Source organism: Sus scrofa, chromosome 15 (assembly GCF_000003025.6).
Source record: "Sus scrofa isolate TJ Tabasco breed Duroc chromosome 15, Sscrofa11.1, whole genome shotgun sequence".
In the NCBI taxonomy this organism is placed as follows: Eukaryota; Metazoa; Chordata; class Mammalia; order Artiodactyla; family Suidae; genus Sus; species Sus scrofa.
In genome coordinates this window covers 5,038,476-5,110,564 of record NC_010457.5, presented here as the reverse complement: position 1 = coordinate 5,110,564, position 72,089 = coordinate 5,038,476, and the positions used below count along the sequence as shown (strand labels likewise).

Genomic DNA, 72,089 nt, shown 5'->3' with positions numbered 1-72,089 from the left:
TATAGCTAGAATTTTCTAACACATATATTTATTGAATACACATGGTATATATTCATTGTATTAAGTATGTTACTAAGTCGGGGGTGAGAGGAAATGAGGAGAGTTTACAGGTAGATGTATTTGGCAAAAGCAATGAATCATGGCAAAATAACTGCCATAGAAAGGTGTTAATCAAATGTGCTATGAAAGGCCAAAGAGGAGGGAGATGACCTCTGACCAGAAATTTATCAGAGAGTATATAGCAGTTATTAATTGATACGATTTTTCAATAAGAGAAAAAAAATAGGCCTAAATATGTAAGATGCAAACAAAGTTAGATGTATCCCTAAACAGTCATTTCCAGTGACCCCATCAACATTCCCTAGGCCATTCCTACCACTATGGGATTAGTGTTTTTCGAAGACAAGATTTGGGATCAGAGGATTTGAGTTCAAGTCCTTAGGCTAGTACAATGCCATTAATAATAAAAACAAATTTTCATAGGTGTGATATATTTCTATGAAAAGAGTTTTGGGAGTTCCCGTCATGGCGCAGTGGTTAACGAATCCGACTAGGAACCATGAGGTTGCAGGTTCTGTCCCTGGCCTTGCTCAGTGGGTCAAGGATCTGGCGTTGCTGTGAGTGTGGTGTAAGTTGTAGACGCGGCTTGGATCCCACAATGCTGTGGCTCCGGCGTAGGCCGGCAGCTGCAGCTCTGATTCGACCCCTAGCCTGGGAACCTCCATATGCCGTGGGAGCAGCCCTAGTAAAGGAAAAAAAAAAAAAAAAAAAAAAGAGTTTTGCAAGCTGCAAAGCTCTATGCAAAAGTCTTTAGGAGTGGCAGTACACTTGTTTGGACTGTCCATTTTTGACATGCATTTTCATGACCATTAATCTTGGCCATGCAATTAGAAAGAAGCTCAGTAAGCTCAGTTGTCTCTCACCTGAAGAACTCAAGCAATGAGGATCAAACTAGACTGAAAAGACTGTGTCTTATCCTCTGGTTGTGTCTCTTAGCTGTTGACTTTGTGCAATTCATACCAAAGAGGCACCATAAAAGAGTAAATAAAGAAAACCACCCACCCTCAGTTCAAATTTCTAGGTCTTTAGCTTCTGGCAGCTGCCCTAACTTATCCTTTGATCCTCCGAAGTCTTCCTGAACTTTCAACCTTCACAGAATTCATGGATTGGATTTACTGCTTGCCTCAATAGCCACAGCTACCATTTTCTTTACAGAGCTTCCTAAATCTCCAGATCCAGTCTAACTTGCTCAGCTTCTGCCAGTTTCCTTCCACTGCTTTGATTTTTAGATTTCACTTCTGGCAACTCTGCTTCAATGATAGCTTCCTTTATTTCCCATCTTCAAAATGGCAGTTTACTATCATTCTCTTGAAAAAGACTGAATCTCTGTTGCACAGGCCCTGGGTTAAATTACATATGGAAATAAGTCACACACACCACACACACACATACACACAATTTTTACAAGAAGAATTATGAAAGCACACTTTCCAAATCTATTATCAATATACAATTTAAATTAAAAGGAATAAATTCAGCCAGTTCACAAATGTTAGGTCACTTAAGTGCAGTGAATATTAAATTATCAAAATGACAACTGCTGGTTTGGCAATGCCAAATTAACAGGAAGTTCAATGCAAGGCTTCAGAAGCAAGAGCTGTTTGGTGGTTTGGAAGGAAATCAATTAAAAACTGAAAGGAATGGTTTGGAATTAGAGAAACTGGCTGATACCAAAAAAACAAATAGGAAGTAGGATCAAAATGATTATAAAAGGAGATGACTTTTTGGTGTGGCTCATCTGCAACTAATAAGCTGTGTAAACTCATCTGTCATGTCTTCACTGGATCAATTCAACAACAGGCCTCCTTGCCTATGATCTTGACCCTTCTCAACCCTGGAGCCAAAGACATCTTTCTAAATGCAAATCTGATCATGCTATCTCCTGGCTCAAAGCCCTTTATGGTATTTTATCATTCTCAAGACTGAAGCCAACCCCACAAAACTCTTCATGACATGGTACCTTCCTCTCTCTTATACCTCATCTCTACATCTCCAATCCTCTCTTAGACTCTGTCGTCTAACATATGTTTGTTACACTAAATAATTTGTAGTAAAAATGGTCTAGATACAAGTCCTGGTTTTCCCACATACTTAACTTTAAGGAAGTTACCTAAACCACGCTAAGATGCACTTGTTTACCTTTCAAAATAAGTCAAATGTGATGACAGTATCTGCCACAGATGTTTTGAAGGCAGAATTAAATATAAGATGATAAAAGTTCCTGTCATAGCACAGCAGAAACTAATCTGACTAGGAACCATGAGGTTGCGGGTTGGATCCCTGGCCTCGCTCAGTGAGTTAAGGATCTGGCATTGCCATGAGCTGTGGTGTAGGTTGCAGATGCGGCTTGGATCCTGTATTGCTGTGGCTGTGGTTTAGGTCAGCAGCTGTAGCTCCGATTAGACCCCTAGCCTGGGAACCTCCATATGCCACGGATGTGGCCCTAAAAAGCAAATTAAAAAAAAATAAAGTAAGATAACATAAAATGTAGTTGAATAATTTTCTTTTCTACTTCCTCATTGTCCATACATTCCATAAATATATCTAATGTTAATTTCACCACTACTATTCCACTTTAAGTGCGGCCCTAAAAAGCAAATATATATATATTAATAAAGGGTCTAATACCCAGTATTTAATAGACACCAGTTATTATTATGCCTTTTAGCCAACAGTCCTGCAAGATATGTAATCGCTGAGCCATCCACATACTAACACCACATACATATCTAAATATATATCTAAGCACTTACCTGTTATCTGACTAATATATTCTGACACTTAGCCTAGGATTCAGCTCCTTGAGGAAGCCTTTTTAAAAGCTCTTAAGGGAAAGAAGGGGTCCACTTTTGCTCCCACAAATGTGATCGGTAGAGAGTATTCAAAATTTGATCTCTGTGGAGAACAATTAAAAACTGATTTGCATGTATGCCCCTTCCTGGAGTTTGGAGCTCCTTAGGTGAGCACCTTGTCCTTCCTCCACATAGCCTCAGTGCCTACTGACTGCTGAGTTCTTGGTAAAAGCAAGAGGTTAAAAAATCGATGACTATGTGGTCAGGGAACAGATGCCAACAGTGATTTAACCTTAACATAGAGAGCAGAAATAGGTATGAATCCAAGTGTCTTCCTCCTCACCCTCTCAGACTTTACTAGTATTTGAACGAAGAATTTCCAAAGGTATCCTTTTTTCACAGTTTAGAAGGTAAATTGTGCACATAGTCCATATATGCTAGCAGAAGTCATGTCTACTCAAGTTTATCTGGTCCAGATAGAGAAATTACAGGTAGACTTCGCAGAAGGTTCTTAATGAGTCTAAGGGAGAAAAGCAAAGTAGAGATAATCGCCCGGGTCCACCTCTTATAAGCCAGGGATAATGAACATGACAGAGAAAATGTCTATTTCATACTATTTTTTCCTTTTTTTATTAGCAAATTAAAATGCGATTTAGTAGCTGCAACAATGATTTAATTGTACGGCATTCACCTTTACAGGCTTAGAGTCAAAACCTTTTGACACCAATATTCAAATTTATGGAAATTTAAGTCCCTTAGCACTTCTTTGATTTGCTCCAAGCACCAGCTCCAATTGCAATTCTGGTGATATCTCTGAGGAGAACATAATCTCCTTAGAAGAAGGACTAAGGGTTAAATCAGGAGGACTGGGAAGGCTTGCAAAATACACATTGACAAGCATTTCCATGTATTTCCTTATTATTTCTTAGAGTAGGAAAAAAAAATAAAAGACGAGGGAAGAAGGGAATATAGAGAGATATGTTATATCTGTGTGGTGAGATTAGGGGATCCTGACGCAAAAAAGAGGCCAGTAGCAGCATTACCACCATTGGCTCAGGAAACAACATGATGAGAACAGATAGAAATCAGCAGCTGGTGAACAGAATGTGTCTGTACATGGCATGGGACAGGAGATGTCTGACGGACGGCATAAAAACAGCATCTGAAACTCATCTCTCCATCTTTTCCATGCCAACAAATGAACTAGATCAATAATACCAGGATGAACAGGCCTACCACTGCATTAACAGTTGGGAGAATAAAATCAACTTAGGTTAAATGATTAGACTGTAACAGTTTTCTCCTTTCACTACCCAAAGGCCAATAATATTTAAGATGAGAGACTGAGAGACTAATACATCCATCTATCCTACAAATACTTATTGAACACCTATTACTTGCCAGACACTATACTGGCAGTGGAGACATAAAGATGAATAAGATACCATCCCTGTCTTCTAGTAAATTAGTCTTGGAGAAGATACTAAGACAAAAACACATTAATGGAATATAGGCTCACAGAAATGATATTATACAAAGGCAAGGGAGTGTGGAGCAAAAAGAAAATGATTATTAATAACTGATAGTGATAATATTTACATAGATTTAGGAGGCAAGTCTGTGAATCTTGACAGGTGAGGATACCAGCCTTTAGATAACACAGAATAAACCATGAAAGCAAAAATAGGGAGATATAAAAGAGAATGAGAAACTTTGTTCAAAAAATTATACCACATCTAACTTTTTGTGATTTCTGTTTGCATTATCAAGCTTTTTCTAAATAACTGTCTCTTTTCTACCTTAAATTCTGAGGCTCCAAATTACAATCCTTACAAGAAATACATAAAAGTAGGCTTTAGACACCTGAAAAGAATCTGATAGCTTTTTGAATTAACAGATGTAATATTTCACATAAGTTAGATCCCAGTCTATCCTAGATACTTTATGCTTATCTATGATGCTGGAATATTATATTTTAGGTATTCATGTGATATTATTTTGGCCCTTCAAATACAACAATAACCCTTGAATACGAAAGCCATAGTCTCCGTCACTTTCCAGCTTGACCAAATCTGGTTCAGTTCTATGTTCACTGTAGGGAACTAGTCAACGAATTAATGAATTTTAAATGAATGAATGAACTATGCATAAGGTTAATTAGTAACAAAGAATTGTATGTATGGGGAGAAAATCAAGTCCAAATCAAGGAAAAGAGACCCAGGACAGCTCCTTTCTGAACAGTTGTCAGAGTGATGAATCAAAATACTGTAAATACCTTCACTTTGTCCCCATGACCACTGGTCTTAAAACACTGTCTTCTGACATACCACGAATTCTGTCTTAAAGACAGAATAGGCAGAGGAATCAAAGTCTTCCCCACATGCACTCAAGACTATCCTTGCCTTAACCAAGCTTTCTCTATGATCACTACAATGAAAACTCTGCTTTATACATATCCAAATTATATTATATATATAAACAAAAGTACCCTCAAGAGAGATAGAAAAGCAAAACAGTCCAATTACAATAGTATACTATTTACAAGTGATATTCTAGGAAAAATATTCATAACTCGCATCACAAAGGGCTAGTTTCCTAATTACATAAAAATATCCCTAAACTCAATACAAAATAAGACTAACATTCTAATAGAAAAATAGACAAAGAAGCCTTTCTCTTCCTCCCCGTTTGCTCTATGTTCTAGCTTTGTCTATTGAGGGGGCCTAGAAGCAGGGATCCCAAGCAACAAAGAGGACAAGCACCTTGAAGATCTTGGTTTCTAATCGCCACTCTACACTAAAAGAACCAAAACTCTTTGGAGAAAGGACTGATCCTGGAATTATGACAGAGAAAATATAAGATGATCCTGGAACATTTTTTGCATCTGAAAGTAAATAAATACCCAAAGAATTGTGGTAAAATGTCAAAAGAATATAAGAGTTAACACCAAAGACTTCCACTGGCCAAGGATGAAAACAAATAATAATTGTAATAAAAAGAAATCCTTCGAGTAAAATAAGAATTCAGGAATTAAAACTGTTATAAACACTATGGTGAATTTGTATTATATCAGCAATTATATCTGTGATTACATGTCCCAGAATTCCCTTTACTCAGAATTGTCTGATTTGGCAAGACACAGAAGTGATATTTTACACAGGATTTGCAAGGCAGAATTGAATGAGCATCGGTATTCCTTTTCGATCAGAAGGTCAGTTGAAGGAACAAGATGCTGTTGCCACCCACTCACATTGTACTTTTCTTATCAGCCAGGAACAACCACTAGATCTTTGGCCTCAGCCCCACTGAGGGCTGGGCCAGATGCATGTTTTGCTCTACAATGAAGGACACGGGCTTCTCCTGCACAACACTCCATAATCTAAGTTGGAGACTTGGAGGTGATGAGAGAGGAAAGTGGACTGCATTCTATCTTCACTAACTCCAGTTCAGAGTTGCTTCCCTTACTTCATGTCCACTGGCCCTCCCATGACTGCTTGTCCAGTGAGATTCCAAGTGCAGCTCTGGACACAGAAACAAAAGGCTCATAAAATTGTGTGATCCGCTCTCATTCCTGCATCAGGTGATACCCTAATAAATTCTTTGTTCTTCTCTGCTCAAATCCTGATTGATACAAACATATGAATGTGAATGAATGGATGAATGAGAAAAAGCTTTGTGACTGTGAAAGTGTCAAAGTATCTCTCCACAAGATACTTATGTTTATTAATGATCATAATTATTAAATAGCCGTATAGTGAAGAAGCCTAGCATAAAATATGTTAATCGAGAAATGAAATTTAACATCACTAGTAATGAAACAAACTGGCATTGCATACCTCCTAATATGATATTGTAGATTAAATTAGTAACACTTTGAGGTAATTCTGATGAAAATGAGAAAATATCAGACAAATCAAAAATAAGGGACATTTTACCAGTAACTGGTCTGTAACTTTCAAAAAGTCAGGTCAGGAAAGACAGGGAAACTGAGGAACAATCCACTTGAGGGGACTAAAGAGACATGACAATCAAATACAATGCTTGACACCTTGGGGACAACAGGGGAAATTTGAACAGAGCGGGATATTAAATGGTTATAATAAAATCACATTAATTTCCTGATTTTGTATTGTGACTTTGTAGGGGAATGCTTTTATTTTCAGAAAATAAACACTTGAAGGATATCACGTTCGTATCTCATTCTCAGATAGTTCACATAGTGATATATATGTGTATACTTACACATGTATTAGATTTATCCATTGATAATATTTATATAAACATGGAGAGAGAGGGAGGAAGAAAGAGAATGAAAAAGCAACTATGCTAAAATATTAATAATTTGAAAACATGGATGACAGATAAATAGGAACTCTATTTTTCATACTGTTTTTGCAATTTTTCTATAAATTTGAAGTCATTTCAAAACAAAAAGTAAAAAATCTATATGTGATAGGGAAGGTTAGGAATAGATACAGAAAAAAGAAATAAAGTTATCTCATTTCAAAATACAGCCTCACTCATATTAAGAAAAATGTGGGAGTTCGCACTGTGGCTCAGTGGAAAACAACCTGACTGGTATCCATGAGAATCTGGGCTCCATCCCTGGCCTCTCTCAGTGGATTAAGGGTTTGGCGTGTGAGCTGTGGTATACGTTGGAGACACAGCTCGGATCTGGTGTTGCTGTGGCTATGGTGTAGGATAGCCACTGTAGCTCTGATTCGACCCCTATGCTAGGAACTTCCATTTTTTGTGGTTATGACCCTAAAAAGAAAACAAAAATGAAAAAAGAAAAATGCAGTATCTTACCTCTCAGGTACATAGGGGTAAAAAAAATACTGTTGATCAGGATGTTGCTGAAGATATGGGAGGGAAGAATGAGCTGATATATTATGTGTATGCTTCTGACCCATTGCTCTAGTCTATACCCCATAGCTATCTTGTGTGAACAGCATCCGGGGTCTCTTTTGCCCTATGGCCATCTGTCAAGTTTGGGCAATGGGTAACCATAGCAAGACATCAGAGGTAGGGATGAGAATGTGTCTGAGTATTTATCCTGCAGGCTTCCTGTCTGAGGGTTTGCTTCTGGCTGCCTGCTTCATCTAAATATCATAGACATTTAAGAAGGTCACTTTCACACATCCTCCTTCCTCTCTCTCTTAGGTACCAGTAGGTGCTGTCTACCCTTGCCCTTTCAGGTGTCATAGTAGTAACCCCACCCTCTTACCAGCTGTGGAATATTACAGCATGCCTTGGGAGTTCTCTAGATGCTGCTCATATTTTGTAAACAATTCACTTATTAAATACTCTTCAAATACTCAATTGATCCATCTATTTCCAGCTAGGCTCCTAAGTATACACTGACATCCTCAAGAATTCCAGTTGTAGTAAGACAGTACAACTTCATTTGAGGGAAACTAACATAAAATATCAGAAACTCTCTAAATATCCATCAATAGGAGACACTCCTAAAGTGGAATACTGTGTAGCCACTAAAAGAATGAGACAACTCTTTATATATGACACAGAATGATCTTTGACTTACAACACAAAATAAAGAAAAGCATAGAAAAGCATGTTCATATGCTTACATTTGAGTAAAATACATGTGAGCGTGTGTGTGTGTGTATCTATAAATACAACAGACACGATCACCATATTCACATACACTTATATGTACTATACATGCACACATTATCACAAAAAAAAACCATGATAAAGTGATGATTAACAGTAGTTATATAAGTAGGAAAAAACTCAATGGCTGGGAGTGGCATAGGAAGAGCCACTGGTGAAGAACAACTAAGCTTTATTTTGGAAGCTTTGAATTTTGTACTATGTACAAGTGTTATCTATTAACAGAATAACTAAAATTGAATTTTGTCTGCAGAGCATCTATGTGGATTTCTCTTAATGTACATAGGGAAAGGTGAAGCCACTGAGCAACTTTTTAATTCATTTGGTTTTAATAAGAGAAATGCTGAGGCCTCAAAAGTAACAAACCTGTAGATAAGGGATTGAGGCTGACTAGTTGTGATGGGACTGGGACTGAGGGGATGAATCAGTCACGGGGCTGACCCCTCTGAGTGCAGCTTGGTGGTGCAGTGCCCATTTTCTAACCTGTGCATTGGACAGTTTCAAGTACAGCTCGGCTCAGTGTATCACTGATTCTATGTGGGAGTCACAGGTGAGATAGAAAAGGAGGAACAAAAATCTAACATATAGAAAAGTGAACTAGAAGATATTTAAATCTAACAGATGGTGGTCATAACACAGTCCAGGAAAAATCATCCCCTCAAGACAAGATGCCAACTGAGAGCAGGCATGTTTGGGTTGAGGAAGTAGAACAGGTATGAATGTGGAAGAATAAATAATGAAAAGAGGGTTACTTTTCCCATAGGAGGAGGTCGGCATGAGGAAGGCAGTGTGGCAGAGTCCCAGAGTTGAGCAGAGTGACATTCAGGCAGGGCATAATCCTAGTAAGGAACTCCAGCATGGGGCTTGAAGAGGGCAATCAGTGCCTTGCAGGTACCTAGGTCCAACAAGGCACGCCCTCTAATGGCAGTGAGACCACACTACAGGCCCCCTGCTGTCTTCTGTTTCAGAGAGGAGTGTTGTGCAATAAACAGGACAAACAAGAAAAGCTGCAGTGGGCCTGGGTCCAGAGGTGGACTGTATCCATAATTCCAGAAAAGGGACTGTAGACAAAAATCCATGAAAGGTGCCTGCAGATGAGAACAGATAGGATGTGCGCTGACCTCGCAGTATGGGCAGGATTCAGATAAGGGAAGACAAGCAGGACATTTTCTATGCCCAGCAAGAAGTATGGTTATCACTGATAACTTCCCTGAAAATGTTCATTGTATACAGTAAAGAGCTTATATTCTTATTTTTTGAAATTTCTTCTTTCATTCCCTGAATTCCTTTTATACACTTTTGTTTTTTTATCTCTTGTATATAATCAAGGACCTAATTGGTCAGAAAAGTTAAAAACTTTATTATTATTCTGGCATCTGGAAACAAAGTAGTTGTTACAGTTATGATAAAAACTAAGCATAGTTATGGAAGGATATGCAACAAATAGGTGCTCTATATAAAGAATTTTTTTTTCAAACTGAGTTCATTTTGTAAACAATTCTAAAGTTCATTTAAGATTGCTTTTTTGTCACTTTTTCTAAGTTTTGAGAGGATAAACATAAGTATACATGAGAAATACAAAATTTCAAGTCACTAACGTTTCATGCGCAACTAAGAAATTACATGATTTTTCCAATAAAAGGAAAAATGTACAAATTAAATTAAAATTACAACTTAAATGCTCTAAAAGATAAGTTCCATCTGTAAAGACACAGAGACAGCCAAACCCACATGACTACGGTGGCCTGCCGATGTCCTTACCACACGCTTGCTCCAGTCTCACAGTTTACAAAAATATGAATCAAATTCAATATTTGGATTGAACACTTTAAATAAAGATAGGAATCTTTTTATCCATACCCCTGACCTTTTTTTTCCTTACAAATAAAGTCCATTTCCTGATTCCCAAACAGTCTCTTTGTTGAAAACATTTCTATGATTACCTGGGATTCTGGGACCTATGGACAGAGTAAAAACAAAAGTGAGGTCTCAGAGGAACAGTACTCAAAACAGAGTGCTAAAAATAACCTTGGTGTCTCATCTTAGCCTTTTCCCTTTCCCTTAGAGCTATATCCAGAAAACCTGCTGCCTAAAAGGATATAACAGTTCAAAACCTACTGATGCTTCAGCAAAAACTGCATTTTGATCTGTGAGTGCCACTTAAAAAAAAAAAAATTTATAGGCTTATTTTCCTCATGACAGTTTCATTGCATTTGTTGGGTTGTAAACCATGTAAAGCTCAGCAATAAAATGACTGCAATCTGTACAAGTAATAGCAAGCATGTCTCATAAACAAGATAAGTTGTGCCTTGCCAATATTGCTACACTTCATAAATATGAACTCAAGTCTGTTTTGTGTTTTCTAGATCAGTAGCATAGTTTTATTTTAATTAAACACAACATATAAAATATTCATTTATGAAACAAACATCATTGTTTTTAAAAGATTGTATTAAATTAAATTATACTGTTCTTGCCATAAAGCCATGCACAAAAGAACCATTCTGAATTTTAAGTGGATTGATACAGTTCAAGTGTCCATCAATAAAAACTATATTAGGAACACAGTAATGCTACCATGAATAAATGAGCTATTTTTATTTCCTGATAATGTAAGTGCTTATATGAACTCATTCCAATTTCTAAACACTAGGCATTTCAGCTATGGTGGTAATTAAGAAACTATAATATCTACAGAGGAAAGGTGGATGCTGCCAGAGCCATTTCATGCAGCAGATTTTAGTGTTTCACTTTATCAGTGACATAATTTGGTGTCACATTTTATTAGGTCAGATCCTGATAACTTTGATAAACCAAATGAAGAGTTTTTGAAGGCAATTCGTATATAAAACCTTGCTGTGTAAAGGAAAGAGCACAAAACTAAAAAATGAATAGAACTGAGTTTTGTTCTTAGCTCTGATTCTAAATAGCTATGAATCAGTTGCCTCTTTGAAAACAACGGTAACCAAGTACACCAAATTTCTAACTTGTAGATTTTTACATTCTTTCCCAGAGGTGGAGACAAATTTTGTGGGGTCTGAGTTATATAAACTGAAAGGGCTTTTAGGAAAAAGAGTAAAAGCACAAATACAAAAATATGTATGAAAGTGAATATTTACTTTGAATAAAAAATTACAGTAAATAAGAAATCACAGCAAAGATCTTTTTGAGATCTCTCCAGGTAAAATACCAGAAGTGCTTATGTAAGTATGCTTCTTATCCCCAGCCCCACCAACTTTTTACAAATTCCTCCACTCCAAAGGACAAGGCAAGTGGGTGCCCTGAACCTTCAGCTTTGATAACCTATGAGTAAACCATCCACTGCTCCCAAATGATCAGAAATCCTCATTGTGAATTATGAGTTGGTCAGGCAGAATTTACCCAAATTCTACATGTGGGTTGTCCTTTCTGCTCCACAAAGTTTAATCTAACCCAGTATTGTTTATCATTTCTCCTTTTCAAAATCCATAGTACTTACAATAATCACCACTCAACATATCCTTTACAAGCATGTCTTAGAATTTCCACTATTCAATTGTTAAAACATTGTCTTCCCAAGTGAGAAGAAATTAAAGGCATGAATTTTCTTGAGCCCCGCTATAAGAAGGGTGGTTTTTATAACCAAGTAGGTTGTCTTAAAAACTATTTGATGAATTTCTCAACTGAAAGAAAATCTGTTATGTATTATGGTACAGAATATTTTTAACTTAAATCTCATCTTCTGAACTCATACCTTACAGATATATTTCAACTTCTCATTTATATAAAAACTAAAATTGCAAAATGTTGCCCTGGATTCAAGTCATAGAAGATTGAACTTTTGGAAAAGAAATAATAATGTTTTGCCTTATAGTGCTATAATGGACTGAGGTGCTTTTATGTGCTAAAGAAATATTTCTTTTAGAGTAGACCACTTTGAGAATAGCGGTTTCAAACCTCTAGTCTCAGCTCTATTATAAATCTCATTTATGCATAAAACAATTAACTCACATTTCATGTAAAAATGTGAAAATTTGCTGAATCTTAAGAGTTCACCTTGACTTAACATAGTTTTACAGGAAATTGGCAAGACCCAATGGAAAAAAAAAAAAGAAAAGAGAAAGAGAAGATCAGGCTTTCCCTTAAAACTATCACAAATTTAACCTCTTTTCTATAAAGATCATTTTTCTATACTAAAAAGAGTATTATCAGTGTGTTTGAAGAAAACTATGTGCTCGTTTATTCAGTAATTTGATAGTTTTGTGGGTTAGGCAATTTTGTTTTTTAAATTACAAATAAGTGCAACTTCTACCTTTAAAGGATTCATAAGTGATCTTAAGCTCAAGTGCCAACATATAGTTCCCCCTTGCTTTGGTTGACAAAGGAGGCCCTCAGGGCGTAAACTGAAACCTGGTGTTAAAATAATTATATACCTAAATATTTCTGGATATGACACAAGTAGAAAATTGTGCATGTAAAAAAGCAAAAAAAAAAAAAAAAAAAAAAAAGAGAGAGGGGAAAGGGGTTGTGATAAAATGATGGAAAATCTGTCACATGACAGAAAGTTAACTCCGATTAAGGAAATGTAGATCAGTCAGAAGTTCTTGGTGACAAGGACATTTCAAAAGGTCTTTAAAGTCACAGTTGTTTTGAATTTGAAATTGTTTGCTTCACAGTGGCTATGATGTTATTTCCTCTACCCCTACTATGCTTGTCCTTCATTAAACTACTCCCCAAACCTTCAGTAAAATCTATGCATGTACTTATAAATGTTCTTTGAGGAAAATAAGGAAAAGGCTCAACATTTCACATTTTATTTGCATGAAGAAAAGAGCAGCTACTGGAAGCGAGAAGCAACTAAGAATAAATATTTAATAGAAAGAGAATGGAAAAAGGTTTGATTGGGAAAACATACACAACTTAGAGTTTAGAAATCTTGAGGACATTATATCTAAATCTCAAAGTAAGTTTGGCAAGCTGTGTTCTTCAAAGATGATTGTACCCATATATCCCATCTCACAGGTTCACTCTTCTTACCAAGTGACATGACATTCCTCCATTGAGAGGCACAGGTCTTTGTTTCCTCTCTTTGAATACGGACCAAACTTAATCAGCAATTTCTAAAAAGTAGAATATAGCAGAAGTAACACAACATGACTCCTAAGGCTAAGTCATAAAAGGCAATTCAATTTCTGCCTGGCTTCCTTTATTTCAACATACCTGTCATTAATTCTACTGCAACGGTTAGTGGAATCCCAGGCTGCATGGAGAGGTAAGAGAGGTTCCAAACATCAGTTCCATCTTAGGACTCAACTGACAGCCGAGGTCAACCACCAGCTGTGTGTATGAGCCAGTCTTCAGGTTATGACTTAACTGACAGCCAAGATCAATTACCAGCTGTGTGTATGAGCAAATCTTCAGCCTTAGAGTCCAAATGAGACTGTGACATGGCAGAACAAAGAAAAGGGCTTTCCATTGTGCCCTGTCCCTATTCCTGACCAACAGAATCAATAGGCATTTTAACGGTGGGTATACACCATTAAATTTTGAAGTAATGTTTTACAGAGCCATAGTACTTCCCTTTGGGTACAATTACATTTAATTCTTTATGGTCAGTTAGCCTACTGGCTCCTCTTCTTCATCTCCAAAGACACCATAAATGGAGTTGAATGGAATTGCAAATTGGTGTAATGGTAGACATTAAGAGTTAACACTGCATCTTGAGATGTAACATATTAATAATGTTAACAGAATGATAGCTAGAGGCACAAGTAGTGCAGGGTAGGTGGATAAGTTGGAAGGAATTTACAATTATATCTCTTCATTCAATTAACAAGCATTCAACTAAGAGAAACAATAAATAGATTTTGTTGTCTTTCCTCTATGAGGAATAGTTTTCTAAGTAAAATAATGAGAAGAATCCAAAGGACCATATCAATTAATTTTGTTAACTTAATCATATTAAAGCCTTTAGTGATGATATGTTTCTATGTATGTATGTATGTGTATACATATGTATCTATTAAGAAAGAGAAAGAAAGGAGAAAAACTAATAATAACCTAATGCAATTGTAAAATATATAGGATAAAAGGCTGGGAACATATTTATTAAAAATATGAGAGTTCCCGTCGTGGCGCAGTGGTTAACGAATCCGACTAGGAACCATGAGGTTGCGAGGGTTCGATCCCTGCCCTTGCTCAGTGGGTCAAGGTTCCGGCGTTGCCGTGAGCTGTGGTGTAGGTCGCAGACGCGGCTCAGATCCTGCGTTGCTGTGGCTCTGGCATAGGCTGGCAGCTACAGCTCCAATTAGACCCCTAGCCTGGAAACCTCCATATGCCACGGGAGCAGCCCAAGAAATGGCAAAAAGACAAAAAAAAAAAATATGAAAAGGTTAATAACCTTACTATATGAGGGACAGTGTAGACATTTTCACAGAATAATTAAAAATACTAGATAAAAATAGCTAAAGGACGTGAACCTATAATTTATTCTGAATAGGAAGAACACACATGTACACACACATACAAGTTGCCCTCACTAATAAAAAAAAAGTCAAATCAAAATAATGAGGGGAGAAAAAGTAATATAATGATGGGACAGCTCTCTTTTATAATAATGGCAGGAGCAAAATAGGCTCAAAATTTCTAGAAAGCAAGCAAATTGAAAACACTTCCTAAACATGTCTATAACTTTTGGCAAGTAATAACACTTCTGGGAATCAATATGAAGAAAAGATAAAGATGTTGACTGAATAATTTATAAATATGTCTGTACGTGCAGAAATCTGGCTGGTTGGAGGACCTTCCCCCTGGGGTGTTGTAGAGGTTATCCTGATCCTTCGGACCACAGCATCAAAGAAACTGTTTATGTGAAGTGACTGGAGGTAAGAACAGGATGACTGCACTTGGAAATCTGAGTGCTAAGAAAACAGATACCAAAATTAAACAATGAAGGAATAAAATCCCCCTAATAAGCCTTCTTCTATCCTCTAGATCTAAAGTTTCTGGATTTTTTAATAATAATATGAATTTATACTACCAAGCCCTTCAGTTAAACATCTAAATGGAAGGGTTTTTTTGGTTTGTTTTTTTCTTTAATATCACCCAGGAGATGAGTGAGAAAAACCAAAAAGACTGCGCCCACCCAGATTTGGGGGAATGTTTGGCTTAAATAAATTTCTTGTCTTTCAAGAACAAGTAAACAGAAAAACACCAAGGATAGTAATAGGGATCTCTAAAAAATCAATAAACCATAGAGAAGGGAAAAATATTTTCTAATAAAATAAACATTTATATTATAAAAGTACAAGTTCAATAAAAACATAGATAAATGTAAAAGAAGTTAAAATTCACCATCTGCACCGCAACAGAAAAATATTTGTTACAACTTTTAGGAGTATCAGGATAGACTATTTTTTTAAGTATCTACACTGTATTCTCAATTGCTCTTTTTAAAAAAAAGATTTATAATACAAGATGTAAACATAATATAAAACATTTACAAACAGATAATTGAATATCAGAAGGTATAAAGAGCAAGGCATAAAATAAAAATAAGTAAAAGAGAAAGACGTATTTAAAATGGAATTTCAAGCACTAAAATCAGATGCAAGCATAGATAAAGTTTTCTCACAAATATATAGCATCAAATTGAAAAATTTTATGCAATACAAAGGCAAAAAATAAAAAAAATTAATAGAGATGAGAGAGGCCAAAATGGAGCAAAATGGACCAAATTTACCTTTTCACACGAAGCAACAATAATAACAAAAAAGCCAGACAAAATATAGGCAAGCCCCTTTACATTCAGAATGAAGGTGATGTGATGTCTGAGAAATGGGACTCTCTCAGAGATGAGTGCCAGCATTGCTCAGTTTACTGTCCTGCTAAAATTTTCAGACTGAAGCACAAAAAGGAGGAAACCAGGCTGAGCACAGCAGATTCATTGAACTGAGGAGAAGGTACGAAGTCCAAGGAGACCAAAGCAGGTAGTTTTCACAAGACAGAGTATAGAAGAGAGAAAGCTGAATGTAGAGAAAATTCCAGAGACCTGTGAATTTTCCTCTGTAAGTACTCAACAGAGTACCGATCAACATAAGCATGTGAAAAAAAACCAAAACAAACAAACAAAAAAAAAACTGCCAAGGCTGGAAAGAGAACCACCCAGAATAATTAGAGGGAAGAGTACCCAGCTAGGAGTTGAGCCTATTACCAGTCAGGCAAAGCTCATGATTCGCAGGATGTTTGATATACTCACAAGGGTCTTATATCAATTGTGATCAGTAGTAGGGCTATAGCTCTTGAGCAACACTGCTCTGATTCTACCTAAATCGTGTTAAAAGCAAGACTGGAAAAGATAAAAATATTTTTAAGTAACTTAATTGTGTCTAAGAAGAGAGCTCAATGATTTTTAAGGAATACAAAAATATAATGCACTCAACAAGGTGAAAGTAACATTATCTACCTCCCAAGCCTCCACCCAAAAGGCAGGAAAACAAGCAGAGAAATACAACCCATAATAAAGAGGAAAATCAACTGCAACAGTATAGACTGACAGATCTTAGGTTTAGCAGACAAGGATAATTTAAGAATTATTACAGCTACATTTAATTTGTCCAAAAAGTTAAGAAGAGCCCTAGAACACGCACACACACACCCCAAAAAATAAATTTTTAGAGAGGAAAATCACAATACATTAGATCAAAAGTATACTAGATGGGATCTCACTCTATGAGTCTGACATCATCACCAAAACCAGGCAAATAAAGCGCGCACACACACACACACACACACACACACACACACACGCACACACACAAAGTCACAGACCATTATCACTGATGAACAAAAATGCAAAAAGAAACTCAACAAATATTATGAAATTAATTCCACAATATTAAAAGGATCATACACTATGATTAAGTGGAATTTATCCCAGGGATGCAAAAATGGCTAAATATCCACAAATCAATTAATGTGAGAGAGCACATCAACAAGTTGAAGAATAAATATCATATATTCATCTCAACAGATGCCAAAAAAAGGTTTTGAAAAAATCCAATATCAATTTATCATAAAAAGCCTTCACAAAGTGGATATAGAGATTGCATATCTCACCATAAAGGCTATACACAACAAGCCCACAGATAACAGCATACTCAACAAAGAAAAGCTGAAAGTTTTTCCTTTAAGATCAGAAACAAGACAAGATGCCCACTCCTGTTACTTTTATTTAGTAATGTATTGGAAGTCTTATCTTCAGCTATCAGGCAGGAAAAAAAAAGGCATCAAATTAGAAAGGAAGAAGCAAAACTGTCAGTATTTGTGGATGACATGATTTTATATATAAAAATCCCTAAAGACAGCAGCCAAAAACTGTAAGAATTAATTTTAAAAAGTCAGTAAAGTTGCAGAGTAAAAAATTAATTATAATAACCAGCTGCATTTTTATACACTAGAAATGAATTATCAGAAAGAGAAATTAAGAAAATAATCCATTTACAACTGCATCAAAAAGAATATATCAGAATAACTTTAACCAAGATGGAGAAATATCTGTATCCTGAAAACTATAAGACACTGATGAAAGGAATTAAAGGAAAGGGAGTTCCCTTTGTGGCTCAATGGGCTACAAACCTCACTATTATCCATGAGGATGTGGGTTCCATCCCTGGCCTCACTCAGTGAGTTAAGGATCCAGTGCTGCCATGAGCTGTGGTGTAGGTCACAGATGCAGCTTATCCTAGCCTTGGAACTCCCATATGTCACAAGTGTTTCCCTAAAAGGTAAAAAAAAAAAAAAAACTTGAAGGAGACACAAATAAATGGAAACATATTCCATGTTCATGGATTGGAAGAATTAATACTGTTAAATGGCCATATTACCCAAGAAATCTACAGATTTAATGCAATCCCTAACAAAACTCCAATGGCATGATCTCACTTATATGTGAAATCTAAGCAAAACAAACAAAGAAGTGAAACAAAATGAAGATAGATTCATAAATACAGAGAACAAGTAGATGGTTATGAGAAGGGAGGAAATAGTGGGTTGGGCAAAATAGGTGAAGGGGATTAAGAGGTACAAACCTCCAGCTATAGAATACATAAATTAGAGGGGTGTAATATAAAAAAGTGGGGTCATACCATAAATGTCTTACAGCTGTGGAAAGAATTAAAACTATGTTTATTTGTGCAGTGCTAGCTTCATGTGGATTGATGATGGTTGGTCATGTGGGCTTGCAGCATGACCACATTGGTTTGAATTTCTAGTTTCTCTACTTCTTTATGTAAATTTGAAATTAATTAACTACTTTTAATCTCAGTGTACCTGTAAATTGGGCATAAAAATAGTACTCAGAGCATATGATTGTTATAAGGATTAAATTAGTTATGTGTAAGTCACTTAGAACAGTACCTTAGAACTTGATTTCAAAAAGTTTAGTTATAATTAACATTAAAAAATAAAATTATTCTCCTGACCAAAAATAATAATAGTAATAGTAATACTGCATCGGATGGGAATAATAGCAAACTGTATATTGTAGATGGAAAGATTGGCAAATTTATAGAAAGAAATAGAAACTATCCAAAATGAAACACAGAGAGAAGAGAATTTTTAAAAATTAGCAAAACTTTGATGAGCTGCAACTTTAAATGGTTCAACAGATACACAATCAGAATCTTCAAAGATAAGAGGCAAAAAGAGAGATACAAGAATGTTTCTAAAAACAATGCTCATCTTTCTAAATTTGATAAAAATTATAAGCCCATAGATCCAAGACGCTCAGAATATCCGTGAAGGGGGTTCCCACTGCAACTCAGCAGTAACGAAACTGACAATTATCCATGAGAACATGGGTTCAATAACTGGCTTTGCTCGGTAGCTTGAGGATCTGGCATTGCTCTGAGCTTTAGTGTAAGTTGCAGATGCAGCTTGGATCCTGTACTGCTGTGGCTGTGGTGTTGGACAGCAGCTATAGCTCTGATTTGACCCTTAACCTGGGAACTTCCATATGCTCTGGGTGTGGCCCTAAAAAGACAAAAAAAAAAAAAAAATCATGGGTTAGAAATATGAAGATAACCATACTTAGCTACCCCACAATTAAATTGCTCACAAACAGTAATACAACGAACATCTTAAAAGCAGCAAGAGAAAAGGACATATCACATTGAGGAAAAATATTAAGGGAGGCAGCAGATTTTTTTTTTTTTTTCCAGAAACAATGCAAGTAATAAGCCACAGAGCAACATCTTTAAAGAAAACAAGTCTGGGTGAATTTTATACCCAGAGAAAATATCTTTCCAATTAAAGGTTAAATAAAGATATTTCAGGCACACAGAAGCTAAAAGAATTCATTGCCAAGTCCTGCACTGTAAGAGAGGCTAAAGCAAATCTTTTAGGCATAAAGAAAATGACACCAAATGGAAATATGGATCTATGAAGATGAATGAAGAGCAATAGGAATAGTATCTTCCTCAGTAAATAAATTAGATTTTTCTTACTGTTTAAATCTCTTTAAAAGTAATAGCTTTTCTTCCAAAAACCCACAACCTCTATCTAATTAAGAGAAATCAGAACAATCTCAGTTGAGTGACATTCTATATAATATCTGATCATATCTTATATGCAAATGTTGTATCTAAAAAAGACTGTTTCAAATGTATTCCTTAAAAATATAAATGTAACTGCAAATATAAATACATGTTCAGGAGTTCCCATCATGGCACAGTAGAAATGAATCTGACTGGGAACCATGAGGTTGCAGGCTTGATCCCTTGCCTCTATCAGCGGGTTAAGGATTCAGTGTTGCTGTGAACTGTGGTGTAGGCTGCAGATGTGGCTTGGATCTGACATTGCTGTGGCTGTGGTGTAGGCCAGCAGGTACAGCTCCCATTCAACCCCTAGCCTGGGAACCTCCATATGCTGCCGTGTGGCCCTAAAAAGACAAAAGACAAAAAATAAAAATATAAATAAATAAATAAATACATGTTCATACTTTTTGCATAGAGGAAAAGAAAAAAAATGAAAGAATTCATGGTCAATATAAAGGAAGAAAATAAGGAAAAATAGGAAGGAAGCATAAGAATCATGACATCTTAAACCAATGCACATCTGATAGGAACAGTAATTAAAAGTGAGTTCATTTCCCTTAGTGAAAGACAGAGATTCACACTCATTTTTTAAAATGCATTTAGGGAGTTCCTGTTGTGGCTCAGTGATATGAACCTGATTAGAATCTATGAAGATGCAGGTTCAATCTCTGGCCTCGCTTAGTGGGTTAAGGATCCTATGCATGAGCTGTGGTGTAGGTCACATATGCAGCTTGGATCTGGCATTGCTGTGGCTATGGCATGGGTCAGCAGCTACAGCTCCAATTTGACCTCTAGCCTGGGAACTTCTATATACCATGGGTGCAGCTTTAAAATAAATAAGCAAATAAAATGCAATTAGATTCTACCTATATTTGACCTACATAAAATGAAATAGCTCAGATTATTTAAAGAAGTCAAAGACATGTAATTCACATGCAATGAAAAATAAAATGTTTTCTTATATAAAATTCTAACTCAATTAGAAAATAGAAATAGATATATAGTTGGATTAATATTATTAATGAAGTTTATAATCAACATCAAAGAAAATCATGAAATGTTATATATTAGATACCAGAGAAAAGACTGTGAAAGCACAAAAAATAATAATACTACAAGGGAAAAGTAGAATGAGAATGAAAACAAAAAGAAGGACAAGGAAGAAAAAGGGAAGAAAAAGAAAAAGAAAGGGAAAGAGAAGGAAAGAAGGGGAGAGGGGAGGAGGAGGATAGGCGGAAAAGCTCTGGCAGACAGAATGAAAAGTATGTAGTTGGAAAATATACTAACACATGCCTGAGATATTTCACTTCCCCCAACAAGCAGAAAGAGATAAATAGAAGGAAAGAAAAAAAGTGAATAATGATAAAATTAATAAATTTGAATGATTAAAGTTGACACAGAAGATTTTGCCCTTATGCTAGAATCAAGGAATAATCACAATTATTTTCCTAAGTATAAGGTATTAAGTATAAAGAAGACATTATGCTCAAAAACCAAAAAATATATATTCTTGTTCACTCAATGCAATAAAATGAATCTAAAAGTTAATAATTGTGTTAATATTTAAATTTATATTATGCATAATTCTTTCAATCATAAAATATTCCCTGAGCCTCTTTTATGAGTATCGACTATAAGGTCTCTGCTATTAATTGTATTTAAAACATTATAGCAGGGAAGAAATATAATATACACACACATATGTTTATATTATTTAATTTTCTCTCTTGTTTTTCTGAATATAAGGCCCTTGCCTGATTGTGCCCCAAATAATCAACCTTCAAGCTCTACTGGTTGTCTTAAGTGTCATTTTGTTGTCTCTATTCTTTTATCCATACTGCAGTTTCCATAACCCTTCAGCAACTTGACAACTCGGCCTGTGGAAATCAGTTCAGAGTTCACCTGAAATAATAGAAGTTATTTCTTTCCATCATTAAATTTTTGATGGAACAAAAGGAAGGCACAATGTAGGACAAGAAAAATAAAAGCTATGCACTGTCCAGTCCCAGAAAAGGAAGCTGAGAGCTTGCAAATGAGCTCCAAACGACTGGGCTCTTTCTTGTATTGATATTCCCCTTTCTGTGCCTGGTTTAGAGAAAAGGAGGTTAGTTATCACCGACCCCAGCAAGGGGAGTGGAAGCTTTTAGTCCATCCTGTTCTCCCATTTAACTCTGGAAAGATGCTTGTTTTCAAGCTGCCCTGTTACAATCTGGGCACAGATACATCATCATGTGGCCACTGAGGTCAAGAAGATACTCCTGAAGTTCAGCTGCTCTTCCTGGCTGCCCTCTGTGCCTATGTGGTACAGAGAGAACTCAAATAATGTCTGGAGAATCTTTCCAAAGAGGGTGCTGTACAATGGGAAGGATGACTCTGAGCAAAGACTGTCATTGATGACCCAGCCCAAAGCCTGAACTGGAAGACATAGGCCAACTGGAAAATAGTCAGCATCATTGTGTGCTGCAATGGGTCAGCTCAACCAGGCAGTGTCAGGTGGTCCTGGGAAGACTGCTTGAATCAAAATGACATTGCATGATATACAAATTCCTAGTCTTCACTAGGACTTGCTTTAATTACAGCCTATCCCCTCAAATTCATGTTTACAAAAAATCCACATGGAATAAAATACTTTTTTAAGTATAGAGGCTCCTAGGAACAAAAGCCCCCTACAGATAAAACCTTCTTCTTGGTCCACACTGTTGTTCTCTACAGGCAGATACTGCATTGGAGAAAGTTTATTTGGTGCTGATTGAATAGGAATTTTTCAAATTCCTAACTGACTAGTACTGTGCTGGTGCAAAGTTAAAACAAGAGAGTGGGAGTTATCATTATGGCTCAGTGGAAATGAATCTGACTAGCATCCATGAGGACGCAGGTTCCATCCCTGGCCTCATTCAGCAGGTTAAGGATCTGGCATTGCATGAGCTGTGGTGTGGCTCAGATCCTGCATTGCTATCCCTATGTGTAGGCTGGCAGCTACAGCTCCAATTCGACCCCTAGCCTGGGAACCTCCATATGCCATGAATGCAGCCCTAAAAAGGAAAAAAATAGGGAGAGATAGTAAATGCTACAGCAAGAGTGAGAGAGAACTTGTGGTAATGTTTTTACATATAAAAATGGTGGTGCATGGTGAGAGATTGGTTTTCCAATGGGAACCAAGGAATAAATTTATTCTGAAAATCAGGAGTAGAACTATGGCTGTTACATTGCCTTTAGAACTATGGCTGTTACATTGCCTTTTGATTACAAGCTACTACATCAATTCCTCTAACAAGTAACATATTTACACTATCACAAAATTATCCAGTGTACAAGTTAATCATGAAGGCTTGCCAAAGAAGGGTATTTGCCTGAATATCTGTGCAATATCATGGAGGCAAGACATAAATGTAAACTGTAAGTATTCACAATTGATATTAAAGCAACTTATAGTCTACTTACCAATAAAATTTTTATAATCATTTATTTCCATAATTACAGTGGGGCTAGATTAAATAATAACATTGACAATATACTATTGCTAAAGACTGAAGGGAAACTAACTCCTATATTAGAAAATATCAAATGATAAAATATATTGGATTTAAATTGTTTTTCCCTCACTAAATTAATGAATCTCTATCAGTGAATGAAAACAGCTTTTCCATTTCTAAAATGTACAGTCATAGTTCAATGGTTAAAATAATAAACCTATAATGTCATTTGGGATTTCATGCTATCAATGTAAATCATGCTGATTACAAGGTTTATCAGTGCCCAGCACACACTAGGTACTCTAATAAAGAAAATTAATAACTTGTAATTAGATAGTTTTTTTTTAATTACAAAGCACTTTCACACGCCACATCCCCTAGGATTTTCCTAACAACCCTATGACATTTTAAAACAGAAATAAATGCTTCACACTGCAACTATGTGAATATTTAAGTTCAAAAGTTAGTCTACAAAAATGAATGCCCTTTACGATAGGAATGTAAATGGAATACACAAATTGGTGATTGTTCTCGGTGGTAGATGACCATGATTTACAAATGAACATGCACAAGACTGTCCTAACCTGAGTGGATAATTTAAATATGGATAAATAATCTATACTGGACTTCCATACTAAAGTTTTAACAAATCCAAACACAGGGATTCGCTCTTTATAATAAAGCTTGTTGATATTCCATATACTCATTTCATGATCACAAGGTATATAACCAAATTAATGCAAAAATGAATGAGCCAGATCATACTCACCATGATTATAATTTAACATACTTGGAAGACTACACTTGGAGACTCATATGGAGTTAAAGAGGTCACAAAATAAATGTATATTTTAGCAGAGAAAATGTATATGGTATGATCTGAAAAAGCAATGCTCAAACATCTGGAAATTTTGCTTTAAAATAGTGAGTCCTTTGGTTTTAGGGTTTTCATGTTATTATTGCACTATTTGGCCTCAATGCATGATTGCAATGAGATTCAGAGGACACGTTTTCCTGACTCTAGTCCTTCGACCTTCTGACTGACCCATTCCTGCTTCTCATGAGATGCATTAAATCTCATTATGAACACACTGTTCTTCCTCAACACCGTTATGTCTTAACTCAGAGAACCACGGTTTGATGATGCTTTGTGTTTTGTTTTCTATAACCTTCTGACAATGCTGAGTATTCCGTTAACTTTTTTCTTTTTTGGGCAGCAGTAGATCTTTTAAAATGTCATTTAGAAGCCAAGAATTACATCATATTTACAAAGTTTACCTTATTTAACCCATTTCTTCAAATTATGAAAGAATGAAATTTGGATTTAAAATATTTCTATTATCATCTCACCTCTGCAGAACATTCTATGATTTTAAAGCATTTTAAATTACATTATCTAGATCAATACTCACCAACAAAATGACTTCCACTGTGAAATATATGCATTTTTAAGGAAAGGTTAAAGAAACCGAAGTCATTTTACTCTGTGTATTAATAAATATCTAATTTCTGTCCTCTGTTCCTAAAACAGTTTTAGGAAGAGTGTCTGTTCCCCTGCACCTTCGCCGAAAGAATGAAAAGAATAAAAGATGTGGAGTGAGGTGATAAGCAGAATAATAGATTTAGCGTATTTAAAAATCACATGATGATAAATTTTATTACCTTTCAACGTCAATTTCTTAAAAATGACTGTGCAAATCACATTTACAAAATATTTACACTTATGCCAGAAACCATGTTGGTTATTGTAGTAAAGACTCAGGGCCTTCCCTTCAAAGACTGCCTTCATAACCTAACACATAAAACAGAAATGTTAACAAACGTGATATTTCCATGGGCAGGAATCTTAATGGAAGTATGTAATATTTGTACATAATGCTATGGGACACACAGGGCTGTCTGTTAACTTCAAGTGATAATTTTCACTGAGTAGGTAATTTTGAATCTTGAAGAAGGAATCAAGATTCACTGAGTAGAATAAAGTCTGAGAGTATTTGACTATAATTTTAAAGGTTTGAGATTCAAGAAAGTGAGGCATAAAGTTGTGTAACTCAGCAAGCATAGGGCTGGATATATCGTTGTTGCTGTTGTTATTTTTCCCTAAGAATCTAGGGGAAAAAAACAAATTCAGATGCTATGCTTAACCTGAAGCTCCCTCACATATCCTCCTTAGGATATGTGTTTTGGTTTGACTTTTGAATAATAGCTAAGAACTGAAGAAAGCTTCCTGAGTAGTCTCTAAATTCATCATTAATTAATTTGTAGTGACTCCTTGTTTCTATCCAAAACATAGGCATATTATTTTTAAAAATTAATAATGTTTCTGATAACACACATAGTTTAAATCACAAAAAAAAGAAAATAAATCTGTTGGAGTTTCTCTAATGAAAAGGCCAATGTTCTAAAGGTAGGTTAAAAAATAAATTTATCAACTTCAGAAATCTTAAATACCATCTCCCATGGTCATCTCTTGTTGATGTGTTTGTTACAAAACATCAGTTGAGAGTGACTGATAGCAATGTATATTTTCACAATGGAAAAGTTACAAGCTCTACTTTTTCAAAGATAATATTTGTTTTTGGATCGATTTACCAATTTTTCACTCAACATAATTAAATTATGCAGTGGGTACAGAGCTACTGTATTAGTAAATTATTGTAATATTTGCCACCTTGTTGATTTGGCTAAGTCTATATTTTCTGACTATTAAGAGGCTTCAGCATGACCAACCACGTCATTGTCTACATGACTCCATAATCGAGTGACCAACAGGTTAAATAAGCAGTCTTTTTAGAACACACTAAGCAGTCATCCATTATGTTTAGAAACTAGAAACAAGAACTAGTGAAATTATTAAAGGTATCTACATATTTTAGACTTAACCCATGCAAAAAAACATGAAATGGATAACTGGCAGAGGTGATGAAGTGGTTCATGGCTGAAGATATTAAGACCAAAATAGGCTTTTTAAAGCCAAAGAGCAAATCAAACTATAATTTAACAATAAAAGGTCATACATCAAAATATTATAGGCAGTGAAAGTTTTATGTTCCTCCATAAGTAACATACATTTTCACTTCTCTGCCAACTTTTGAGGGTTTCTCTTCTTCTCTTGATTATCATGTGCCTTGGTGTGGTTGTCTTCATATTTCTTGCCCTTGAAGTTTAGTCAGCTTTTTAGATCTGTGAGTTTATTGTTTTTATCAAATTAGAAAAAAAAAAATCGCCATTACATGTTCAGATATTTTCTTCATTTCCCTTCCTCCTTCAGCAACTCTATGTATATAAGGCCACTTTGATAATCTGTTCACGTATTCTCTGTCTTTGTTGGAGCTGTACCTTGTTATTTCTTTTCTATGATCCTTTGTTGATCACTTCTATCGCCATGGCTTCAATTGCACCAATTTTTTCTTCCATCATGTCTAATCAACTCTTAGTACCATCCAGTGTATTCTCCATCTTATACATTGTGTTTTTCCATCTTTAGATATTTGATTTGGATTTTTTCATATATACCACATCTCTACCTGACTTTTTAAACATATGGAATAAAGTTTTGACAGTATTCAGTGTCCTTTTCTACTAATTCTATCATCTGTGTCAGTTCTGGGTTCATTTTGATGTGTCTGTTCTCTTTATAATCCGTCTTATATTTCCATAGCTTTCTGTACCTGGTACGCACTTTGCTGGGTGATGAACTATATATAAGATTGCTACAGAGAGGTCACAGAAGATATATGCAGAAAAATGAGGCTTTTGCATTTTGCTCTATGAAGCTTATTGGTTATCTTGATATAAGCAGTCTCAATGGAACACAATGGAAACACATTTCTGTATAAGAAAATATGAAATTCATATTTTCGTATAAATTATATATTAAGAAAATAATTTTAATGGTAGTCACTTAGCATGCCATTATGTTCAATCTGTTGTATCATAATTTATCTAATAAATACTTTGTAATATATATTTAATTTATATCCAATTTTTCACTATTACAGAGAACATAATTCTGATCCTCCTTGTGCATCTTGGTAGTTTCCATAAATTTATAGTTGAGGTCTTTTTAATTCAAAGGTAATGAACATTAAAGGTGTTTTGAATACATATTGCCAATCTCTTCTCATCCCATGCAGATTTAGAATATGATTCCTCATTTGGTGATAAGATGTAAATGAAATAAATATTACTTATCTTGAATTTTAAGTTAGGCTGGAGGTATTCATCAAAACAGTCCAATCAATTTATATATATTTATTTTGAAACAATAATTACTATTTAAAACATTTTTATTCTATATACTGGAATAGAGGCAGTTTTTTTCACTTTTTGTAAGAAAAAATATTGGAAGACAAAAATGATGATTCAATCCCCCTGTTTGTTATTTTAATTGAGATCATATTCTATGCATCCCTCACCAAATAAAGGTGACCTCTGAGTAAAAAAGACATTCTGAATTGTTTGAGTTACTAGGTAAGCCTGGAATTAAAGCCACTTGATTAGAAAAGCATATAACATGATCAGGGTAAAAAAGTTCTTTATATTTATTTACATCTCACAGAGCAATAATAATTAAAGAATGTATTCAAATATCCTCAGTGCCTAGCACATTGCCTGTCATTTAATGAGTGTTCAATAAATATTTGTTGAGTTAAAAGCCAGTTCATGAGGAAATAATATAGATAACCCTCACTTTCCCTCTTGTGGATAAAGAGCCTGTTTTGCAAGGTAGTTTAAGAATCAGTAGGGAGTTCCCGTCGTGGCGCAGCGGTTAACGAATCCGACTAGGAACCATGAGGTTGCGGGTTCGGTCCCTGCCCTTGCTCAGTGGGTTAATGATCCGGCGTTGCCGCGAGCTGTGGTGTAGGTTGCAGACGCGGCTCGGATCCCACGTTGCTGTGGCTCTGGCGTAGGCCGGTGGCTACAGCTCCGATTCAACCCCTAGCCTGGGAACCTCCATATGCCGCGGGAGCGGCCCAAGAAATAGCAAAAAGACAAAAAAAAAAAAAAAAAAAGAATCAGTAGGACAATAATTACTATAGGCTTTTGATAAATTTGGAAATTAAAAGTCTACATTAAGTTTTGTGTTGGTTTCTCTGTCTCTAAAGTATAATACCTTGCTTTCTAAAATGAACCTAGAAAAACATTTTTTTTCTACAAAAGAGCCAAGTATTCTTTAGACACCAAATTAAACCAGGGTTTATCTTTAATGCATAGTTATTGAATAAATGTGTTTCCCAATATTGCCCACAATTTCCTCTCTTCTATTACAAATATTCATCCAACATGAGCATATTTTAGACTGGTCAAAATCAACACCTCTATTAAACAGCATTTTCCTCCAGTCAATATTTTTTCTCATTCAAACATTTACTTTCAGCAATCCTAAAACTCCAGAGATCTAAATATAGGCAACCTCAACTTGAAAAAATTCACAGCTAAAACTAACATATACTCTATGCCAATCTGTGCACCAGCTGTGGATTAAAATGTGCTGAAAAGCAGAACATTTTGTCTCTCTTCAATGATCAAATAGTCTCCAGCATATACAACTCTCTGTTTAATGGAAAGAGGGTGGTGTGGCAGAAGAGGGAGAAAAATCTAGGTGATTTTGTTTAGAGGTATCCAGAGGTGCTGAAATCGACTTAATTTATAGATATCACCTTAATCTTTAAACAAAAACCTCTGTGAGTACTAAGTAGGGGCAGGGAGAGCAGTGCTAACTGAGATTCTTGGAAGGGGAGTATCTTTTTTACTTTTCCGAATTCCTTTTAGATTTGCCTCCTGTTTATTTTCTGGCAAACATTTAAAAATATCTGTCCAAATGAGGTCGCATATGCAGACTGTAGAAATTCCTTGTATCTGTACATTTCCAAGGAAAAATGACAGATTTATTACAGGGGCAAACACTAGCCAAAAAATTAATTTAATATTTGAACTCTCTTGAAAAATGTGAATGCATTTTTATATTAATACAGTATTTACCAATATGAATTCTTCTAATATTTGTAAGATAAAATTGCTGAACTTTTTTTTCTAGAATCTCATAGATTATACATTCTTTGTTTATTCATTCATTTTAAATAACCTCAAAAACTGTACAGGGATTATCTAGCACAGGATGTCTTACTTAAAAAGACTGGTTGCTAACCTGACCTGCTCAATGAAGCACAGCATCAAAAGGAAAAGAAAAAAATTCTGAAAATTCATGCTGAGTATGTTCCCAGTATTTTGCAGAATGGTTATATTTTAGTAAAGACTTTTGTCTAGTGGCAGAACAATTTGTTTTACTTATTTAGCTCCCCAAAGTGAAAGTTCTGTTGTCTTCTAGCCACTTGGGAAAACAGAAAAATAGTTACAATCATAATCAGCTTGTATTATCTCATTTTAATGAGCTATAACTTAAAATTCTTCACCATAATTTTATAAAGACAAAGTATGTGAATGCTAATTAGATTTCTAAATTTGAAATAATTATTCACTGAGAGTCAAAATGAAAATCTTACATTAAAGGAAAAAAATATTTAAGGAAAAATATTTGTACATCTGTGTATCAAATTAAAACATGTAGATTCCTTATCTTTAGTGTACAATTTAAAAAGTAGAACTATTGAAAATCAAAGTAATATAAGTAACATCTTTCTTATATTTAAACAGGATTTTATGCGTACATATTTTCTTTTTATGGCCACACCTGAGCCATACGGAAGTTCCTAGGCCAGGAGTAGAATCGGAGCTGCAGCTGAGACCTACACCATAGCCATAGCAACACTGGATCTGAGCTGCATCTGTTACCTACACAGCACTTGCAGGAACACCAAGCGAGGCCAGAGATCAAACCCTCATCCTCATAGACACTATGTCAGGTTCATAACTCTCTGAGCCATAGTGGGAACTCCCAGGATTTTGTACTTCTAAAAATACTTTCATTATCTCATTTTGAACTTTAAAACTACACTTTGAGATACAACCCCCCCCCAAAAAAAACAGGTACTATTATTCCTAAATTCTGAATAAGAACATAAATGAAGTGATTTTACAAGCCTTAAAGCTGATCTCAGTCAGTTTTTTTTCAGATTTTTTTAAATTTCAAACTAATACACACATGCATACACACATACACTGAATTACAATGAGATAGCCAAATAAAAATTAGACTCAAACTTGTCATGTACCATAAAAGGATAAAAAAGCAGAAGTTGATATAGGCATTAAAATAAAAAGATATAAGCAATCAGTTCAACTAAAGTCAAAGCATGGGAAAAAAGAGGAAAGAATGCATAAATTATTGGAATTTTAAAAGCCACTGTCTTTCCTTCCAATACACACATACACCCCTAATTAGAAATCTAAATGTGAATTTCACAAAATAAGGCCATACCAAGGAAGTTAAAAGCAGCACAGCATAGGTTAAGAACCACTTGATTATAAACTATAATCAGCCCACTTCGATTGACCTTTTAGGCATGATCAGAGGTTTTGTCACTGAATTTTATAGTTTAGTTTAGTTTTGTTTTGTTTTTTTTTTAACCCAGCCAACTTAAATTCTCTATCCTCAACTAGCTTTAAAAGGATACATTATTAAATATACCATGTAAGAGCCACCATTTATGTTTCCCTTTACACTAGTCTTTTGACGGAGAGAATACATAACACTCATCTTAATGGAATCATAGCCAAAAAATATCAGACTTTCTTTTAAATTCAACATCAAAACGCCTCTCAAATAACTAGTTATATACATATTTTTAATTTTCAGTTTCAAATATTGGGTACTGTCCCTAGTCAGATATCAGAGGCAAACATTGTTGATTCTAGAGAATTTGCTCTGAAAATAAAATTGGCCAAATGTTGAGCTCAGTTAAATAGCAGTCTATACCACTTAGGGTTATGAAAGTCCCACTTGTCTTCACATTTTTTTAATCCTATAACACCTCACGGTGTCTTAAATGCCCAGCAGATCTAAGATTCTGAAGGTCACTGAAGAAATGCCAATGTTATCAGCATACACATTAACACATCTAACACAACTAGTGCTTATCAGCTATCGACACCTCAACTTGGATTCAACTAATCAGTTAAATCAGTTACCTGGCAGGGGACTTGAGAGAATAAAATATAGGATTTGTACATTTTAATTAAGAGAAAATGTGACAAACAGGCTCTCTTGTGAAGGAGAAAGAGTAGGTATAATTTGGAAAATAACAGTGAAGGGCAACCAGGGGTTTACAGGGAGGGGATTAAACCCTGGAGGAATAGATTACTCTTTTGCTTTTTCCAGCTTCATGAAAATCTGCAGGTCTAGGCTTATCTTTGGTTCAAAATCAGCCATTGTGATTTTTTGCAACAGACACATTCCGCATTTGACTTCTCAAATGCTCACCAAATTCCAGCATCTACTCTATCACACATATAGGAGCCTATGGAGCTTGGCAGGGAAGCTGTTAAAGTGTTTCTACTCTAAGGTCTCCTACACCTGGTGTATCAGAGATGGGAGGCACTGCCAAAGTGTGATACCTGCCTCAGTTTTCTTGCCAAATTCTCTGTCTTTAAAGCTGAAGCTCAGGCCTCTCATGCCCAAAACCACCAAATGCTGGGTAAAGAGAAAAACAGGAGAGGAACACCTTCATTATCACATACATATCTGAGAAGCAAGAGGTTTGACCTGTGAATAAAAAGATAGAGTCTTGAGCGAGGGGGGTGGTACTTCCCAGCTAGGGGAGGCACCACAGTCTATACTTCAAAGAAGATCCAGGAAATCCATACCACTGGACAAGAAAAAGAAACATGAGAAGAGTTACTTGCACAGTCTAATTTACTTAGATTTATTCTGCCTGGAGGAATTTTTTTTTTTAGTATTTATTTTTTTCTTTTTTGCAACTAATTCATGTTAACTAGAAAAGACTTGGAAAACATAGAGATGAAACTATACATCACCTGAGATTCTACCACCTGGACATAATCACTAATAACATCTTCATGTATTTCTTCCCAATCTGTTCTTTTCCTCTGCATACATAGGTGTAGATAAAAATAGACAGACAGATTTTGCCTCATATAGTACATAGGGTTGTTTAACCCTTTTTATCCCTCAATTATTTGTTGTGGAGGTTTTCCTAGTCATCCAGATTCTATAACATGATTTAGAGGTTACAGGGTCAAGAATGCGGTATGGTAGGCCGCCTCTGGGTGCTGATGACCCACAGGGACTCACAGGCAAACTGACATTGCCTAATTCTTACCAGTCTCCTCCCTCCAATGTTGCAACACTCTGAGGCCTGGCTCCTTGCCAGAGGAGCCACCTCTAGGCCAAGTCCCCAGTGTGACACCACTTAACTTTGGGTAGTACACAGCCTACACCTCCCTTAAGCCTATGACACTGAACCTAGCTGGAAAAAAAAAAATCTGCTCAACTGTCCACAATATTTGAACTACTAGCCTTGGGTTAACTGGCCACCTGTGCCAGAGTCAACAACTTACACAGCCTCATTTCTTCAGCCCCACCTGATTCTATTTTCCTCCCTGCTTGCCCCTGTAGGTCAGAGGCCAGCACATCCTCTTTCCAAGCCCCTTTCTATAATGAGAAGCATACAAAGGGCATGTTGATAAAAGCAAATTGTCATGCATTATATTATCTTGCCTGATGATCCCCATTTAGGTGCTTGGATTTTAGGCTGTCAGTACCTGATGCAGATCTTCTCAATGAGGGAAGGGATCATCTTTGGCCTTTTCATTCACCTGGTCATATTCATTCACCAGTTACTTATTATTATATTATCATTATTATTATTATTTTGCTGCTCTACCCAGATCTTGCCCTAGACATCAAGGCTCATTGCAGCCACTCTCCTACTCTAGTCATAGCAGCATTCAGCATCCTGTGTCCCCAGGCAGGTCCTCTATAAATGGTTTTGCATCAGGTTCCACAAATGATGACATTGCTGATGTGGCCTGATTGCTGATGTGGCTTGAAGGTGAGGGGGTGACCACATTCCCTATGAAGAGGGGGTCTCTGAGCACACACTGGGTTAAGGTGTGCCCTGCAGGACTGAAGCAATGGCCTGTGGGTGGGGACCACTGGGTGGATGTCTGGGGACCTGCTAACAGAAGCCCTGCAGCATCACACACTTTTTTTTTTTATTAAAGTATAGCTGATTTACAATGAAGTGTACAGAAAAATGATTCTTTTTCAGGTTCTTTTCCATTGTAGAACATTTATTTATTGAGCACTTACTATGTGACAATTGCTATGTGACATGATCTGGTCTTTAGGGAACCTACATTCCAGAGAAGGAGATTAAAAAGATAAAGACAACTGAAAAACACAATAATTAAAAGTATAAAAAATGTTATCAAGAAACAAAGACAGAGGTTGAGATAGGGAGTACTTAAGGGACTGATTTTAAAGAGTATAATCAGGAGGAATTCCTAATGTGGCACAGCAGAAATGAATCCAACCAGTATCCATGAGGATGTGGGTTTGATCCCTGGCCTCGCTCAGTAGATTAAGGATCTGTCATTGCCATGAACTGTAGTGTAGGTCCCAGACACGGCTCAGATCCCACATTGCTGTGGCTGTGGTATAAGCTGGCAGCAGCAGCTCCAATTCAGCCCCTAGCCGGGAACTTCCATTTGCTGCAGGTGCAGCCCTAAAAAAGAAGAAGAATACACTCAGGAAACACAATCCTGAGGAGGTTTCTAGCACAGTGGGGAGATTTCCTTTCCTGGGATCTCAAATAATTAAATTCTTCCCCTTACCATTTTCTACAGCACCTATACATTACAGACCAGAAGGCTAAAATCCTTAGGACTTTATACCATTTCTGGCCCATGTGTCCTTAGGTCTCACAAGTGCCCAATGCATATTCCTTCTCACTAAAATATATCTATTGCCACCTCACTTGAAGTGCTTAAATTCCCATCAGGAATGAGTTAAAGGATTAAACATTATAAAATGCATTTTTCTCCAGCCGGCAGCAGTTCAATGCATAAATTATGCCTTTGATCCTGGCAACTCTTCAGCAACTAAAAAGATGTTTGAAATAGGAAAACAGGAAATACCACAGAGAAATGTGTCTCTTTGTTTCGTTGGAGAAAAACCTTTGCATCAGAGGTGGTACAGTAGTGAAAGAAGCTAGAGTTTAAGAGTGAGCCAAACCTTGGAACTGAATTCCTGCTCTGCCGCTTGCTTAGTATGGTCCCCTAAGGCAAACTACTTAACCACACTGAGCCTCAATTTCTTCATCACAGGATGAGAATACAGTACACCATGCAGTATAGATCTAAGAAATAGAAACAATATATGTAAAGCCTTAGCACACTGCTCTCACATGGAGACACTTTCTACATAGCTATTGTTATCAGTACTTAATAACTTTGTGATGTACGAATCGCCATCCCCATTGTATCTATACACTATACTCATATTACGCTCCTCTTGCTCCGAGGAGTTAAATGATTCACCCAGAATTGGAATCGAGGTGAAGATTTGACTCCAATACTATGTACTTAACTATGTTTTGGAGCCCTGGGAAGGACTCAAATGTAAATAGTATCTTTGCAGAATCCATAAGCGGTATAAGGTCATCAAAAGGAAGAACTGGCAGGTAGAATATTATTTGGTGCCAGGATGTACATTAGAATGAAGAACATGACAAAGGGAGCACCAACTTGCCTGCGACTGCAGTAACTCAGGGGGGTGTGTGCGCAAGGATCAGTGAGCAAGTGAGCAGGAAGGATAAGGAAGGTGGGATCCATCAGATTAGGGGCTGGTGAAAAGAATCTGCTACAGGGTCCTAAAAGACAACCCATATGCACCAAACACTAATGAAGGGACCTAATTCAGATGATGTTTCAAAAATATTTTACTCTATTCTGAGAAAGACATTTTATTTCAAAATATTTATCTGGAGATGGTAGTGCCCTGACTGACGTCCTGGAGTGTACACAGTTCAGGAATCTTTTCGACTGACACACAGAGAAAATTACAGTGCTCCACCCTGAAGATTGAGCTCCAGCCAGAAGTAAAGAGCAGGATCCACAGTAAATCCCAGCTTTTGGACTGAGCCAACATAGGGACAGGAAAGAGAAGGGGGCACCAGGATGCACAGGCTTCACAGGAAAGGCTCCTGCGGCTTTGGGCATAGGTTTCTTGGCAGCGAATAAAATGGGGGAGCTACAGAAAGGCCCAGCAATCATGACTAGATCAATTGTTTGAGAGTCTTAATTCCAAACCTCATCAGAGCAGGGAGTGATGAAGCTTTGATCTATTTCCTAACATTGTCAAGACTCCTTTGGGGAACAGGCAGGAGATTGAGTCTGCATTTGGGAGACTTAATCACACATATTCAGAAGTGCTGCAGAAAATAACATGGAAAATGAGGCCTGAATTAGATGCTTACTTTATTCAGCATAGGTGGAGATATTTACCAACTGACCTTCAAACAGGGAACCAGACGGTACAGTCGCTATTTCTAGTACTAAGTAGAGTGGTGATCTCTGAAGAGGTATTTAATCCTGAGATTATCATACCCAAGTACCATTGGCGGAGTTTCTGTCGTGGCGCAGTGGTTAACAAATCTGATTAAGAACCATGAGGTTGTGGGTTCGATCCCTGGCCTTGCTCAGTGGGTTAAGGATCCGGCATTGCCATGAGCTGTGGTGTAGGTCGCAGACTCGGCTTGGATCCTGCGTTGCTGTGGCTGTGGCATAGGCCAGTGGCTACAGCTCCGATTAGACCCCTAGCCTAGGAACCTCCATGCGCCATGGGAAGTGGCCCTAGAAAAGGCAAAAAGACAAAAAAAAAAAAAAAAATACCATTGGGATAAAGTTCCTTCCCTGAAACATAATATACTGAACCCCAGAGGTTCAGAAAGGAATGTGAGACACTGGTGTTGGAATTTAAAGTCTAGTTAAGAAGTTGTGAGGCATGTACATCTGTTTTGAATAGAAAGAATTTAGATATTTAGTAGAATTGTGATAGGAAATCAATGAGAGCAAGAATATGAAGAATCCTGAGACTTCAAGGTACTCAACTGGCTTCGTGACACACTGGTTTCCAGATACATCTCCTGACAACACAATACTCTGAAGACTGAACAAGCCACAAAGGATGAGGAGGTGGCTGTGCCTCACAGGGGATGTAAGAATCGCATGCCTTTGTGTGCCTGGGGTAGGAGGGTGGAGGGAGAAGGAGTGTCTATCAAATTTAATAAAAGAATGGGATCACTAGATGAAAATAGCCTGGATTCTTTCTAGGTATTAACTCACCTCCGATAATGAGGATGTCTTTCATCCATATGATTGTCCCCCCCATATCCTCTTACCTGCTACTCCTTTCCATGGTGGATTAGAGTTATTGAAGTTCTTTGACGTAGAAGACCACCCAGGTCAGCCATCCTGGAAAGGGACCATGATGAGTATGAAAATAAGCCATCTATGACAATAATAGCTACTAGTACTGTGATGGTAAAAGGTCGATTGTTATCACCACTATTTTCTATTACTATTAATAATGTCATTGATAACACTCCTACTGTCACGGCTACTACTTCAACAATGATTACTTCTACAATTCCTAGTACTACTGTTAACTACTGTTATCTTCTACTGTGATTAGCTTCAGGTAAGCATCTTCTTGGTGCCAGACAATATACTTGGCCCATTAAATATAATCTTCTATATTTATTTAATGGCACCACAATAGACATAATATATATATTTAACATTTAAAGTGGTTAAATGTCTTGGCCCCAAACCATCCAGATATTAAATGTTTGAACCAGATTCCAATTTGATGTTAGAGATTTCAAAATTCATGCTGTATCCACTCCACCTTGCTGTTTCCCCATGGGAAAGTATCTTAGAATGCTCTTTGTGATTGCATTTACATTTTATTATCTTATATGTGCAAGAAATCTCATTTAAAATTATTTATATTTTAAAATATTTAGACAATTTCAGGAAGCACTAAGACAAGAATTTCTTTTTTATGAGCCATTTGAGAGTAATTTGTCAACATGATGCCTCATCATCCTTTCTGTGTACTTCACACAAACAAGGGTATTATTCTCCTCATAACCAATGCAATGATCAAAACAAGAAAATTAGCACTGACACATTACTGCCATTTAATCCTTAGCTAAATTCAAGTTTTTCTAATTGTCCCTATAATGTCTTCTATAGAAAAATAAATTAGCTCAGAATTACATGTTGCATTGAACTACCATATCTCTTTATTCTTCTTCACTCTGGAATTTCTTCCCTGTTCTTCCTTGATTTTTCTGACCTTGATGCTTTTGAAAAGTTAGAAAGCAGTTATTTTGTAAAATGTCCCTCAGTTGAGGTTTGTCTGATGTTTCTTCTAATTAGATTCAGGTTATGTCTTTTGATGAGGATATCACAAAAATGATGCCACATTTTCCTAATTGCATCCTATCAGGTGGTACACAATTTAGATTTATCTCATAACTGATGATTTTTACTTTGATTATTGACAAAGGTGGTGCCTGCCAGGCTTTTCTTCTATAAAGTAAATTTTCCCAGCTCCCCTTGTAATGAATAAGTACTTTGTAGGGAGGTAGTTTAAAACCATATACATTCCCTTTTTTTAAACCAAACATAATTTATTTGTGATTTCCTAACTTACTGAATAAGTTATATCCTATTACTGTCATTATTCACTTTGATGCTGAAATTATTCCCAATTTGTCCAGTGGTTTCAAACTGGTTTATGGATCCTTTTGATCTGATCTGATCGTTCTATAACTTTTTGTTTGTGTGTGTGTTTTTAGAACAATAAAGATCTTTTAAATTTATAAATTCCCTTCTTACTTCTAGAATCAACCACTTCTCCAAGGAGTTTTGGTTTCCCTCAGTGGGGAGACAGTAAGAAGGCATGATTTGAGCACTAGCTCTGTTCATTGTTGCTAAAGTTTTACTTATCCCAAGCCCCTCAATAGACAGAGCTAAGCAAGCTATAAATGAGTGGGAGAGAGAGAGAGAGGAGAGAGAGAGAGAGAGAGAGAGAAAACAATTTACCTTTACAGTTATTTATTCATGTATCTATATGCATTGAAAACTTCAGGGTTTATTCTAGTTTTATTCCTTTCCATGTTTACAGCTCTCTTCTGATACCTAGATGGCTTTATCCTTAATGTAGATACTTATTAATCTACTCCTTCAGTATAACCAGTCTCCCATCTCCAGTCTTACACAGATGCCCTCCTCACCTCACTTAGGCTGTGATCCATGCTAGGCTGCTCCCCTGCCCTGTGTAGAAGACAACTTTCCTCTCTCCTCCTCTCATATGGCCAGTAAATCAACTTATTCAAGTAAAAATACAAGGAACATGTCCATAACTTAATATCTGTAGCCTATATTTTGTTTTTCAGTGCTTTAAAAGGAGCTGATTTAAGTAGTTTTATATTTAGATTCGATTAAAGAACAATTCTTCACTGTGATACATATTCAGTTACATTAGTCTGGGACAAGGGTTGACCCTGTGGCCTAAATTCTGCTTGTAGCCTCTTAATGCAGAGTCCAGTAAGCTAAGAATGGTGTTTTGTTTGTTTTTGTCTTTTTAGGGCCAGATATGTGGCATATGGAGGTTCCCAGGCTAGGCGTCAAATAGGATCTATAGCCGCCGGTCTATGCCAGAGTCACAGCAACGCCAGATCTGAGCCATGTTGTGACCTACACCACAGCTCCTGGCAAGACCAGATCCTTAACCCACTGAGCGAGGCCAGGAATTGAACCCACAGCCTCATGGATGCTAGTTGGGTTTGTTAACCGCTGAGCCATAATGGGAACTCTTTGTTGTTGTTGTTGTTTTTACATGTTTCAAGAGTTGGAAAAATATATATGTAATGTATATATGATAGAGACCATTTGCGACCTGGAAATCCTTTATTATTTAATACATGGTTCTTTACAAAAAAAGTTTGCCAACCCTGATCTGGAGTATCTGACTTCTCTGCCAATTGGCAGACTCACTTATCTGGACATAGTGAAATAAAATGAAATGTTTGTGAGTTGCTTTAAGCCTCAAGGACTCTAAATAAGTGGCAAGGAACCACTGAAATTGCCATTTTACCAAAACAGAGATAATGCACAACTTGAAAAATCATCAGTGAGAAGAAGATGGTTCTAAGGATAAAATCTAAGTCACTCCACTCCTTGTCTTAGATTAAACTTGCCAAGCTCCATTAGCCTCTGATTTGCATGGCCATTAGCGGCAGGCTGGCCTCCAACACTATTTATTTCAATCAACATCCTCTTATGTAAACTCCTAATGCTTGATTATATGAGCTTGTACAAGTGCAGAATTAATTGAGTATAACTCATAATTCAAATTCAGCATTAAGTCCATTTTGAACTAAAATATGACTGATAGCAAGAATAGCAGAACTCTGGAGATAGAATACTTTAACAGAACAGAATCATTGTTTCCAAGTTACATGCCAAATATTAACAGAGTGGGAGGGTCAATTACCACCTTGGACTCATAGTATCCACTTATAAACGAACCCTGTGTATTTGGTTTACTGCTTTGTATTAGAAACCCAAAAGCCTTGCTCTTAGAGGCAAAACTGCATTGTCTAGATGAAAAGAAGAAAATCTCATGTGTGTTAATAGGAGAAAAAGAGGAATGTACAGAGAAAAACAGTTCCAAAGCCCCACTAACAAAGTCATCCCTGACAGAGTGTCCTTTCTTCACTGTCACAAGAGAAAGAAAAGCTGTGCTCAGCATTGTTTATAAATTTAAGCACATCATTTCTGTTTTCTACATATTCTGACTTCCTTGATTCAAAAAAAAAAAAAAAAAACCTCTCCACTAGAAGAAAGATTTTAAAAAGCTTCAGTTTGTTTTTCAAATTTTCCTTTCTTACTCAACCAGTACCCCTGACAGAGGTACAAAAAGGAAAGGTAATGTGTGGGGGGGAAACCACAAAATATAAACAATTTTTGCTGTGCCATGAATTCATATTCTACTCTTAGCTTATATTCTCATTTAAAAGCTTGGGCTAAAACGTGAGTTCCAGTGCAATACTCATACAAATTGCATTGAAAAATTCAGGTTTCATCACTCTCTAGAGCCTCTCTGGAGCCATATTAGTATTTGAAACTTTGCATTTTTAAAAATATTTTTAGAGCTGTATGAAATTTCCCTTCCCAGGCTAGGGGTTGAATCAGAGCTGCAGCTACAGACCTATGCCACAGCCATTGCAACATGGGATTTGAGATGCATCTGTGATTTACACGGCAGCTCACTCACTGAGTGAGGCCAGGGATCAAACCCTCATCCTCATGAATGATGGTTGGGTTCGTAACCCAATGAGCCACAACGGGAACTCCCCATATTTGGCACTTTGAAACCCACATTTGATGATTCTCAAGTCTACATGAACTGCAGTCACTTGATTTGATAAACCGGGAAAACCAGGACAGAAGAGAAACTGGAGAACATTAGCCAGTCCAGGAAACAACTGGTGTTTAGTGTGTTCCCTACACACTGAGACTGGAATCTTACCTGAGTGTATGGATCACTGCTGCCTGTGCTCTTCTTTAATAAGGTTAGAGAAAGTGCTAATTCACAATTTTTGTTCTCTATGGCTCAGAAGAAAAATTCTGAAGGTGCTGATGATTTGAAAGAGGTCCTGAAGAGAATGAAGAAAACATAAATATATATATATATACATACATATATACATATATATATATATATACACCTCACTCAACCGCCTTGTCTGCGTAATAACATTGAGCATGACTGTCACTCTGAAGACATATTAGCTCATTTAGGTAATTAGTGTGAGCAGCATGTTTCCCTACTTATTCCATTCAATTATAGGGTTCTCACTTTGTCATTACTGGAGTGTCTTAATGTGACTTGTAATTAGTGTAATTACAATCCAATGTTAATTATATCTGCCACTTAGACATAATTTTATATAGTAATGGTCTCTAATCTCAATAACCTTATTATGTTGTTTATTCAAACAGGAATTAAGTCTTCTTTCATGCGTCAAATATGGAGATTACAAAAAAGTACTGCTTGTGTCATTTTGGTAGTTATGACAAGGGAATCTCTGAAATAGCAAAATCATATTTCAGACAATGTCTGCATGTGCAAACAATTACAGCAGTTCCTTCCTGTTTCCAGAAATATGCCTGTGTATCTCCAAATAACTGTGTGCAGAGGCAGTTTGCATCTTGACTTGCTCATGAATTTGGGGAAGAACTAATATGTATACGTCTAAAAGAAACCTATCACAGTAGTTCAGTTTATTAGTATAGCAAATACACTCATCACTGACCATTTAATGGACCATTGCTCTGAGTAACTAACCATTGTATACAATGAAATAATATCACCTCACATTTGAAGAGCACATTATCTTTTAAAGTGCTTTTCAATATATTATTTCAGTTAATCTTGAAAACAACTTTGTGGGAGTAGCAATGGCAGGTATCAGATAATTTGAATAGATTGGGGAAAAAATAAAGACCATTGGCCATGTTCACTTAGCAAGGGTAGAGCTGCTAATCAAAAGGCAATTTAGCAGAGCAGTTAATAGCATGGGCTCTAAAGCTAGATTTCTAGGTTTTGAATCCCAGCAACTCCACTTAGAAAGCAAGATGCTTAACCCCCTCAATTCCTCAGTGTCCTTTTCTGCACAATGCGAATAACAACAGTATCTACTCCAGACAGTGGTTATAAGGATTAAATGCGCAATATAGAAAAAGCCTAAAACAGTTCTTGGCACAAACCAAAAACTAAATAAATATAGGCCACTACTATTTTTACTCTGAAGAACACTCTCATGTCTTGATTTGTGACTTGACGTTCTTTTTTTCGCCATAAACCACATTATTCCTTATAGGTTGGTTTATGCTAATTACTAAGTAAAGGTTTGATCTCTATGCTGCATGATTTTGTGTACATATGGCATATTTGTTTAGGAATAGATAACCCTGAACCAGTACTATCTAATAAAGCTAAAATAAAGCATCCTTTAGCTAACTCAGCTGTTGTAAGAAGTCAATACTCTGAAGTTCCTTGGGAAAAGATTCAGTGGTTTAATGCTCTATACAAACATCAACACTTCATATTACTGACATATTCAGAGTGCTACTTCTTGTGACTCAAGAATTTCATGAATCCGGAGTTCCCGCTGTGGCGCAGTGGTTAACGAATCCGACTAGGAACCATGAGGTTGCGGGTTCGGTCCCTGCCCTTGCTCAGTGGGTTAATGATCCGGCGTTGCCGTGAGCTGTGGTGTAGGTTGCAGACGCGGCTCCATCCTGCGTTGCTGTGGCTGTGGCGGGATTCGACCCCTAGCCTGGGAATCTCCATATGTAGGGGGAGCGGCCCAAAGAAACAGCAAAAAGACAAAAAAAAAAAAAAAGAATTTCATGAATCCTCAAAAACTTAACAGGGTCAAATGTAATAGCAAATGCAAAGTATTATTTGCATGAATACTACATAGATGTTAGTTTATGCATTTAATAAATCTTAGTATATGCAATTTTTAAAGTACTTAATTCTGAATATTACAATTTACAAATTTTCCTGTTGAGCTTTTTTTTTTTTATTTCTTATAAGCTCAAATTATTTTTCTAATTTTCCAGAAACAAAGAGATTGTGTAACAAGTTTTGAAATGTCTTGGCCTTTTTGGACTTATGACCCCTCCTCTGACAAAGGCTGCAATATGGGCATTCCCATAATCTATTCAGTAATAAACAAGACGATGGTTTTTGCTGCTAACTTTTCTCAGTTAACAACAACATTGAGGCACTGTCATGTAGTATCTGGCTATGAATTTTTAGACCACTTTTGAAGTTCTCAGGTAGGGGAAATATTACTTCTTAAAGTGTGCTCTGGGCTCCAAGAAAACTAGGCCTTCTGGAGTTTATAGTAGTACAAACACAACTGGTTGGGAAATCTTTGGAATGTGCACAGCTGCCAGAGAACTGGTCATTAAATATTAACCAGCAATTCTTACGTTTTCTTTTACTTATAATTATTTACATGCGGTGTTGGGACATTTTTGGTGAATAGGCAAAAAACACTGAAAGATATCAATTTCTTCATCTTCCAATCCTTCCAGTAACTACAAGGACCCAGGTTTAGACATGAAGCTTCAGTTAAATGTGTGGATGAATTCTTGCTTCCAGATCAAGCTTTCACAATGAAGCATCAGTCATCATGTTTTAATGCTCTCAACTGCACGAAGACCATAGCCACCTCAAGCTACCCTTGGCTTGAGTACTCACAAGCCCTTTAGCCTACTGGACATGCTCCAGATTAGACCATGATGTCCTTCAGATGGCTTCTCTGAGGGTCCCAGTCCCCCCCACTATTGATGGAAGCATTTCTCCACAGTGCTACTGGTGAGCAGCTAATGATGTGGAGGCAATAACCCCAGCAGGAAACCAACAGTGGGGGCAGGAGGCCATGGTAACAAATGTCCTGGGTCAGAGGTTAGTGACATTCTTCCATTCTTTGTTACCTTTAATTGGTCAATTAACCACCTTACATCTTACTTTTCCCATGAGAAATTATCTCCCCACTCAATCATTTTCCAAATATTCTATGAGGACATAATACAAAATTAAATCATATTTACCAAATACTCTATGTTCCCAGAAAAAAAAAAGTTACTAAAAATGATGATTTTATAGGCAATGGAGTTACATGAGAAGTCAAAACAATGTTCGTTTAAACTGAGGGCAAGAGCTTAGAAATTTATATAAGTAGCCATTTTAAGAATAGGTACAGTAGAGCTTTGGAATCAAATAGTACTTGGTTCAAATTATGCCCCACTATTTCCCAGTTATATGACCTTGGGCTAGTTACTCAACCTCATTAAGATATAGATAGATAGATAGATAGATACATACATACATACATACATACATACATATATACATACATACAGATACATAGATGGATATATGTATATATGAATCATTTTGCCGTGCACTTGAAGATAACACAACCTTCAACTAAGTCAACAATCAAATAAATTGTAAATCTTATATATTTAAATACATTTTTAAAAAGATATAATCTCTTTATCTGTAAAGTTCTGACAATAACAGAACTTATCAGGGCTGTCGTGAGGATGGCATGAGGTAATGAATGCAATGTATGCAGCAGGTTCTGGACTCAGAGCATGGTAGCTGTTATGGAGGAGGCCAGGATGAAGAGCATCAGTTTGATGCCACTTGCAGTGGGAAAAAATTGGAAGGTGTGCAAAGATACACAGAGAAACCACGGAAGACTACTGTCCAGATAAAGTAAAATGATATCTAATATGTGGATTTTTGCAGTGGAAATGGTGTCAGGTGAAAAAATTCAGGCTAAGTAGAGGAGATTTCATCAAGCTGACTCTCTGATGGATTTAATGTGGGATGTGAAAGAATCCAGGTTTTGAGACTGCAAGTTGGGTGAATAGTGGTGTGGTATAGCTGTGGGCAGATAGATGTTGGTGCTGCCCAGACCCTTCCCTCCTGCATTCATCCAGGCACTCATTCCTTTAACTTCTGGGAATGTTGGTGGCTGGCTGTTCATAGCCAAGTCCCTCCCCAGAAATTGCTTTCTGGTAAAAGTTGCAGACTTGACCAAAGGTGAAAAAACTTTTCAGACACAGCCCCTATCCAAACAATGGTTGATAATGGGCTATAAACACTTGGCCTCATTAAAATATGGGACAAAATTCAGAACAATTCTATAAAACACCAGTCCAGCTAAAGAGCTCTCCATGGACACATGTGAAGCCTTTTCTGTGTAATGTGGCTCAGCTTCTCTCACTGCCCAAGTCTTGCTTCTTACCCCTTTACTGGTATTGATCTGGAAAGTCCTACTGATAACCTCCTTTACACAAATCTCTGCTTCAGAGTCTGTTTTAGGGTATCTAACTGAAGACAATTTGGGTTTGCGGTGGCCCTTTTAGGCAAAAATCTAAAGTGGGATTTTGAAACTGGATCTACCTGCTGGCAGGCTGAAGATGCTAACCCTGACATTTATAGACATTGATGGGTAATGTGGCATGCTAAAGTGGTACAACTGTTAAACGTATTATAGATGGTGAACTGGCATGAAATACTGGTGGGAGGAAATGCACTGGGTTTTGCACTAGCTCAAGTAACTGAGAGGTTTGGGACTATGCTTTGGATGACTCTTTCTGGAAATTGTGAATGAAATGAACAAGTTAATGAAATTTTGAGGTTACCTGATTACCAAATTAAAAAAAAAAAGACATAAAAGCTAAGGGACACTTTTGACAGAATGTATAAAGATATTTATCAACAAAAGCTGAAGGGTAGAAGAGGTAAGTATTAAACCCATAACTACAGTGGAAGATTAACAGAGCCCCAGAGAAGATGCAATTCCCAACCACAGCAGATCTGGTCACCACAGTCCAGGTTCTGATTGAGAAGGAGTGGGACCCTATGAGGTAGGAGGGGGGATGTCTGAGTTATGGTACTCAAAATTCTTGAATTCCCAGATTTCCCTGCAAAAGTCACATCTCCTCCCTGTTAAAGGTATGTGCTTCCACCTGCTTAATAATCATACAAGGGTATCTACCTTGCAAGAAAGGGTGGGGCGGGGGAAGAAGAAGAAGAAAGTAGTACATCCTGAAGGAGCTCCAGGACACAACCAGCATATCCCAACAAAAATGGAGAAGGAATACTTAGGGATAGATTCTGAGAATGCTGGGATGGTTGAGGGTGGGGTGGAGGGTGCAGAATAGAAAGTTGAAAGGGGGAGAATTTATTGATAGAAAAGCACTATCTAGTGATGATAAGGTTTAATGTCAAATCCATATTAGTCAGAGTTCAACGAGAAGCAGAACCCTTAGAAATGTCTATCTGGCACACACAAATATATGCACATGCATATCTATAGATACACTTATAGATACAGATGTATATACAGATATAGCTATGGATATCTCAAATTTTTTTAAAAAATTGACTTACACAGTGATGAGGGCTGGTTAGGTATATTTGAAATTCTTAGGGCAGGAAATCGGGAAGGGAAGAGCAAGAACAAAATAAAATTCTACCAGCACATGCCCACACTGAAATCCAGAATTACTTTTCTCTATGGAAGCTCTATCCCTGCTTTAAAGACCTTCCAAATGAACAGTTCCCTTACTTAAATTCAACTTCTTGGGAACTTTAATTACATCAGCAAAATTCCCTCATAGTGATGCCTAGATTAGTGTTGTTAGTTAAATACTGCGGACTTTAGTAAAATCTAGTTTTGACACATCAGAAAACTCATAATTAGTGGTTTCTGATATATAACACCAAAAGCACAAACAATAAAGTAAAAATAATTAGATAAATTTGACTTCATTAAAATGAATAACTATTGTGCTTCAAAGGATATCATCAAAAAATGGAGAACACAACCCACAGAATGGAAGAAAATATTTGCAAATCACATAATTAAAAGGCAACTTGTATCAGGAATAAGCAAAGAATTCTTAAAATTTAATAAAAAGAACCCAATCTAGGGGTTCCTGTTGTGGCTGGAAGGTTAAGGACCCGACCCAACATTGCCTATGTGAGAATGTGGGCTCAATCCCGGCCTCGCTCAGTGGGTTAGGGATCCGGCAGTGCCTGAGGTCTTGACTTCTCAGAAATTTAAGCAAGTCACATAATTGCTACACTTTTGAACATACTAAAATTAGAGATCATATCTACCCAATCTCACAGAAGGAAATAAGATAATTTATGTGAAATTGCATTCAAATGTAAAGCACTATAAAGGGTAAGATATTAAGTTAAATAGCAGTACAAGGCACTTTATCACAAAATGACCATCATTGAAAGAGACAAGTGTTTAGGAATTCAGGGTCAGGAAAAGCTTCACAGAGGATGTGGGACTGCTGGAAATAGGTGGCATTGACAATAGGAGGACATTGGACAAGGACAAGAAATAGAGTAAAAACTTAATGTATCAAATGTCCTCTTCCCTCAAATATGCTATTATTTAACAGGGCAGAAGAATTGTGGAGAGAATCACACATCGGCAGAAATAAAATTACAAAGGAGGATGAGGATCAAATGTGAATAATAAAGTAATATAAGGGACACACACTCATATACATACACAGAATATATACATTAGAGTGCAAACTTGAGATGAGACAAGAAAAATGAGAAAACCCACCCATCACCCAGAATAATACGACAGATAGTAAACCTCTGGTAATTTTGTCTGACATCCTTCTATAAATATTCTTTGTTTATTTAAAAAAACTTGTCCTTAATCTTTGATGTATTGTATGTATTTCAGTATGTTGTGGTATTTGGTAAATGGGCAGTACACAGAGAACAAATATTTAATGAACCAAATTGAAATTTTCTGACTCATTTCTGTATGATGTTTGATAAAATGTTTTGATTTTTCTCTCTTTAAATTTTAAGTTTGAAATGATTCGATTGTTCCCATAGGGTTTATTTTGCTAAGCTAAGATCATCAGAACTTTGCATTTTTTTCATTTCTTCTTTAGATTATATTGATTTTGTAGTTGAAATTCAGTCACTTATATTGACTTTTAATAAGTATATATTGTTTTTTTAATGTAACAGTCTTTTTATTTATTTATTTATTTATTTTTGTTTTTTTGTCTTTTTGCCATTTCTTGGGCTGCTCCCGCCGCATATGGAGGTTCCCAGGCTAGGGGTCCAATCGGAGCTGTAGCCAGCAGCCTACGCCACAGCCACAGCAATGTGGGATCCGAGCCGTGTCTGCAACCTTCACCACAGCTCACGGCAACGCTGGGTCCTTAACCCATTGAGCGAGGCCAGGGATCGAACCTGCAACCTCGTGGTTCCTAGTCAGATTTGTTAACCACTGTGCCACAACAGGAACTCCTATATATTGTTCTATTCCAATTTTTCTGAAACACAGTTTGCTTCAGACTGATAAGGGGAATTATCAATTCCTTGTGTGGGTAGAAATCTAATGGGAATTTTCTTATTATTTTTTAACTTACTAAACAAACATATAGTTACCATTTTTAGAAAATTTATAAAGTATAATAAAAAAGCTAAAATCTTTTATATTATATAACTTATCAATAACCATATTAACAGACATAAGTAGAATAAATGCATTTTAGATATGAAAACATGCTGACTGATAAACACTATGAGATGTATTTTTTTTACCAAGGCAGTAGCAGTATAGTCGGTGGGTTCAAAATTAAAGCATTTGGTTGAATTAACGTATTCTCATATCTGGGGGGTGTGTGTGTGTGTGTATGTGTGTGTGTTTATAGAGGGGGGTAGGTAGGAATAGGTTGATATTCCCACCTACTGCAGATGAATGATAAGTAGATAGATAGATATGAATATAGAGATCTATCTATACATATTTAATAATAATTTCCTTCATTCCTACAAGAGAAATAAACATGGGCTTCGTACTTTTGTTTGACAGGTACATACAGATTAGCCTTATATCAGAAAATAATCAGGAAACTACTACTTCAAAAAAGATAATAAGTTAGAATGGCTTTTTCTGATAATGGGAAAAAGAAGTGTGTATACATGTATGCGTAACTGGGTCCCCATGCTGTACAGTGGAAAAAAAAATTGTGTTGGGGAAATAACAATAAAAAATAAATATATATATAAAAAAAGGAAAAAAAAAGAATGGCTTTTTCTTTCCATAGCATTTGAATTTCCTGAAGTTACCTGTGAAAAAAAATGCAAAGATCTATCCATTCAAAATGGCCCTCTAATTTCAGATGAAGAGATATTGAGAAATGGTACTTCTGGGACCTTCAGAAATCTCACCATTCAGGCAGCTGCCTCTTCCTTCAACCACAAAACTGACCACAAAAAATGCATTCCATTTCAGACAGACTCCAAAATAATCAGGCATCACTAGAACCAATTAGGAATCCTGCTTTCATTTTCACACTTGGGCAGAATCAATCCTACAGTGGCTCAAGGCATAGTTCCATGTGTATTATGTTTCATAAAGCTTTTTATGTAGCTTAAACAAAATTAAAATGAATATCAAGGTCACCTGAGAAGGGGAAAGAAATAACAAATTATGAAATACAAATTTTAGGAATATTTAGAGGGGGAAAACAACTATCCTAATTCCCTAATGAGGTTAATAGGATGATTGTGCACATACGTGTATAAGAGTACATGTAGATGTGTAAGAGCCTATATATATATGTATACACACATAACAGCTTAACCCCTGGTCCATCACAAACTGATAGACTTGTCTCTTTTTCATACTGTGATTGCCTAATTTACTTTCCATGACAATCAAAGTACATGTCATCTTGTCATCCTTGAAAAGCCATAGGTCAGTGAAAATATTCTCAATTCTCTCTCTCTCTCTCTTTTTTTTTTTTTTGTCTTTTGCCATTTCTTGGGCCGCTCCCGCGGCATATAGAGGTTCCCAGGCTAGGGGTCGAATCGGAGCTGTAGCCGCCAGCCTATGCCAGAGACACAGCAACGCGGGATCCGAGCCGCGTCTGCGACCAACACCACAGCTCACGGCAACGCCAGATCGTTAACCCACTGAGCAAGGGCAGGGATCAAACATGCAACCTCATGGTTCCTAGTCGGATTCGTTAAGCACTGAGCCATGATGGGAACTCCTCAATTCACCACATTCTAAGGAAGCTCCAACTCGCTAAGAAAGGAAGATGGGGAGTTCCCGTCGTGGCGCAGTGGTTAAGGAATCCGACTGGGAACCATGAGGTCGCGGGTTCGGTCCCTGCCCTTGCTCAGCGGGTTAAGGATCCGGCGTTGCCGTGAGCTGCGGTGTGGGTCGCGGACGCTTTGGATCCCGCGTTGCTGTGGCTCTGGCCTAGGCCTGCAGCTACAGCTCTGATTTAACCCCTAGCCTGGAACCTCCATATGCCGCGGGAGCGGCCCTAAAAAAGACAAAAAAAAAAAAAAAAAAAAAAAGGAAAGGAAGATGGTATTAGTAACAACAATATCTAGTGCCTCAATTGCACTATGATAAGTGCTTAATAGATATTATCTTTTTTAATTCTCCCTGCAACATTATAAGCAGAAAATAACATCATTCTTACTTTAGAGATGGCAAGACTAGGGATCAGACCATTTAAGTAACAGGGAGAAGGTCACGAAGCTAGAAATGGTGGAAGTAAGAGTGAAACACATGAGCACCTGAGTCCAAATTTTTAACTGCTGTGTACAGTTGTCTCTGTTGAGAAGAGAAGGTAAATAAAGCTCTATTACAAACATCCCTGAGCTACAAAGATGGCTTCTATCTAAAAATAATCAAAATACTTTTTAACATCTGATGAAAATAAATAGAACTATCTGTGTTGTGATGGAAAATACTACATTTTACTCACAGCCAGTATACTGAATTTTCTGGTTAATAAATTTAAGAATAGGAGTTATACATAAGAAATATGGTAATGAACTATATCTCCAAATACTTTTGAATTGATGGTTTTCAAACTCAAAACCTGAAGGCATATTGCTCAATGTAAACGTTCACTGTTTCCCCATCCTTCCTTCGACCAGTCAAAAAAAAAAAAAAAAAAAAAAGAAAAGCTTATTGAATTACCTTTAAAGTCAGACTGTGTTAATTACTGGGGTTTCTTTGATAAATAAATCAAGGCTTCTGCTCTTAATATTATAATCTAGTGGGAAAGACAAGACAATAAAAACGATTTCAATTATCTATAAAGATATATAAGTTTTAAATATGAATAAATAAGCCTGGCCTTTCAGAGGGGGTTCCTAATCTCAGTTTTTTGTAGAGAAAATTATAGAAGAATTCATGTTGAAGTTCATTTCTAATCTAAGATCCAAAGGTAATGACAAGTTAACTAGTTGATATGAAACTACAATGACAACTAAAAAAGTCAGAAGTGATAATTATGACATAAAACTCGATTAGAATGAACAAACTCTCAACAGAAAACCAGCTTAATACATAAACAGGCAGTCTTCAGAAAAAGAAATCTAAATAGACAATAAACATATAACAGAAATGTGTACTCTGACTCACAATTAAAGAAATACAAATCAAAACAAATATTCAACCGTATTTCACAATCAGATCAGCAAAATGTAGAGTTCAATGATAATGCTAGCAAACATATATTTTGATCAAGGGCATGAAATTTAGGGAGTGCAACAAGCAATAGTTATGAAAACTACAAATTAAAAATGAAGGAAACTTGTCATCTTACTCCTAAGAAATTAAAGCCACAGCTACTCCCAAAAGAATTTATTCAGATATATATTCAAAAATGTTCATTGAAACATGTTTGCAATGGCTAAATTTGAAAACAATGAAGTACCTATCAATATGTTTCTGGTTAAGTAAGTGTTGGCAAGTCCATTTGTTTGGGGTGGAATTATGTCCCCCCCTAAAATTCACCCATTGAAGCCCTAACCCTTAGTACCATATGACCATAGGACATTTAAAGAGGTAATTAGTTAAAATGGGGTCATTAGGGTGGGCCCTAATCCAATATGACTGCTGTCCTTATAAAAAGGGATTAGGACACAGACAGCACAGAGAAATCACTATTTGAAGATATGGAAAAGAAGTTGGTTATCTGCAAGCAGAGGAGAGAGACCTTTGGCAACACAGTTCAGAATTATCAAAATAAAGTGGAGGAAGAGCATCCATGGAGCTGAGACCTACAGCTCTGAAGAGGAAACCTCTCTGGGATGATACTGGTTCTTCTAAGCTAGGAGGAGGGACCCTGTGGATCACAGGGCCACACAGGACCAGCCAAATTATCCATTAGGCAATGTAGGCACAGTGCCTAGGCCCTAAATACTTTTAGGAGTCCATGAGAATGTTTTGGTTTGTTTTAAACTCAGAAGAATGAACTTTTAGGTCAGTGAATTTTTTTTTTATAAGTAAAAGATTAATATATATTGTCTTTATACCAATGTCATCATAAAATATAATTATAAAAAAAAATTCTTATGGTAGAAGAATCTGTCAAAGGCCTAAGTGCCCAGCACCCACAAAATTTATTCTGAGGCCCTTCCCAGATTTCTAAGTGGTTGCCTGAACTGGTACTTGTATCTCTGAGGAGGTGCAAAGGAATGGGTACTGGGTGTGTTAGAAAACTGAAAATTGTAATCAACTACTGCTATTGAAATTAACTGCCATTATCAATAGAAAGAAGTGATGCTAGAGTGAGAGATGGGACAGGAAGCAAAGAGAAATAGGAATAGAAGGAAATAGGGATAGAAAGAAAACAGGGAAGACACTTTATCCTCCAGCCTCCCATTCTCCTTCTACTGCTATCAGCAAAGATTAATGGGCAGTCAGGGAAAGAGGTGGGCAGCACATGGAAAGGAAAAACGTAGTTCACAGAGTTCCAATTCCAGCATCATTAAGGAGTATAGAAGGGTTGAGCTGAAACTGAGACAATAAATTGCTGGCACACCCACACACATTTGTATATTGTAATATACAAATATTAATAATAATGAGATTATTTTGTATGTGTTAATATAAACAATATCCAAAAATATACTATGATGTATTAAATTTAGATGCAGACTAGTAGTGAGTAGAACAGGATAATACATAATAATAAATAAATAGAGATAGATAACTAAGTAGATAGATAAATATTTCTACTCCTTACCCAGGAAGAAACCCAGCAAACTTTAAGTGGAGGTTAAATTTAAGGAATTTGATTAGGCTGAGGATGGAGGCTTTCATTTTCAGTTATTTTCTATAGCATGTGAAATTTTCTTAATTTGCCTTTGTAGCTTTATTAGTTTGCTTTAATATCAACAGAGGTTATTTGGGTAGCTGGATTATATCCCTTTTTATTTCCCTTTTAAACTGTATGCATTAAAAATTAAATACTGCTATTTAATGAGGGCAAAGTTCTAAAAAGTTGTTTTTTTAGGAATGTTTCAAAGAGATACCTCTATTTAGTGTTCTCTTTGATTTCATTCCCCATCATTCTCATGTTCTACTCCAATGAAACAGAACTCTTAAGGAGTTTTTAAGTTTTTAAACCATGTCTCTAACTCATCCTACCAGTCCTATCTTTAGCTAACTCCAGCTCGTCCTCTATTCAAACTGTTCAGGATAATACCACTTCCTCAGGGAACCTTCTAAGATTTCCTGTTTATGCCATTTACCTATTACATGTTTCCAAAGTCCCTGAATTGTTTTTTTGTAACACTCACTACACTTCTATTTTGCTGTTTGTTTAATTACATTTTCCTTAATAAACTATAAGAAGCACTGTGATAGCAGGAGATGTACTTCCCTGATACAACTAGAAAATTGACTGGCTCTCAGTAAATAATGGGATGATTATGGATAGAGGAACGGATGCATGGACTAATGAATATATAACCATAAGTTGTTTATCACTTAGCTAAGAACTTATGTAGTCATTTAAAGAATAGAAGAAAATGTCTGCAGAACTATGAAATAATGTTTGCTTAAGGGCTAAACTAATTATATAATAGATTAAATATAAATGGATATAGTGATTAACTGTCTTGACATCAACTTAGGGAAAGGGAAAACCTACATAAAAAGCTAAGTTTTGTTAAAATTCAAAAAAACTACTAGTGTACAAACACGGAAAGATTTACAAACAGAGTGCAGATTTTCTTTTTTCTTTTTTCTTTTTTCTTTTTATGGCCACACCTGAGGTTTATGGAAGTTCCTGGCCAAGGGTCGAATCAGAGTTGCAGCTGCAGGCCTATGCCACAGCCACAGCAATACTGGATCTGAGCCACAGCTATGACCTATGCCACAGATTGCAGCAATGCCAGATCCTTAACCCACTGCGTGAGGCCAGGGATCTAACATGCATCCTCACAGAAACTATGTGGGTTTCTTAACCTGCTGAGCAGTTAAGAACTCCAAGTGCAGATGTTTTAAACCTATAGCCTATCCAAGGAAAGGATGAATCTAAGTTTAAAAGATGGTCTCCAAGGCTTTTAGAAAGAAAAAAAAAAAATGAGTGAGTTTAAAAGTAAGGATATCTGCATTCACCCAGAACTGTTCAAGAAAGAATGTGCAGAGAATAGACTTGAGCTCAGATCACAAGTTCAAGGCGTAGGGATGGTCTCCTAAGGCTTTTCACCTTAAAGGAGTTGTATTTAATATGTAACTAAATTCATTTCACTATAGTAAACAGTATTTTTATTACATTTATTTATCATACTCAAAACATGACATATTATATTACAAAGTTCTCATTGTGGCTCAATGGGTTAAGAACCTGACCAGTATCCACAAGGATGGAGGTTCTTTCCCTGGCATTGCTCAGTTGGTTAAGGATCTGGCATTGCTGCAAGCTGCAGCATAGGTTGCAGATGCAGCTCAGATCTTGTGTTGCTCTGGCTATGGAGTAGGCTGGCAGATGCAGCCCCAATTCAACCCCTAGCCTGGGAGCTTCCATGTCCTGCAGGTGTAGCCCCAAAAAGTACAATATATATATATTACATTCTGAAAAGAAGAAATACATTATATACATTAATCACTAGAAAGGCATATTTATTATTGTACTTTAACCAATAGTAACTTTAATTATGCATCAACTTATAATGGTTTGGGATAGCAAGAATTAGTTCCCAAAACCTTGCCAGTGTTAAAGATATGAACTGAATTTAGCTTCTGGTCTAAAAACCTGAGGCCAAAACCCCAGTTCCAGTATGTTCTACCTGAATAATGATCCACACTGTCTCCCTGAACTACATTTAATTAAGCGAATAACAATTGAATACATATTATTTTTCAAATGATATACTGGAAATTAAGATGGACATAGGTAAGAAAGGCATGGTTATTGTCTTTGAATAGCTTACAATCTAGTTGAGAGTATAGACTCAAAAATACATTATTTTAAGTTAATATAAGCAATAATAAGAAAGAGTTACATTCTGAACTCTTAGAGAGCAGAGAGGTACCTAACTCAACCCATTTAGGCTTAGGGAAGGCTTCCTGAAGAAGTGAACAGTTAAATTGACCCTAAATGCCCCAGGTGTTGAAATTATTCAACAAATACTTTAAAGTGGCTATTATAATAAAGCTCAATTAACTAAATGAAAATATGGTCATAATGAGTAAAAAGATAGTAAATATTTAAGAAAAAGGAAATATCAAAAAGGACCAAATGGAAAACTTAGAGCCAAAAAATATAATACCTGAAATAAAAAATTCAGTTAATGGACTTAATAACAGATTAATGGCAACAGAGGAACCAGGTAATGAACTTGAATACTGATGAATGGATATCTAATATGAATGACAGATACATTTTTTTCCTGAGTAAACAGAGCCAAATTATCTATGGAACAAAAATCAAGTAATATGACATATAAATAATTGGAATTTTCCAAAAAGAACAGAAAGAAAATGACAGAAAAATGCTCAGAGAAATAAAGGCCCAAACTCCCCAAAGCTGGTAAAAAAGAAAAGCTATAGATTTCAAACCCAAACATAATAAATTTGAAGAATGTCTCCCTAGGCACATAATAATCTAATTTCTGAATTTCAACAATAAATGAATGAATACCTAAATATTAATATTGTGTGTGTTTGTATTTAAGAGGCTACGTAGAAATGACTTATGTAAGAGGAACAGTGATTAAATTAACTGTCAACTTCTCAAAAGAGGTAGAGTATAATTAAGGTAAGGGCTAAAAAGTCCCCTTTGAAACTGGCAATATGAGATTTAAGAAAGGTCCTATTGAAAGAAATTTTCACAGCACAGCAGGAGTAAGAAGTCAGAGTACAGTGAATTAAACATTGCCTTGTTTCTTAAAAGATGTACATATAATAATTGAAAGCAGAATTATGTTAAGTACCATAATTTAAAACTTTTGAAAGAGACTATAGAAGGGCTCCTATTTAAAGCATTCACTTGTAACACTATTCTATGTATCTCTTACAAATAAACAGTTATGGTACTGAAATGGAACAGCCACAACTGCCACATAAATGTAACTTTCACTACCTAGACACTTAACAAAGAAACAAATGCAAATCTTACTTGTCAGCTACTAAAAAGCAACTGCTTGGACTATGTAATTCAATGTTAGATGTTATCCAAAAACTATATTTTAAAAGGTAGTTAAAATTCTTATAGAACAGTGAGTGACATTATGAAAAAATTATCAGTGAAGAGGAAACTCTCATTGTCCCTTATTGCTATTTAAATGGCTCAGGGTATTTCCTATCCAACAACTGTGGAGGAATTTGCATTTATCAACTTCACCTTTATGTTAATGAAAAATGTTTTGTAGGAGTGTGGTAAGTGGAGATAAGATGGCTAGTGATCTAAGATTTACATCTCTTTAGCTGACATTTTCATTTGTGCTGAAATGGAAATCTTATTTGGAGCTGAAAGCAAAAATACAGATCTACCATTCCCTTTTTATTGTTTTACACCAAAAGATACTTGAAAGACCAAAAATTTATTTTTAAAAATCTTATTTATTATTCAAGATTAAGTTAGTTGTTTATTTTTACAATGTAATGCTATGAAAGATAATAATAGGGATAGAATAGTTAATATTCAATAAATGTCTAGCATATACTATAAATACTATGTTTGATCATATTTAATGATAAAAAATAAATGTAAATACCAAAGCTATATTGAAAATAGTCAAACTGTCAAAACTTTATTGTGTACATCACTCATGGAATTAGAAGTTATAGAAGAGCCAATTGTTTCGCTACTAATTATAGCATCTCAGATCGACTAATATTTATTCCTTTCCTTGGTCATTTTTTATTCCAATAGTCATTCTCAAATTTTCTTCATATGATCACCATATGTCTTTACTTTAACAAACTCTTATGAATATTTCAAAGACAGAAAAAGTGAAATATAAAAAAGTCAATGCCAGAGTTCCCGTTGTGGTTCAGTGGTTAACGAATCTGACTGGGACCCATGAGATTGGGGGTTGGATCCCTGGCCTTGCTCAGTGGGTTAAGGATCCATCATTGCTGTGGTGTAGGTTGCAGACGTGGCTTGGATCCCGCATTTCTGTGGCTCTGGCATAGGCCAGCAGCTACAGCTCCAACTGAACCCCTAGCCTGTGAACCTCCATATGTGCAGGAACAGCCCAAGAAATGGCAAAAGACAAAAAATAAATAAATAAATAAATAAATAAATAAATAATAAAATAAAAGAGTCAACACCTTCTGAAATAGTATCCAAAGTAGTTCTTAATTAGCTTAGTTATTATAAGTGAATTGAAAAATACTTATAATTTGCTGGGATTTTTATTCATATTTATCTACCTTCTAAGATTTCGGGCCTACTGATACCTGATAATGGTTTCAATCAGAGATAAGGCAAAGTAATAACTTCATTATATCTGAATCCAATCAGAAAATAGGAATCAAATCATTACTCTTAACCCTAGAGCTCTTAACCCAAGGGGTGTCTGCCAGAGTAACCCCATGCCTGCCTGACTAGAGGTGAGATCAAGAGCTTTCTGGAATGAGCATAGCTAGGGCTGTCAGGTGGGGGCTTTGCTAGAAATCTACCTTCTGAATGGTAGGGGAAGCCATCCTCAGGGAGGTGCTGCATTTCAGAATGTGATGTAAAGTTACATCAGAATTAATCAGTTTCTTTTATGGTGTAACAAGTTAAGGATTGGGCATTGTCACTACAGCAGCTTGGGTCACTGCTGCAGCATGGGTTTGATCCCTAGATTTGGAACTTCCATATTCCATATGCTGTGGGCACAGCCAAAAAAAAAAAAAAATTAACTAGTGAATAAATAACTTTATTAGCAATCCTGTGATGATTTAAATGACAAAAGAAAATAAATGTGATATGAGTAATCATACTTAAAAGTGTGCTGTATTTACTAAGCATTAGCATGACTTCCATGTCTACTATGTAGTAATGGACCTAATTCATCATTTCATTTTGACTTGACACTCAGATTCCCACCTCTGCAAATTTTCACTGTAAGCAGAAGATATAGCATCAGATTTGCAAAGAATGATGTCAGAGTTCACTATCTAGGACCTCTTAGCCTTGTTCAATCAGCATTTACTCCTGGACCCTGCCCGACACCCCTCAAATAATCATATAGGGTTATATTCCATCAGTGTTCTCATAATCCCAGGGCAAGAAAGCCCCTATTAAAATTGGGAACAAATTCTCAGTGTGTTTGAGCTAATGAGGTACTGACTTCTAGCCTATGACAATTGACCATCATAATGTACCTATTAGAATGCCCTGAGCACAAAATTTTAGAGGAAGCCAGGGTAAATTGGATTCTTAATGGTGCATTTAACAGAAGTCAGTCAATAGAGGTTAACATAATTCTCAGCATGCACTTTTAAATTGCAAACAGTTTTAGAGTGACCATTTCCATAACAAACTGGACTGACACACTACACAATAGGCTTTTGGGTTCCTAGCAGATGGGCCTCCTTTGGTTTTGGTCCTGAATACAGCATTAGTTGAAAATGCATTCAGTTCAGAATAGAATTTTTTTTTTTTTTAGAAGAGCTGGCTTATTGTTTGATTCAAACAAAGAACCTTTTATCTGGTGAGTGACTTGTCATCTTATGTCGATGTAAGCTATGTAAAGAATGACTTTTCATTAGAGCAAGTTTAGCATATTTCCAGTTGTCTTGGTCAGATGGGAAAGTTTCTGGCTGAAATAGTAGAAATATATCCTGAGGTTTATGGAATCCACAAATTGATTCTATGTGGCAAAGCAGTAATAATTATAATAATAATAATAACAATAATGAAAGACTTTTTTTTCTCTTGGCTCCACAAACTAACTTTGCTAAGCAGCAATTTTTAGACACACTAAAAAAAATCCATTACTTGCACAAGAATTTACCAAGTTATACAGGGACTGAATACATATACTCCCTAACCAGACTAGATTATAGTCTAAATTCCTGAATTTCGTTCACTCTGGATTAAAAATATCATTATTACTTAATTCAGCTTTTGCACTTTCCTATAGGCTCTTATATATAATCCTCATTAAACCCCCCAACACCCTTTCCATCACCCCACTCTGAATGTCCTCTTTGCAAATAAATTTTATACTGTTTCACCATGCTCCAAACCATTTTGTATCTTTTATAAGGATCTTGTATGCTCATTTTCTATATTGCCTAACTCTCTCCTGTTTACTGTTATTAGTGAATCCTTCAGCTGGCCAAGAACTTTTAAGTTGAACAAATTGGAGGTCTGATATATAATAGTATAGCCTTGTGAACAAAAGTTATAACTTTCTCAAGCACAGTAGTAATACCCTTCCTTGACCATTTGAGAATCCTATGAAATTCTCAATATTTCTCTTTTCTTTTTCCTTCTTTCTTTCTTTTCTTTTTTTTTAAATAAGGGATATACCTGCAGCATATGGAAGTTCCCGGGCTACGGCTCAAATCAGAACTACAGCTGCCAGCCTACGCCACAGCCAGAGCAACGCAGGATCCAGGCCACATCTGTGACCTACAGCACAGCTCACGGCACCACTGAATCCTTAACACACTGAGCAGGGCCAGGGATCGAACCCATAACCTCATGGATACTAGTTGGTTTCATTTCCTCTGAGCCACAACAGGAACTCAAGAATTCTCAGTATTTCTGACCCTACACATGCTCCTTCAACATAGATGACATTACGGAATGAGGGAAGCTGTTAAGATAACTTCAATTTGACCAATGTTACCATTTTGTATTATTTTACTGCCAAGTAGTTCCCCTAAGATCCATGAGGATATGGAGAAGACCCACCAGAATGACCTTGAAAACATGCATCTCCTTTATTGTTAGTGTCTTGGGCCCAGGAGCCCAGAGATGACCTGATTCTCCCTTGAGGCCATAGCACCTCCATCCTCTAAGGCAGTTCAATCAGCCATATTTTATATGCTATACATTTCACATAGACTTGACTTTGAAAATTAGGACACCAGCAGTGATGCAGCAGAAAAAAAGAAAGATGGTGGAGGAACATGGTCAGTTACAGCGTGATTATTCCATGAATGTATCTTCAAGGTTTACCTTTGTTTTTTATGGCTATTTTAACAAATTTGTAATTTTTACAGTCATAGAATACCAGAATGTTGCACACTTTACACAATGAAATTTGTTTTCTTTTACATTTCCTATTTTATATAACATCAGTTCCCATTTTTCTCCCTTCTCTGATATTTAATGCTGTGTTTGGAATTTATGATGAGAGACACATTATAACATAGGAATCACACATTGTAGTATGAGATGGTACAATTTTCCTTGTATTTCTCTATTCCTCTAGACAAGTTCCAGACTTTTTTTTCTGTTCCCTTTAATATTTACCTATAATGATGTCTCATTTTCATATTGTGGTAAAAAACTCAGTACATTAACTCATTCCCTCAAACATATTTTTCTCACTCAAAGTGCCTTAAAGTGGTTAAAACATACTGAGCCCCATTAAAAAATTCCTCAAAGAACTAGGTCTTTGATGTGAATATCAGCACCTGTTAACAATGGTTGGATACTGGAGAGAGCTAACGTAAAGATGTTTTCTTAGGACCCTGGAGTATATACTATATTACACATCTGCTAATACCTGCTCCAATGCATTAGTGATAAATATTCATTTGTATCTTCCATAAATTACTCCTATCTCTTTGGTAAGAATATCTACTACTTGGGTTGATCCGCCAAAATATTATGCTGCAATTCACCTTCAAACACAGCCCTTTAACCAGGACAGACTGAATTCCTTTAGGTATTTTATTTTATTTTTTATCTTTTGGCCAGGCCTGTGGCATGTTCCCAGGACAGGGATTGAACATGAGCCATAGAAGCTGCTGTGTTGACAGTGCCAAATCCTCAACCTGGTATATCACAAGAGAATTCCTACTATAGATATTTTAAACTCAGTTTCTTTTAGTTCAATGGTTCTCAAATTTAGGGATCATCAGAATCACCAGGACAGGTTGTTAAAACAGGTTTCTTGGTTCTGTTCCTAGAATTTTGAATTAAGTAGACTTGGGGTACAACCCCAAAATTTACAGTTCTAATCAGTTCCCAGGTGATAATGATGATGATTCAAGGTTCACTTCACGGTTTGATAACCTCTGATCTAGTATAAAAGCAAAAAAAAAAAAAAAAAGGAAAAAAGATTAAGAGCAAAAAATTTGTGGTATTGTATATGATAAGTGCAAATTCTAAAAGACTGTGATAAATTTTGATTAGCTTGGGGATTTATATACTTGACTAACAAATATAAACTACCCAGTAGATTTATTTCACTGTTAACTATAATTATAAATTGTTCTGGGTAGTTATATCTCTACACACGATTTCACAGGAAAATCATCAGAAATTTCTTTATATTCCTCTTTAGGGCATTCTCTACAAGGTGAATATTTTATTTTTGAATGCTTTGTGTTCTGTTTGAATTTGCCAACATAAGCTTTTTTATTATAAAGAATCCTGGTTACATCTGTGATTGTGAAATCATTTGGAAATGATGACCTGTTTTCATCCTAGCTGTCAACTATAATACTCTTAATATAACACAGGCCCCTAAAAGGGAAAGAGACTGAAAGTTATTGGGCAATCGGTTACTCATCCTTGCACACCCAATCCCACTCTGAAATTGTACATTTTCCTCTCATGCAACGCTCAAAAGGCAGTTCTTTTACTTATCAATTCAATACCTTTTTGATGTTTTGTAAAATTCTTATCCCAATGTTCGTAACACCAAGCCTTCCAAAGGTGATCCTCAGAAGTCACAAGGTAATTGCTACAGAGTTCATCCTCCCTTAAGGAAAAGTGGAATTAGAAGCTCTAAATACTTTACTCTTTGTTGAGAGCAAGGTCTCAAAGCAGTCTCAAAGGGCACGGCCCTAAAAAACAAAACAAACAAACAAAAATCTTTATTTGGGGAATCTTTAAAGGCAGACATTTAAATGAAGAAAATTTAGAAAATATAGAACAGCATAGGGAGGAAAAACAAATTATCCACCAATTCCACTCAAAGATGAATATGCACTTTATAGAAAAATATAAACAGAACTAGGTTAAAGAGTCCAGAAGAGAATATGTTACTGGAAAAAGTTGCTGGATTCCAGGTTATCTTCCTGGTAGGGGAAAGGAAAGGAAGTGTTTCCCTTGCATCACAAGAAGTGAGAGGGCCTGAAAAGGACCTCGTTGCATTTGATATGCATTTTCTGAAATGTGAATGAGCACAGGGTGTTTGAACCCCACCTAAGAGGAATAAATGTGACAGTTTTATGTCCAGAGGCAAAAAAGATAGCAGTGGAAAAACCATGCTGTGTTTAGGATGGTGAGGATGGCCCAAGTGCATATTACAGACGGGAACTGGGTGGAGGTCAAAAAGTAAGTTCCATAAAAAGATTGCTTTCAACATCCACTAATCTCAAAGTATGCCAGTGCCAACTAATAAGAAAACCTGTAAAGTAACAACTTTCTTACTCCTCACGCCACTCTTCCCCACTCTCCTGGAAGGGTTTGAGAAGCCTTGGCTAAGGAGTTGTGAGAAGATACTGTTGAAGAAGGAGCGAGAGGACCATACTTTGTTCCCACCAGAAGTCTGTAGACTCAGCGTCTCAGAAGAGAAGCATTTTTAACTCTAAATATAGTCCAGAGTTTTGACTGTGGAAATGATTGTTTCAATTATTGAAATTATATTGCAGCTAAAAGTGAGTAAAGGAATTTTTATTATCAGAATGTGACCATAAAAATCATGAATCACCCCTACATTTTATCCAATGGATGGGGGAAAACTAGCTTACACAGAGGAAAAGAAAATGATGTTTTCTCTTAACCCCTCTGGAGTCTTGTTATTTTAGTATAATAAACATTACATCCCAATATATGTTTGCATCAAAATATACTTAACTAAACTCCTAATTTGTTTCCAACTTATCATCCTTACTTGAAAATCACTGTAACTTAAATACTATTTCTTTTCTTTTCTTAATTTTAATGTATTACCATATTGACAGTAAAGAAATTCTTTCTTATTTAGCAAAAGACTAAAAATCTTATTTAAATGTAGTGCCTGAAACTTAAACATATATAGATGATCACTAAAGATATGTATGAGTGAATGAACAAATAAAAGCCCATTTCTTCCTGCTTTCTCATCATAGGAAAAAAAAAATAACAAAAGGAAACAAAATCTTTTCAGTATTACCTAATTTAAAAATAAGTGCTGTTATTTTTCTTCATTTTAGAGCCCTTTCACTCAAATCAATAAAAAAAATTATGGTGTGAACTATATTCTAGGGATTCTGGAAGTATTATCAGTGCTCTGTCATAGCTGCATGATGAGACAGCACAGGAAAAAGAAGATTGCTTTACTAAAAGATAACTTTAAAAAAATCCAAAATAGGAGCAGAGTAGGGGGTCAAACTTAAAAAAGTTAAGAACAGGTTAATAGCACTAGTGACTAGACTAAAATAGATGAGGGGTCATGGCCAGAGTGAAACACATAGATTGCTGCCATGAGAAGGCACAATTGAGCAAAGCTAGTTCTTAAGGTCTTAGGATATTTCAGAATCACCGAGCCTATAAGAACAAAAGGGAAGATGAAGCATGGGAACTAGAATGAGTGTTTGATATGGCTAGGGATATTATGAATCAATTCTCTTTGAGGACCCAGGATTACACTCCCATGACAGTGACTCTGTCAATCTCAAATGTTACAAGAATGCTTGTCTAACACTCTGACATTTACTAAGGATGCCAAGAAACACATACGTTATGTGCACATACATTATGTGGGGATTCATTCCTCCCTTCTTCATTATGCATTTGTGAAATCTAATTAAGATTAAGTTTAGCAGTGGACAAGCAAGAGAGGAATGAAGCAGAGGGAGATTACAGCCCCAAGTGCAAAAGGGTAATGGCAGGGTACTGTGTTTGTGGCTAAGGAGAGAAGAAGGAGATAAACATCACATGCCAAGGACAACTGCCCTGGCAACACCTTTTCCTCTTCCTTCCAGACCAGACCACCCTTAAGCTCTAGTTTCACCCCCTTAACAGAGAGCCAAATATTCCCAACCTGAAGAGTTAGGCTAATTGTTAATTGAAGTGATCAATCTCTAATTCCTAAAGAAAATTTTTTGCTACAAAATCATTCAAATCCAGAAAGAGCTAGCGATAACCCTTTAAGATGTATGAATAGAAAGTTACTGCAGCCAAACTTGGATCATTTCCAACAGTTTGACTTTGTTTCTTGAATTACAAAGAGAATTTTATGATACTGGCAGGCACAAAGCTTTCTCCAGTGTTCTAAGTGTCTTCCTGTCTTTCTTGTTCCCACACGTTAAATCAGCAGTGCATGACTTACAATTTGACTTGCTTCCTTTTTTTGCAAAGTCGTCAGAACTTGACTCCATTCATGAGTGACCTTTCTCCTCCCTCTCAGATGCTGATTTGGGCAACATTCAGATCACTTTTATTTTATCTTGAGAGATAAAAATTTGGTTGCCTCAGGAGTGGGAGAACTTAATGACTGTTTCAGTAAAGCCTTTACCAAGTCAGTATTCAAAGCCATCTGAAATAGTTGGCACAGTAGAACAATAAATGGCATTACTTTAATAAATTGGGAAAGAATAAAACTGCCCCATTGTGCCTAGCAACTGTTAAACATTATGTTCTCTCTTTGAATTTAACAATGTAATATTTGTTTTATTCAGTATTTTGTATTGTTTCTTAAAAACAGATCTTAGGATGAACTGTATGAGTAAATTGAGAACATATATATATAAACACACACACATGTTTACACACACATACATATAAATATATACACGCAAGTATATGAAAAATTATATTTAAAAATTGTATGCCACTCTTTGGATCTAAGAACCTAGGCAAGCCACAAATAGCCATGTCTCAGAATAACCAGGTTTCTTACATCAGTGATTAGTATACAAAAAAAAACATGAGAATAAAACTGAGTCAGGAGAAATAGAATAATAAATTGTTAAGAGTTTTAGCTTTAGATTCAGAGGAAACTCTGCCTCATATAAAATTTTAGCTTCTCTAGCCTTTAGATGTAAAATGTATCCTTTAGATGTGAATCAAGATAATAATAGCAGCTTCATCCTAGGACTAGTGTGACAATTAAATGAAGGCTCATAAAATGTTTAACAAGTAACTGGCAATTATTAAATACTCAATAAATGTTAGTTTCCACAATAGCATGATCATGGTATAACTCTTCTTGGTTTTAGACTTTGAAAATGTTAAATTAGGCCATATGTTAGAGTTTTAAACATAGGTTACTACGTTTAGCCAATGCCAGTCTTTATTTGGTCTATGGCTTCTAGGTTACTCACTTTTCTTCTTGGTTATGTGTATTGGATATCAGAGAAATTCCATGAGCTGGTACAATTCATATAGGATGCTATCTCTGCATTTATAAGTCACACTACATAAAGAAAAAGCATATTTTTGCTGTATGTATACGTATGAGCATAAGCATACACACGTGAGTACATGATACAGGCAAGGGAGGCATATAAGCATTTATACTCATTGTTAGAATTTGATATGTCACTACAATCTTGTAACATGTTTGACAATTAATAATGGCTTAAATGCCTAATATACTTGATACATAATGTATACCATTTATTTGGCTCCTTGCACTAAAAGAAAATACAAAAATGATTAGGGGATAGTGATTAGCCAAGAGAAGTGAGAAAACAGAGAAGCTACTCTTCTCTGGACACCTCTCCTCTCCTCTTTTAAGACTGTAAATAGTTGGGTGAATTTTCTTAAATATTTTGCTTGTGGGATGCAGAATTTAAGCTCACTGCACGCTCAAGAACCCACATCAATGGCCCACATCAAGAACCCACATTAAAATTTCCAAAGACTCTTAGTTACTTTGAAGAACAAGTAACACAGACCAAGATTATCCCTTAAACCTATTACCACGATCAGATAAATAATAGGTAAATCAGACGGGAACTACCATTCCTTTTTTTTTCTTTGGAGGTCTAGGGATCTCCTGCTCTGCTACTAGTTTTTATCTCTGCCCCTTCCCCTCCAAAAGGAAAGGCCTAAAAATCTGATATGTCAGTACCTGAGGCATTGGTTGGGCTACATTTTACTAGTATGTAAGATCACTGTGCCTTCGCTGCAATAATCCATGTCCCTCCTGATGTCTTTTGATTCCCAAGTCTAGCACAGTGAACACGAACATATGAGCAGTTGCAGAGGGCAGAAAGCCTGTTTTCCTCTTTCTCGTCCTCATTGAGGTGGTGACTAAATGGCCTCAGGAGGATCCAATCAGAGGTGTCTCTCCCTCTACAGGCCTTCTTGAATATAAGAATTTCAAAACTGAGGACAAGAAAGATCTCTACTGAGGTTTCTGAACCCAAGCTACATTCTCTTAAAGTTAATATAAACCCTTGCCCTTAGAGTAGATGAAGAGGATGTTGGGGGAAGTAAGGCTGGGATAAGGAGAGTATGTAAGACACTTAGCCATTGCTGAAGCAGACACTTTTTTCCCATGCAAAAATTGTTTTTAATTATGCAGCATCCTTTACAAAAAAGTTAAAAGAGAGAAGGGATGGATAGTAGAATAAAGTTCACCTTACAGAACTATATATACACATATATACATATGTAAAATGTTATGTAGTGTATACATACACATATATATATTTACATATGTACACACATATATTTCTTGTATATATATACATGTATAAGTTAATATAAATCAATAACTTAAATTAATTGTAAATCATTTAAAATAATGTTATGTATAGAAATTGAGGACAATCAAGCTAAAATCCCTGGAATGTTAAGTGATGGTTATTTTGTAATCATCTACTGGATTTTAGGTATTGCACTTGTGACCATGATAAACATTTTAGAAATTCTCAACAATACCTTGTAAAAACCTTAAGCACTCTGGATATTCCAAAATGTTTATTCAGTTTGCATCCGCTTTCTAGTTTCATGCAGATATAATCATGAGGCTTTCCTTCAAGAACCATGTTTTTATAATTATTCATATTTTGCCTTATTCCAAAAAGGATATGAAGCAATAGAATACCATAACTAACTATGTGAGAGGAAGTTACTTGTGCTGAGATTAATTTGCCTCTCTGTAAAAAAATTAAAAACAATTAAAAAAATAAGGAGGGGTATTTGAGAAGATTAGAGATTAAAAAAAAGTCCATCTGCTAAAATAGGGAGACAAAAATGGAATTGCAGATAAATTTTTTTTTTTTTTTTGGTCTTTTTAGGACTGCACTCACCACACATGGAAGTTCCCAGGCTAGGGGTCAAATCGAGCCATATCCTACATCACAGCTCACAGCAACGCTGGATCATTCACCCACTGAGCAAGGCCAGGGGTTGAGCCTGTATCCTCATGGATACTAGTCGGATTCATTTCTGGTCCGCAAGAACTCCACACATTATAATTTACTTGATCATTTAGTAATCATTCAAATAACTTAGACTTCATTGCTACTACATTGATACATAACAATATAGTAGTATTTCACCGATGGGATGTCTAAAATATTTCAAGATTCACTGTCTCATTTGTTCCTCTAAACTGTCAGTGTGCCATCTGAAGAAATTAATACTGGCAAAAACTCAAGATTCAAATATATTGAGTAAATTGTGAAATCACAGTATACTGTCAGCAGTATAGCTTTTCTTCTGTCACCTCTCACATTGCTTTCAAAAGGGCAGGAACTGCCTCCAATCTACTTTGTTTTCTCTCCATGTGAGCTCTCTTTATTAAAAAAAATATGTATATATACTTCCTATCATACTTGATCAGCAGTTATAAAGAATTTAATTTGTAGAAATTTGCTCAATTTCCTATCACCGAAGCCCCTAGATTGCTAAAGGTATGTCCCCTTCCAGGGACTTTTTCACAAATCTCACATGACTCTTCTTTAAAATTGTCTCATTCCAACTACCATCAAACTTGGTAGAATGGAATCACCTCCAGCCAAGTATAATAGTTCACTACTTAATTATTACAACATTCGGTGCTTTTTGCCTATCGCAACCTTAAGCCTTTCCTAAAAGGTAAAATTTTGCTCAGTTGGGCAACACACAGGCTTGAAAAAAGAGAGCAACTGACAGAACTTGTGAAGAAAAGAAACAATGCCTGAGGTTCTTTAAGGATGGGAGCTTGTGTTTCAGTTACTCCTTTTCTCTTTCTGAGAAACAGAAATATAAAACCCAATAAAAAAATTCCACCTCTTAATCAAGCCAAACAACAGTGCAAAAGTATTATACAGGAAAAGTTAAACTAATAGTTAAAACAATTGATAGGTAAAGATAACATTTTTATCCTGGGATTCTAGAGAACATCTAATTGATAAAGACTGTGAAGCTTGGGATATCAAAAAATTAGGATTGACCATATATGAAGCAGTCATATAAACTTACCAAAAAGAGAAAAAATATACTTAGAATTAGCCACAGTTAGGGTAATCACATGTTCAAGTTTTCCTGGAACAGTACTAGTTTAAACTTTAAAACTGGCATAATTAATAACTATACCCTGTTTACTCTCAAAGCTGTCCTTGTTCAGACAAAATATTATATATGTGGCCATCCTCACCAAAGAGGATGAAGCAATCTTATTCCTATGCATTGCAGAAAGGAAAAGAACAGAGGGTGTGTTTCTGAAGAACAGGGACATGCCATTCTCTTTATGGATCGTTTATTACAAAAAGGCACATGTAATGCCCTCAACCAATGTATGTTTATTTATAAAACTGAGTAACAACCCACAAAACCGTTTTGAATTACTTAGTGGAAATCAAAATCTTTCATCACAGAAAAAAAGAAAGCAGAGAAGGGGAGATAAAATTGGCAGCATCCTCTGAAACTCAAGCTGAAAACCATGTTTCAGCAAAGGAAACACAGAATCCTTAACCAATGCCATGGCACATGAGAGCCTTTCCACATGCCAGACAAACCATTCTAGCAAGAATCCTAGTCCAAACTGGGATTGTGAGTATATTTGTATTTTCTCTACTTTAAGAGAAGACTAGCAGAATTTTTTCTTGTAAATGTAGGGATGCATAATCACATGTTGTTTTACATAAACATGTATTCCAATTTACATAAATTTGCATCACATTTTCCCCAAAAAACTAGCTCTGAATATGTAAAACAAATTAATCTGTTCTCTCTAATATAATTGTATTCAAATATGAAATCCAGGGGCTACCAGGAGAGGTAGGCTTACCAGAGGTGGTAATGGCATTACTCCAAAACTCTTTACTGAAAAGAGATGATAGTTATAGGTTAAATAAGACTTGAATATTACCAGAAATTAATTAGATACGTTCAACAAACTGTTGATGAAATAATCCCAGGTTGGAATAAATAGGTGTAATACTTGACACCATTTACTAAGGATTAACCTTAGTTTACATATTTGTCATCTTTTTCATAGCCTTGTTAATTCCACTTCAAGTTTATTGCTCAAAAGTGAGAGGTTCTAAAGAGAAAGAATTTTTTCAATTTGTATTCTAACAAAAGGATACAGAAAATAACAATAAGTATTATTATTAATAATATTTCAACAAAATATTTCAGTACTGGTTCTTTCTCCTTATTAATAAATGTAAACCAAAGAAGGGGAGAGAAGTGGTCTTTTTTTTTTTTTGTCTTTCATAACCTACACTGGTACTTGGTAAGTAATTTTCTGTGTTTAAGATAGTCTAGTATCATGGCTTGTTCTCTAAGTGTTTTAAAAAGAGGATTTTCTTTAAAGAATTTTAGAAGCACAATGAAGTCTTCTAAAACCCTCAGCTAAAAATCTTTCATGTCCCACACAGATGTGGGGTTCCTAACTCCTTAGATGAGATTCATAGTTGGCAACTCTGGTATCTTAACTTGGAAAAGAAACCCCTGCAGGAAAAAGAAACATTGAGAAAATGATGAAGCTGAAGTTTGTGAACTACTCAAAAGGGAGCAGAGATTAAAGTATCTCATTAATGCATAAATCATATCATATCAATCATCTACTCAGTAGCTTCTAATAGCTCCCTAGTACCTCAGAATAAAATCCAAAGTCACCAGGACCCACAAGACACAATCTGGCCTTTAGCTTCAACTCTGGTCTCATTACAGTCTTCTCAATTATTCACTCCCTCAATACAAGACTTTTTGCTGTCCTTTAAACATGTCAAGCAGTGTTCTTTCTGCCTCAGTACCCATGCTCTGGTTTTCAATGATACCACGGATTTGAAGAGAGGAAGACTGGAATAGTTCAAGTTAAAACACCATCAAGCTCTCTATTCTTACCAAGGTTTAGTCATTTTTCTTGAATGAATGAATGACTCAGATTGTCACATGCTTTTGGTTACTTTCCCAAGTTCAGAAAAAATTGATTTTGAAATCTGTGCCAGTGTTCTTATTGCTTTATAGAAGTCTAATTTTTTGGTATCTCTTTATTTTGCCATTTGATATTTTAAAGTTCACTAAAATTAATAAGTGATGGGTTGTTAATAATTAGTTGCATATCATTTCTGAAGCAGTAGTGGTAATTTTTTTTTTACTAGATTTAATGTTAAACTATAAAATGTAAGTTTTTCTAGATAGATTAGTTTAAATCTACTTATTCAGCAAATATGTGTTGTGTCATTGCCATGTATTACTCACTAATCCAAGCTTTGGGGACCTGGCAGGAATAAGGAAGTGACATTTTCCCAGAGGTCCTAATGAAATGATGAAATAAGCCATAGGCTCACCTGAGGAAAGATAATTCCAGATTGTCTACAGCAGATACACTTTAGATTCATTAATATAACTAAGTTGAAAGTAAAAAGGTAGAAACTATATACCATGTAAACAGTATATAAAACAGAGCTGAAATAATTATGCTAACATAAGATAAAATAGTCTTTAAGACAAAAAAAATCTACTAGGGAGAAAGAAGGACTTTTTTAATGATAAAAGGGTTAATCTAGCAAGAATGCACAATAACTTAGAAGATATATGTACCTAAAAACAAGAAGCAAAATACATGAAGCAAAAAATGACAGAACTGAAGGGAGACATGGACTATTCAACAATGATAGTTGGAAACTTCACTGTCCTACTTTTAATAATGGATAGAAATGTGGGGAGAAAATCAAAAAGGAAATAGAAATATTGAACAACACTGTAAACCAACTAGAACTAATAGACATTGATAGTTTAGTATACATTCCACCAATTATAGCAGAATATACATTCTTTTAAGGGCATATGGAATATCCTCCTGGGTGGAATATATAATAGACCACAAAATAAGCCTCAAATATCTAATTGTATTAGAATTACACAATTTATAATAACAGAAGGAAATCTGGAAAATTTCTATTTGAGGAAAATGGTAATTTTTTAGAATATTTATGTTATAATGTATTATTTATTGTAACACGTAGTGAATTTATTACAGTTACTTTTTTTTTTTTGTCTTTTTGCCTTTTCTTGATCTGCTCCCATGGCATATGGAGGTTCCCAGGCTAGGAGTCCAATCGGAACTGTAGCCACCAGCCTAT

General features: G+C 36.0%; 1 long non-coding RNA gene across 2 annotated transcripts; it reads right to left on the bottom strand.

The window, feature by feature from the left end:
* Positions 36,678 to 62,413, bottom strand: LOC110256947. Of its 2 annotated transcripts, none has more exons than XR_002339030.1 (3): positions 62,229 to 62,413; positions 41,066 to 41,192; positions 36,678 to 36,933 (listed from the first exon to the last, which is right to left on the bottom strand). It is a non-coding gene; the product is annotated as an uncharacterized LOC110256947 (long non-coding RNA). The 2 variants fall into 2 exon arrangements; XR_002339031.1 differs by lacking the exon at positions 62,229 to 62,413 and adding an exon at positions 51,135 to 51,212.